This window comes from Monodelphis domestica, chromosome 3, assembly GCF_027887165.1.
Source record: "Monodelphis domestica isolate mMonDom1 chromosome 3, mMonDom1.pri, whole genome shotgun sequence".
NCBI lineage: Eukaryota > Metazoa > Chordata > Mammalia > Didelphimorphia > Didelphidae > Monodelphis > Monodelphis domestica.
The window spans coordinates 94,054,253-94,126,341 of NC_077229.1; the positions used below are offsets into that span (position 1 = coordinate 94,054,253).

At 37.6% G+C, this 72,089-nt stretch overlaps 1 protein-coding gene across 1 annotated transcript; it reads left to right on the forward strand.

The window, feature by feature from the left end:
• The first annotated feature begins 31,474 nt into the window (after nucleotides 1-31,474).
• On the forward strand, nucleotides 31,475-54,674 carry LOC100026369 (adhesion G protein-coupled receptor E3). The gene is made up of 8 exons (XM_056820997.1): nucleotides 31,475-31,525; nucleotides 38,611-38,859; nucleotides 39,177-39,412; nucleotides 43,832-43,898; nucleotides 44,174-44,265; nucleotides 52,537-52,705; nucleotides 52,787-52,888; nucleotides 54,118-54,674. The coding sequence occupies exons 1-8, from the start codon at nucleotides 31,475-31,477 to the stop codon at nucleotides 54,211-54,213; spliced, it is 1,062 nt and encodes a 353-aa protein (XP_056676975.1). The 3' UTR covers nucleotides 54,214-54,674.
• The last annotated feature ends 17,415 nt before the right edge of the window (nucleotides 54,675-72,089 follow it).

Below are 72,089 nucleotides of genomic sequence, written 5' to 3' on the forward strand. Positions count from 1 at the left end.
ATAACTGAGGCCCTCGTCTCATACTTTAGCTAAAACATTCAGACCATTTGCACTGAGTTACCTTTTCTCTCCACCTCATCTCATATTTCCCTAACATCATTCCCCCAATATTTCCCCCTTAACTCAATGATGATGAGATAGACTTTCTCCTTTGCCAAAGCAAACCTTTATACATGTACCATTGATATCATGCCAGCTTACGTTTTCCATAAACTGCCTTTGCCATTATCCTAATTCTCTCATTATCAGTGTCTTCTTGGGTACTGACTCCTTAACTTGTCACTTATAAATTGGTCCAAGTTTCTTCCCTCTTTAAATAACACTAACCAGAGAAGACTATACCTATTTGCTATTTTGTATCTCTCCTCCTTTTCTATTTTTTTGAGTATGCCTTTTTTATTTCGGTTTACTTTGTTTCCTGGGGTGTATGGGGTGCTCAGGGAGGAGTAATATCTTTTGTATGGAGGGCTTGTCGTGCCCTCGTAGGGCAGCTCTCCAGCCTCTGACCCCCACCTGACACCCAGCTCTCACTTGTGGCTCCCAGTAGCTGCTAGCATGGGGCAGCGGCCACACCCCAGGCAACGGCTTCGACAGGCCGGCTAAACCTTGTGAGGGTAGCCATCGGGTCGTAGACCCCTGGTAAACTAAGGCTTTGCTCACCCAGCATGTGAAGACTGCTTTGGCTGAACAGACGGAAGAAACCAATAAGAAAGTTCAACGGCTGAGAGGGCAACGCAGCAAAGCACTGTGGAGTGCTTAGGGCGTGTTGGAGCACAAAAGACAACACGGCCATCCAATGCAGCTGAGGAAGTCTCCAGGTGTAATGACTTTTCGTGCCACTGGACCCAGGCTTCCAACGCCGAGAGAGTGGGAATGTCTCTGTGCATCGACTTTTCCACTTAAATCTTCATGCACAAGTGTCTTTGTGCACAAAAACACACAAAGACAATAGTCATCCTCAGTTACCGAGAGACTACTACTACTACTTTGTTTCCTAACAATGTCATAATAATTATGTAATCATGTATCCATTTTGATCTTCTATTGGTAAATGGTATAAGAAGTTGGTCTATATCTAGTTTCTCACAGACTACTTTCCACTTTCCACAGCAATTTTTACCAATAGTGGATACTTATTCCCAAAATTTGGATCTTTACTTTTGTCAAACACAAGGCTACTATAATCTTTAATTATTCTTTGTTGTATGTCTGTTGTGTTCCACTGATCTATTTTTCTGTTTCTTAGTGTAAAGGGTGAAAATTATGGTTGAGACTGAAAAAAAATCTAAATTTTAAATGGTCGCCAAGGGAAATCCCAAATAATAAAATACTCAAGTCAGCTGCCAAATTTTTATGGTGATTTAATTATAACAGAAGGAAGAAAATATTAGAGGGAGAGGGAGAGAGAGAGAGAGAGAGAGAGAGAGAGAGAGAGAGAGAGAGAGAGAGAGAGAGAAAGTAAAAAGGGAGAGAAGGAAAGGAGTTTAACTCAGAAACACTCTGGCTCAGGATGAGCCAAAGTGGGCGTTAAGGCCTTGGAGAGCCAAGGCAGGGAAAGGGGTCAGTCCTTATCACTCATATGACCGGTCTGAAAGAGAGCTGTCTGCAGGGCTCCTCCAAGCTCAAGCTCCAGGATCAAACTGAACTCTAGCCCTACTCACAGGAAGTCACGAGAACTCCAGAGGCTGTTCTCTACCTCACTTCCTGTGTCTCACATGTGCCAATGGTGGCTCAAGCTTGACTTAGGACAGCTCAGAGGTCTGTCCTTTTTTTTTGCACATGTTTGTTGAAGGCCATTTTCTCAGATAATTAAATCTTGAGTTTAATGCAGACCTTTCAAAATCTTGTTACACTAAGTAGGGTGGAGAATGTGGGTTTCCAAAACCTGATTCTGTTATTCCAAGTATCTCTATTGTTATTGATCAGGAAATAACTAAATCAGATCTTCTAAAGAATGGTCTGATTAGGGTGAAATAGTTTTGAAATTCACATTAGCCAGTACCAGATAGTAATTTGATAATTACTGCTTTATAACAGTTCAAAATCTGGTATTGCTAGACCTCTGTCCTTTACTTTTTTTCATTATTTTCTTTGATATTCGTGACTTTTTGTCTTTACAGATAAATTTTATTGTTTTCTCTGGTTCAATAAAATAATTTTTAGTAATTTAATTTCAACAGTATTGAATGAGTAAATTAGTTTAGGAAGAATTGTCATTTTAATTATATTGACTCTGGTTATGCACAAACAATTAACATGTCTCTATTCAAGTCTGTCTTTATTTGAATAAAAAGTGCTTTATAACTATATTCATATAATTTCTGAGTTTATTTTGGCAGATATACTCCTAGGTATTTTATTCTATCTGTGAAGATAGGATTAACTCTCCCTTGTCCATTTTTAGCTAAACAAATCAAGAACTTAAAGTACCCCTATTTGACACTAAGTAACAGAGTTTGCAAGTCACTTACTAGAGTAAACCCATACATCCAAAGGTCACTTTCCCCCCACTTTGGGCAGTGCTAAGCAAATTGAAAGACTGTTATTGGTTCCTGTAAAGTGGAGGAGTGACAGAAAGTGATGTCGAGAAATTTTTAAATTTTTTTAAATTTAAAAGGCCAGTTTTAAAAGGCCAGCTCAAGGATTCAGTCACTCTCTCTGTGTTGGTGAGCCAGACTGGAGGAAGAGACTTTTTCCTCTGGATTCTGCATTGGCTTGCTGGGAGAGTAGCTGGCTTTCCTTTCCTGGCTTCTGAAAAGATTGGTTCCAGAGATTGATTCCCTTCTTGGCTTTTAGAGAGATTGGTTCTGGAGATTCCTTTCCTGGCTTGGAAGAGACCTTTTCCCTGGATCCTGTATCTGCTTGTGGTGGTAAGTGGAGTGATTCCTTCTTTGGTTTTTTGGTGAGGAGACCCTCTCTGCTCATTGGTGTTTTGCTGGGATACTCCCTCCATTGTGAGTTCTAGTGAGATTCTTGGTAGTATTAGCCTCATATGCACTGAAGAACCAATGAAAGAATCATTCCCCCACTTTATAGTTAGTCTCCCACTTTACAGGAACCAATCACAGTCTTTCAATTTGATTAGCACTGCCCAAGGTGGGGGGACAGTGACCTTTGGAGGTGTGGGATTACTCTAGTAAGTGACTTGCAAACTCTGTTACTTAGTGTCAAGTAGGGGTACTTTAAGTTCTTGATTTGTTTAGCTAAAAATAGATGAGGGGAAAGTTAATCCTATGTTCACAATTCCCCTGTGATTCTTTGAGAGACTAGTCTCCCCAATGAATGATTTAATATAAGTAGCTTATACCTCTAAAGATCTTGTAGGAAAGGTGCATACAATATTGCATTTTCTAAGAGGAAACTACAATAGTTGGCCATATAAGGGAAATAGAAAAGAGAGAGCAAAACCAATGTTTGTAGAGTAGAGAGAAGAGGTCATGTATGAGAGATGTTGTAAAGGTTAAAATGGCAACACTTTAAAAAAGATTAGTATTTGGGGTAAACAAGGATGAGAAGTCCAGTATATTACTGATGTTGCAAGCCTGAGAGACTAGGAAAATAATGTTGCCCTTTATAGTAATAGGAAAGTCTGAAAAAGGGGAAGGCTTATAGGAGAACATAACGTTTTATTTTAACTCATTACATTTATAGTGTCTAATTTAAGTTGTCTAGAAGGCAGATAGTGATTCTAGACAGGGGCTCAGAAGAAAGATTCAGGACAGATATATAGGTTTAGCTAAATAGAACAGTGCATAAACTGTGGGCCCCAGATTCTAAAGGACTTGGGTTCAAATTTGGCCTCAAATACTTTCTAACTATGTGACTGTAGGCAAGTCACTTAACCTTGGTTATTTAGCTCTTACCACTGTAGGTCTGAGAATTAATTCTAAGGCAGAAGATAATGAATCTTTTTTTTTAAAGGATAGGTATATAAATTTGGGGGTCATCTTGCATTAAGATGAAAATTGACATATGGAAGAAGATAATATCACCAAGTATTATAGAATAAAGAGAGACGAAACAGATATTTGTCAGAAATTAAGAATTCTCTGGGCTGAATTCTTCTGAGCTGAAGATCTGAACTTTAATTGTGGAAATTAAAAGTGGAGCTTTTACAATGGCACAACCCATATGGCAAAGACCCTCTTTAGATATTCAACAGCATGTTGTATAGGGTTTTTTAACAGTTAATTAGCATAAGTCATTAACAAGGGAAAAGGTAAAAAATATGTTAAGAAGCATGCCATAGAGTTTGGTAACAACAAATTTGTAATATTTGATATGAAGTCACAAGTTCCAATTACATAATTACCTTTTTATTTCTTTACTTCTAGTGATTATTAATAAACTTAAAAAATTAAAACTTGGAGTTGCTGGATATTAATTTAAGTCCTACAAGGACAAGGTTAATATAAGAAAATTTAATCTTCCAGAACTTATCATACTACTTCTGGAAGGGTTAGGTCAAAGTAACCTTTCTTGGCCATAATACTCCAAGGAACCTGTAGTTGGCATAGATCATCACAGGATCACACAACACCTTAATATGCCAAGTTTGTTTTCCTATGATCTCATCAGTACAGCTCACCATTCCAAGTAATAATATGTGACCATATTGTTTATGATCAATAATATAAAAACAATATAAAACAATTTTCCTTTCACATTTAGGAGCTGTTCATGTTTAGTAAGAATGACAAAGATTAAGATCCAACTAAGAAGATAGGTAAAGAATGGTTTAAAAAAAAAGGTAAGAGAACTATGAGAAAGGAGTGTCAAAAAACCTAGAGAATAGAATAACCAAGATGAGATAGATTAAGATAATATCAAAGGCTGCAAAGAGAATGGGAAGAATAAGAACTGAGAAAAGACATTTGTTGTTGGTTTTCAGTCATTCAGTTTTATCTGACTATTCAAGACCCCTTGGATCACTAGCCCTTTCTATCCTCTACTATCTTTTGAAGTCTGTCTGAGTTCATGTTGCTTCCATGACCATCATCTATCCATCTCGTCCTCTGCCATTCCCTTCTTCTGATTTCAATCTTTTCGAGCATCAGTGTCTTTCCCAATGAGCTCTGTCTTCTCATTAGGTGGTCAAAGTATTTAAACTTCAGCTTTTGTATTGGACCTTCCAATGAACTGTCTGAAATATTTTCTTTAAGTATTAACTTATTTGATCTCTCAAAAGTCTTCTCTAGCACTACAATTTGAAAGTGGTGATTCTGTGGTACTCAGCTTTTCTTATAGTCCAATCCTCACAGTCATACATTGCTACTAGAAAAACTACAGGTTTGACAATACAGATATTTGCACCAAGACGATGTGCCTGCTTTTTAGTTTATTGTCCAGATTTGCCATGATTTTCCTTCCAAGGAGCAAGCATCTTTTAATTTTCATGGCTGCAGTCACCATCTGCAGTGATCTCTAAATCTAATCATATAAAATCTGGAACTGCTTTTCTTTTCTCTCTTTTCTAGGTAATGGAACCAGTTGCCATGATCTTAGTTTCTATAATGTTAAGCTAGTTTTAAGCCAATTTTTACACTTTCCTCTTTTCACCCTCATCAAAACACTTCTTTATTCTTCTTTACCTTCTGCCATTAGAATGTTGAGAGTTCTAAAGGAACTTTTAAGATTAACCATTTATTGATAATTATTACTTTTTGCTCTAGACATTCTCTTTCAATATTTCATTTTTCCTAATTTCATATCTAAATAATTTAACTGTAGTTTTCTAGCATTTCAAGTTCCAAATTCCCTCTCTCTGTCCTTTTCTCCCAAGATGGTAAGCAATTTGATATAGGTTTTACATGTGATATCATGAAAAACATATTTCAATATTTACTATGTTGTGGAAGAAGCTCCATATTAAAAAAACATGAATAATATAGAGTGAAATGCTTCAATCTGAATTCAGATTCCATCAATTCTTTCTCTGGAGTTGGATAGAATTTTTCATGATAAGTCCTTCATGATTGTCTTGGATCATTGTATTAGTAAGAATAATTAAGTCTTGATTATTATACAATATTGCTGCTACTGTGTACAGCATTCTCTTGGTTCTGCTTACTTCACTTTGCATCAGTTTATGAATGTCTTTCCAGGTTTTTCTGAAATAATCTTGCTTGTTATTTCTTAGAGCACAATAGTATTCCATTACAATCATATACCACAACCTTTTCAGTCATTCTTCAATTGATGGGCATTCCCTCAATTCCCAATCCTTTACAACCACAGTGAACTCCAACAAATATTTATGTATGAATGGGTCCTTTCCTCTCCACCTCTCAAAAAAATTCTCAGTAAGATACAGATAGTGGTATTGCTAGATAAAAAATGCATAGTTTTAGAACCCTTTGAACATAAAAGTGCTTTCCAGTGCACAACTCCACCGATGGTGTATTCGTATCCCAATTATCTCATTTCCCCTCCAACATTTATCATTTTCATTTTCTGTCATATTAGCTGCTGCAGTCAGGGTCCAGCCCCACTTGCAACTCCAGGGTTCCCGACTGGTGACGAACGATCAGTCAAAATAAATAAGATAAAATAAATAACAAACAGAAGATAGCTTAATCATTACAGCCATGGGACTACTTTGCATCTGACAGCTGCTCCAACATTCCCAGGCTTGGGACTTATTTTATATCCATATTCTTGGCATGCAGATACACAAAATCAAGGGGAGATAATTAGAAAAGTGATACATTAACTTTTAACAAATCACTTGATTAACATTCTATATTTTTGTATTGTGATTACAGATAGAATAAAGGTTTCACACAAGATAAATGATTTCGTCACAGGTGGCTTACTAGGGAGTTTGAGTTACTGATTTGTGTAATTGAGTCACTGAGGCATATGGAAGCTTAGTGTACCTGTACTGTACCTGTACCTATTGTATGGGCCTCTATGGTTGATTTGAGTGCTGGCTTCATGAGACAGTTTTGGGCTTGGCCTGTAGTTGCGGTTTCATTGGGAATTATGCACCTAAGTAAAAGTTAACCCACGATAGTCTTTTTGGGATTGGGTTTAAGGGTCTGGTCTTTTGGTGATGTTTTGGAGAATTAGGGTACAGGTGCTTTGCTCTTACATTATTTCTTTTGAGACTAGGGGGAATAATAATCATGTCAATTCATAGGGAAGGGGCATTGATGAAAGAGGTCATGCAAGGAGGATAAAGTGGGAAGTCACATCTCGCCAAGGACCACTCTGTGGTCTACCCAGCTACCATGCATGACTCTGTCAAGGCATCATGGACTGATGGTCCCCAGCAATTAGCCAATCTTATATATGTCAGGTGTTTCACCAGTTGTTTTAATCTGATTTTCTCTCATCAATAGTGATTTAGAACTTTTTTCATGTGACAATACATAACTGATTTCTTCATCTGGAAACAACCTGTTCATATCATTTGACCATTTATCAACTGGGGAATGTATTGTATTCTTATAAATTTGACTCTGTTTTCTATATTTTTGAGAAATTAGGTCTTTATCAGAGATACATACTATAAGATTTTCCCCAGCTTTTTGCTTTTCTTCTAATCATGGTTGCATTTGTTTTGTTACTACAAAAAATGTTTTAATTTAATATAATAAAAAGGATCCATTTTACTTATAATGCTCTCTATCTCTTTTTGGTCATAAATACTTCCATTTTCCATAGATTTGACAGGTAAACTATTCCATGCTCCCCTAATTTACTTATGCTTTATTTACTTGTTAATTTATAAACGATGTGTCCGTTTTAACCTTATATTCATATACAATATGAGATGGTGGTTTACCCTCTGTTTCTGCCATACATTTTTCCAGTTTTCCCAGAAGATTTGTAAAATAGAGAGTTTTTGTCCCAAGGAGTTGGAACTTTGGGCTTATAAAGTACTGAATTACTATAGTTATTTGCTACTATGTATCTGATCTATTCCATTGATTTACCACTGGATTTCTTAGATACTACCAGATTGTTTTGATGATTACTCCTTTATGATACAATTTGACTTTTAATGTGACTAGGTCATCTTCCTTCATATTTTTCATTATTTCCCTTCATATTTTTCATCTTTTGCTTATTATTTTTCTTTTAGCTCTATAAAATGTTAGTAGATTGACTGGTATAGAACTAAAAAAATTAAATAATTTATGTAGACTTTTCATTTTTATTATATCAATTTAGCTTAACCAAAAGCAATTTATATTTTCCACTTATTTATATTTATTTCTATGAGAAATATTTTGTAATTGTGTTCATATACTTTCCAGTTTTGTCTTGGCAGCTAGACTCTCAGATATTTAAAAAAGTTTTTTATTTAATTAGTCAATTTAGAATTTTTTCTTTAGTTAAAAGAATCATATTCTTTCCCTCCCCTTCCTACATCCTTTCTCATAGCCAACTTGCAATTCCACTGAGTTTTACATATATCCTTGATCAAAACCCATTTCCATGTTGTTGATGTTTACACTAGGGTGATCATTTAGAATCTACATCACAATCATATCTTCATTGACTCATGTAGTCAAGCAGTTGTTTTTCTTCTGTGTTTCTACTCCCACAGTTTTTCCTCTGAATGTGGATAGTGTTCTTTCTTGTAAATACCTTCAATTTGTTCTGGATCACTGCATTGCCACTAATGGAGAAGTTCATTACATTCAATTGTATCACAGTGTGTCAGTCTCTGTGCATAATGTTCTCTCACTCTGCATCATTTCTTGGAGGTCATTACAGTTCATATGGAATTCCTCCAGTTTATTACTCCTTTGAGCACAATAGTATTCCATCACAAACAGATACCACAATTTTTTCAGCCATTCCCCAATTGTTAGGTGTAAAAATGAGACTGGATATATTATGTTAGTGGTCACCAGGGATTTAAATTCAATCCCAATGAAATACTCGAGTCAGCATGGGATTTTATGGTGGTTTATTTATAATAGAAGGAAGAAATTAAGAAGAAGGAGAAGAGGGAGAGGGTAGAAGGTCTGCTCAGGCCTGGCCTAAGCCAAGGGGAGTTCAGAGGCCTCAGCCAAGGGGATTTCTCAGAAGATTAAATCTAGCTTGGCTTCCAGCCATGAGGTCTCTTCCAAGATAAGGGGCCTCCTCAAAGAATAGTGCCTTCTGTAATATTTATAGGGAAAATGTGTTGGGAATTGAAGAACAGGGGATACTGAAGGTTTTATAACAGGGAATGGAGGAGTTGAAGGGAGAGAGGGAATATGGCTGCCAGTGAGGTAAAAGGAGAGAGATGCCCCCTGCCAAGAGGCTATTTTTTGAAAAATGGAGTTCCTGAGAAATGGGCCACTTATGATAGCCTGAGGGGAAGTCTTCTCTTTGGATTGATGTTGAAGAAACCCCAGAGCAGGTAAGCATGGAGCCCCCTGAGGGACAAGCCTCCTCCCAGACCAAGGTCACCCAGCAGGAGTCCAATAAGGACTGTTTATAGTTGAATGGCTGTCCTTAGCTCCCTTTATATTCCCCTAAAATGATAGTCCTCTTATCTGACTGTGGTTATTTAAATAAAGATAAATTTTAATAACAAGTTTGGATTGAGGAGGTATCAGGGAAGATGGAAGAGGGATTTCCCTAGATTGGGTTTGAATCTGTCTCAACTTTTGAGCTGAGGCCAGGCCTCACAGGCTGGTGGAGGGTTTTCTTTTATTCCTGTCTATGCTAATCTGTGCTAGTTTTCTTAAGTTCAAAGTCTTTAGCAATAGACAGCAAGAGGAATAAAAGGTTCTGACCTTCAGAGGTGGATTGGCCTGTCTCTTCAGGCTGATGCCCCTAAACACTGGCCTTACAGTTCAAACTTCTCCCCTTAAGTCCTTTTGTTTGATGACATGATCACAGGAATCCAGGTAGAGCACACAGTTGGGAAAATCAGGAATTAGAGGCACTTCTATCTAGAGACAGGGAGAGAGGCTCCTTCTAGTCCCAGAGCCAGGAAGAGAGTCAGTCACAAGACCAACTGCCACTCCCAGTTGCCCCTCCCCCCACCAACTGTCATTCTTGCCAATATCTTCTCTCTAACATTCCAATTGTAATAGATAGATATTTCCTGAGGGAATATATTGATTGATACTAGATAGCTAATGGATCAAGGTTTGCCTATTCTCCTCCCTTGATATCCTCCCGGTTTCCTCCCTCTTCTTCCCTTTCAGCTTCCCCTCCCCCTTCTTCTTTCCCTTCAAGTCACTCAAGGGTGAACTATGATGCTTAAGAGAAAATACTCTTTTTCTCTTCTTTTCTCAAGTAAGGGTTAATTGAGGAAGAAAGGACAGGATGGAGGATAAGGTAAGAGGGATAGGATTTCCCTATTATCTATAATGAGGGTTAGGAGGATTTGGGGGAAATAGTAATGCAGTCACTCTTGCGAACAGTCAATCAGAGAAATATGAGGATAACTGTTTATTCTTCTTCAAAGATCTGATGAATATACTATTCTATGTTCACCTAATTTACTTATAGTTTCCTTCTTTATATTCAAGTCATTCACCCATTCTGAGTTTATCTCGGTGTAGGTTGTGAGATATCAATCCAAACTTAACCTCTCCCATACTGTCTAACAATTTTCCCAGCAGTTTTTATCAAATAGTGGATTTTTGTCCCAAAAGCTGGGATCTTTGAGTTTATCATAGACTGTCTTGCTGAGGTCACTTACCCCAAGTCCATTCCACTGATCCTCCTTTCTGTCTCTTAGCCAGTACCAAATTGTTTTGATGACCACTGCTTTATAGTATAGTTTGAGATCTGGTACTGCAAGGCTACCTTCCTTCACATTTCTTTTCATCATTTCCCTGGATATCCTTGATCTTTTTTTCTTCCAAAGTTTGTTATGTTTTTTTCTAATTCATTAAAAAGGTTTTTTGGTAGTTCAATGGGTATGGCACTAAATAAGTAAATTCATTTAGGTAGGGTTGTCATTTTTGTTATGTTAGCTCATCCTATCCATGAGCAATTAATGTGTTTCCAATTATTTAGATCTAGTTTTAATTGTGAGGAAAGTGTTTTGTAGTTGTGCTCATATAGTTCCTGTGTTTGTCTTGGCAAATAGATTCCTAAGTATTTTATGTTGTCTAGAATGATTTTAAATGGAATTTCTCTTTCTAATGCTTGCTTCTGAGATGTGTAGGAAATATATAGAAATGCTGATGACTTATGTGGGTTTATTTTGTATCCTGGAACTTTGTTAACATTGTTGATTATTTCTGCTATCATTTTAGTTGATTCTCTAGGATTCTTTAAGTATACCATCATATCATCTGCAAAGAGAAAAAGCTTGGTCTCCTCATTGCCTATTTTAATACATTTGATTTCTTTTTCTTCTCTAATTGCTACTGCTAGTGTTTCTGGTATAATGTTAAATAATAAAATTGATAATGGGCATCCTTGTTTTACTCCTGATCTTATTGGGAAGGCTTCTAGTTTATCCCCATTGCAGATGATGTTTGCTGATGGTTTTAGACATATATTGTTTATTATTTTTAGGAAAGGCCCTTCTATTCCTATACTTTCTAGTGTTTTCAATAGAAATGAGTGTTGTATTTAGTCAAAGGCTTTTTCTGCATCTATTAAGAAAATCATATGATTTTTGTTGGTTTGCTTGTTGATATGGTCAATTATGTGGATGGTTTTCCTAATATTAAACCATCCTTGCATTCCTGGTATAAATCCCACCCTGATCATAGTGAATAACCCTTCTGATCAGTTACTGTAGTCTTTTTTCTAGTATTCTGTTTAAGATTTTTGCATCTAGTTTTTGCATATAGTTTTCTTTTTCTGTTTTTGACCTGCCTGGCTTTGGAATCAGTACCATATTTGTGTCATAAAAGGAATTTAGTAGAACTCCTTCTTGGCTTATTCTGTCAGATAGTTTGCATAGTATTGGTATTAGTTGTTCTTTTAATGTTTGATAGAATTCATCTGCTCCTGGAGATTTTTTCTTAGGGAGTTCTTTGATTAGCTTGTTCAATTTCCTTTTCTGATATGGAATTATTTAGGCATTCTATTTCTTCTTCTGTTAATCTAGGGAATTTATATTTTTGTAAATATCCATCCATATCACATAGATTGCAATATTTATTGCAATTTTGTAAGGGCCTTTATGATTGATTTGTATGCTGGCTTCATGAGAATAAGTTTCTGTAAGTGGGAAAGTTCTGGGCTTGAATTGTAGCTATGGTTTTACTGGGAATTATGTACCTAAGTAAAAGTTAACCCATGGTAGTCTTTTGGGATTTGATTTGAAGGTCTGATCTTTTAGTGATGTTTTGGAGAAATGAAGTACAGGTATTTGGCTCTTGTATTGTTCCTTCTTAGGTCAGGAGGGAATATTAGTCCTGCTAATTCCATAGGTAAGGAATGCTAATGAGAAAGGCCATGCAAAGGGGGACTGAGTGGGCAATCGCATCTTGCCAAGGGGCCACTCTGTGACCTCTTTAGCTGCCATGAGTGACCTTGTCAAGACATTGTAGCCTGATGTCTCCCAGCACTGACAGAGGAAGATTCGGGTCTCCCACTAGTATAGTTTTTCTGTCTATTTCATCCTTGAGCTCTACTTGTTTCTCTGTTAGAAATTTGGATGCTATGCCATGCCATTGGGTGCAAACATGTTGAGTAATTATATTACCTCATTGTCTATACTGCCTTTTATCAGGATGTAATTACCTTCCCTATCTCTTTTAACTAGACCTATTTTTACTTTGGCTTTGTCACATATCATAATTGCAATTCCTGCCTTCTTTTTCTCAGTTGATGCCCAATAGATTTTACTCCATCCACATACCTTTACCCTATGTGTATCTACCTTCCTCAGGTGTGTTTCTTGTAGACAGCACATGGTAGGATTTTGATTTCTAATCCACTCTGCTATTTGCTTGAATTTTATGGGTGAGTTCATTCCACTCACATTCAGAGTTATGATTACTAGCTGTGTATTTCCCAACATTTTGATTTCCACTCCTAGTCTTGCTCTTTCTTCTTTCACTATTTCCTTCTACACCATTGTTTTGTTTTTAATCAGTCCCCTTAATCCCCCCCCTTATTTTACTTCCCTTTCTACCACACCTCCCTTCTTATTCCCATTATTTTCTTTACGGTCTTTTTAAACTACCCCCCCATGGAAAGGAGAGAAATTATAAGGCATACAAAAGGACAAGAAGCAATGGCTGGAGGTTGATCAGCTGTCAATCAAAGGAAGATTCCATTTGGAATGTTACTGGGAAACAGTTGAAGGCAAGAGCCAACTGGTGACTGATTTCTGGTCTTCTTGGCTGATGGTGGTGACTTTGAAGGAAGAAGCTGGTTTTATCTCTGGGACTTGGGATAATCAAGTTGGAGGTGGCCCTGGCTGATTTGAAAGCAGAAGAAGGACAATAGTACATACATCTCTCTCTGACTTGCTCTGTTTCATGGTAGTGACTGAATTGCCATTTCTCTCAATATCCTCCAACCTAAGACTCACTATAGATAATAGGAAAACCTCCAACCCTCTTACCTGCATCCTCTATCTTTCCTGTTTTCCCCCAATAAACCCTTACTTGAGATAAAAGAAGATAAGGAGTAATTCTCTGAAACATCATAAATGCACCCTGAGTAATTTAGTAAGCAGAAGAAGACAAAGGGGAGAGAAGCTAAACAGACTGAAGAGGGAGGTTGGGAGAGAGAGGAAATGGGAGGAAGGGAGATATAGAGGGAGGAGGGTAGGCAAAGGAAGATAATTACCTGATCCATTAGTTATCTAGTATCCATCAAATATACCCCCTCCAATATTATCTATTGCAATTTGGCACCTCAAACTGACAGAACTTTGCAATCCATGAAGACAACAGCAAAATGTTTAAGCAAGTGCTCTGTGGAGTAGTTGTGCTGGCAGTCATTATGGTTTACTGGATCTACAACATCCTATACAATAAAATGACCAGTATGATTGTTTATTTGGTGGAATACCTTGGCAAATTCACAATGTTCATACTACAGTGGCCATTCAAAAAAGAAACTGTCCTCTGGCACATTATGACTCAAGTTTATATCATCTCCATAGCTGCTATACAGACACTGACCTATATGAAGAACATTTATAGATTTCTGATCCCTAAACAAACAACTAAGATAATGGTAGTGGACACTAACTTGCAAAATGTTAAGAACAAGTTTGATGAATTTATCAAGGCAAAAGGGCTAGACCAGATTAAGGATAGGAACAATGACCAGGTAGATAGTTCACCCAAGGAGAAAGACAGAAAGGCAAAGAAATCAAAAGCTAATGCACAGGGAAATGACAGTGACAAGGACATTAAGTCTGAAAGTAAACCTGAGAAAATCAAGTACAGCTGGTGTGTTACATTCAAAGGTGCATAGACAGTTTACAACCCAGGAGCTTGATTCTCTGAAGAAATGGGTTCCAAAATTTATCGATCAGCCCTATAAGACTCAAACGTGCTTTCCGGATCTTTGACCCAGATGTCCAGGATATGGAATTTCTCTTGTCTGAATTGTTCAGTCCCCATGAGCATCGCCAATTCATTGAAAAGACCAGGTCAGAAAACAACCTGACTAGTTGGCCCACAGAGGAGCAAAGTGAAGACTTTGATTTTGCAAATCCCACCAGCCTGACCTACTTAAGGAAATGTAGGGAAGACTTGCTCCAAGCTATTAAACTCTGTTGTTCAAAGCCTAATGCATGGGCAAGATTTGACAAACTTATGCAAAATAAAGGGAAACATCCAGCTTCATTTATAGATCATCTCTCTGAAATGGCTGAATCAATTATGGGTTTAGAAGCAAATACTAATGAGTCTATAAACCAGGTGAGGAGACAGTTTTTTAAAGGGTGCACTTCTCATTTAAAGAATTTTTTTCAAACATTAGTCTGATCAAATTACGTGAAACTTCCACTTACCTTCATGAAAATTATTCAGAGCAAAGTAAAGAAATGCAAGATTTAAAGGAAAAATTAGAAGTAACAGAGAAAAATTTAAGAGACAAGGAGATTGAGGAAATCAAAAAGCACATACACAAAACCTGCTTACAAACCAAAAAAAGTACAGAGAAAAACTAAACAATGTTTTTTCTGCCATAAGAAAGGACACCTGATCAAAGACTGTTTTTTTGAAAAAGAAATATGAAATAAATACCAATAAAGGCACACTAGCAAGACACAGAAAGTAAAATTCCTCTTGCTGTTCTCATTGTAAGCTAAAATCCACAAAACAGGCAATTGATTTACAGGAAATGCAACAGGCTATTAAATCAGGAGCTAAACCAAAATATTCTGACATGGTTAGGAAAGGATTATGAAGCCAGGCCTAAAATGTATATAGTTTGGTACATGGAGACAGAAGAAATGGTGTAAAAGAGACTGATGTTAAACTTCTGAGAAAAAAAGATGAGAAATGATGAAAATTTAGTACACGAAAGTGAATCTGTGAGTGATAGCAAATGCAATAAATCAAGAGACAGGCAGAGACAAGTAAAACAGTTGCCTTTCCACACTCCACACCCTCTCCCTCCCTTGTATTGCTTCCCTTCTACTTCTCTATAGGGCGCAAATCAATTCTCTGCTCCAATGGATTTTATTGTTCTTCCCTCTTTGAGTCAATTTCAATGCACGTAAGAATTAAGTATTTCCTGTCTCTAACCTCTTTACCTTTGTGATAAAGATGAATGGTTTGCAAAAACTGAGAGGGGCAAACATCAGAGTAAGTGACGGGAGCATGTGACTAAGGGTCACATGGGAGCCTGATGCTAGGGATCTGGGAAAGATTCTCTGCCCAAGGGGTTTCATCAGAACTCTCCTGGAAGGACCTGAGCTTGAGGCTTGGAAAAGGCTTTCTCCTGAGACCAAGAGAAGAAAAGAAATCCTTTGGATCTGGCTGCTGGTTGCTGGCAGCTTTGAATCAAGAAGATTAAAGATAGACTAACCAACTGAAGATCCTGGCCCAGTTGTTTGGACTTCTGGTGTGAGACTTGACTATTGGGGGATTTACTGTTTTGCTTAATAAAATAGTTTTAGATCGTTTATAGATATTAGATTGTTAAGATAATTAGTATAATTTCCTCCTAACCCCCGGTTCCTTCCTCCCCTTCCCAACCAATAAATCTGAATTATTTATATGTTACTTCTTGTTCTTTCCTCACCCCAAATCCCAACATAACACTTTCTGGTGTATTGGTGTTCTCCCCCACTCCTGCCATGTACTTTATGACATATAAATTTACCCCATTTTGTTTCTTTTCCCATTTCTCTTAGTATTAATTTCTTTTTTACCTCTAGTTATATATATATATATATATATGTACATATATATATATATATATATATATATATATATATATATATATACGTGTGTGTTGTAAACCTTAAAATTTCTTAGACTTATGAATGTTGGAAATTTCCCCATTTCCAACATTAGGTAGGGAGGGTCCTTCTCCTCCCTACCTAAGATTACTTTAGGACAGAAACCTTTTGCTGAACAATGGAAAGGGCTTTGACCTATGCTTAAGCATAGAACAGGAAGTTCTTTGAGTCATGATTGATTTTAGAATTGATACAATAGAGATACTTGGAATGACAGAACCAGGTCTTGGAACTTCCAATCTCTACCCTACTCAGGGTAACAGGATTTAGGAAGGGCTGCAGCAAAGGATCAAGATTTAATTATTTGAAAATATGACCTTCAACAGACATGTGCAAAGCCACAGACCTCTGGGCGATCCTGGGTTAAGCTAAAGCCACCATTGGCACAGGGAAGACATGGACAGTGATTGGTAGATGTGAGAACTGAGGGGAGGGAACTTGGATGGTTTCCTTAAAGATAGCGGGGTCTGAGGGCTGAAGGGGGGTTGGAGAGGTTTTGCTCTGAGAGGTTGTGCTCTGAGGAGCTTGCTCTGAAGGAAGCTGGAGGTGGAGGCCCCTGAGACTGTTTCTCCATTTTGGTCACGTGAGTGATAGGGACTGATCTCTTTTCTTGCCTCAGCTATCTAAGGGCTTGGGCCTTTTGGCCCAGCCTAAACAGAGGGGGTATTTAAGCCCTATTCCCTTCTCTCCCTTTTCTCTCTATCTCTCTAATACCTTTCTTCCTCCTGTTTGTAATTAAATTCCATAAAAGGTTGACTGCTGACTTGAGTTTTCATTAAGGAATTACTTAGCTGAATTCCTTGGCGACCTTAAATTAATATATATCAGTCTTTTAAGTGATTTCCTTGTCACAGTGTGTATATATGTATATGTATTTATGTCTTGGCATTTCATCTTATACAGTTTGTCACTGTTCCCTCTAAGTATAATTCTTCTAGCTACGCAGGTGATAACAACTTTTAAGAGTTTCCAATATCGTCTTTTCTTGTAGGGATACATATCATTTTAACTTATTGGGTCCCTTAAAAAAAGCTTTTTTGTTGTTTTTGTTTTTTGTTTTTTCCCCTTTCATAATTACCTTTTGATGATTCTTGAGTTCTGTGTTTGGACATCAAATTTTCTGTTCAAGTCTGGTCTTTTCTTTATGAATGCTTAGAAGTCTTCTATTTTATTAAATGACCATACATTGCCCTGCAAAAATATAGTCAGTCTTGCTGGGTAGTTGATTCTTGGTTGTAGACCTAGTTCCCTTGCTTTCCAGAATATCATATTCCATGCCTTTCAGTCCAGTGTAGATGCAGCCAGATCCTGTGTTATCCTAACTGTAGTTCCATGGTATCTGAATGATTTCTTCTTAGCAGCTTGTAATATTTTTTCCTTGGTCTGGTAGTTCTTGAATGTGGCTATAACATTCCTGAGTGTTGCCATTTGGTGATTAAGTATAGGAGGTGATCTGTGGTTTCATTCTATCTCCACTTTTTCCTCTTGCTCTAGAATGTTGGGGCAGTTTTCTTGGATAATTTCCTGTGGAATGATGTCCAGGATTTTTCTTTTGTCATGATCTTCCAGTAAATCAATGATTCTTAAGTTGTCTTTCCTGGACCTGTTTTCTAAATCTTCCATTTTGTGGATGGGGTGTTTCATATTTTCCTCAATTTTTTCACTCTTTTTATTGTTTTATAGTTTCCTGCTGCCTTGTGAAGTAATTTGCTTCTAGTTGTTGGATTCAAGTTTTTAAAGAATTTCATCCCTGGATTTTTGGTCATTCTTCTCCTTTTGATCTTTTATCTCCTTTGTCTCATTTTCAAACTGATTAATTTTGTCTTTCAAGACATTATTTTCTGTTTCCAGATTATTTTTGTTTTTTAAGTTCTTTTCCCAGTTGTCTTCAGCCTCTCTTAATTGTTTTTGAATTGTAGTTTAAGTTCTTCCAAAGCCTGTGTCCAATTTATTAGATTTTCTGAGTTTTTGCTTGGTATTCCTTGATTCTCCTTTGTTTCATTTTCTCTTTGTTCATTGCCTGGATAGAAACTGTCAATTGTAATTTTTTTTCTCTTCTATTGTTTACTTCTATTTCCCCCTTCTTCCCTTGCTGCATTTGCCTGTAGTCTTGCTCCTCTCATTATGTGCTGGATCTATGAATTTGGGCTGTTCTGTCCTGAAGGGGCTTTTTCTCTGTTCTGCTATTTGATCAGGTTAGTCAGATCTTCCTCAGCTGACAGCAGAAGCTAAAAAGGAGCTGGGCTTCCCCCCTTGCTGTCAAGATTGTTGCCTGTAGTTTGTTGCAGCTTTTGCCCTTGGGGTTTAGTCAGCAAAAAAGTCACTCTCAGATCAGTCTGTGGGGTAGGGGTGTTGGAACTTGAGTTTCCCTGCCCTCTGAAAGCTTCTAATAGGGCACTATTGATGAGATTGAGTCAGGGCAGAGGAGTTGATATGCAAAGCTGGATGTGCCCTGAGGCCAAAACCTCCAGAAAAGGGGGGGAGGGAAGATGGAGCATCTTGGCTGAGACTGGACTGTCTCCTCTGTGCTTCTCCTCCAGCTGCCTCTACTCCACCTGTGTTCTACACCCTGATCCTGGTACATCTTTGCCAGAAAAGTATTCCCTCTGGACTAGCGCCCTTGCCTGCCCAGAGATTCCAGCCAACACTGGAGGTTCAGTGCTGTTGGTGGAGGAGGGGTCCTGAGACCTTCCTTCTTCCTTCTTCCTTCCCCTTAATGTTCTAGAGTTCAGGCTTTTTGGGGAGGGGGGGTGTACCTTTTAAGTTAGATCCAGGAGGAGGGTTCCCTAGCTCTGTCCTATTGTTATAGTTGGTTTTCAGTCCCCTGGAAGCATTGTGTTTTTGACTGGTGAGGAAGGGTTGACAGAGGTCTGAGCTGCTACAGTCTCTAAGCCGCCATCTTGACTCCACCTCAGGTATTTTATGTTATTTGTAGTAATTCTAATTTTTTTAACATTTACATAGGATTTTTGATATTACATTTTCCCCAATTACCTATAAAAATAATTTTAACTTTTAAAAAAATGTTAAGTTCCAAATTCTCTTTATCCTTCCTCTCCTCACTCACTCCCATCCTTCTCCCCTCCCTGAGAGTGTAAGCAATATGATATAGATTTTACACATGCAGTCATACAAAACATTTTTCAAAAGGAAGAGGAGAAAAAGGAGGAGAAGAACAAAAACATAAAGAACAAGAAGAGGAATGGGAAGAGGAAGAAGGAAAAGAAGAGGAAGGAAAGAAAGGAATGAAGGAACAAAAGAAGGAAAGGAATGAAGAAGCAAAAGGAAAGGAAAGGAAGGGAGGAAGGAAAGAAGTAAGGAAGGAAAGAGAAAGAAAGTGAAATATAGTATGCTTTAGTCTACATTCAGACTCCATTAGCCTCCATCAGAGGGCAGATTTTTTTTCATCATGCATCTATAGGGTTGTCTTGGATCATTGCATTGCTGTGTATAAAACTTTCAATAGCCGTTGAGATAATCATATGATTTCTGTTGGTTTTGTTATTGATATGGGCAATTATACTGATAGTTTTCCTCAAATCAAACTAACCTCTGGGGCAGCCAGGTAGCTCAGTCAAGAGATGGAAGGTCCTGGGCAAGTCACTTAACCCACATTACCTAGCCCTTACTATTCCTCTGCCTTGGAATCAACACACAGTATTAATTCTAAAATGGAAGGCTTAAAGGGTAAAATTATGGTTGGACTGAATTTTATCAGAGCATGATTGCCAGGAATTTAATTAATTCCAAATTATTTTTAGCAATTTATTTATGAAACATAAAAAGGGTAAAAGTAAGAAAATCAGAGAGAGGATAGGGTAAGATATCTAACCTAAGACACTAAGTATTTTTCCCTGACCCATGGCTCAACCCACACAGTGACTAATTAGTCCTCAGCCGGAGGGGCCTCAGCCTTGAGCCAAAGGTCCAGGGATGAATAAAGCAAGAGCTTCAGTCACGAAGTCTCTCTCAAGAGGCAAGGCCTCTCCTGATGCTAGTCCCTTCAGAAAATCCAGAAAAGGAGTCAGCCTTTTTCACTCACCCATATGGTAGTTCAAAGGAAGAGATTTAAGAACAGTCTCACCAAGTCCAAGGTCTCAGGACCAGTAATCAGAATCTTCATCAGCCTCCAACTTGAATTTGGAACTCCAAAGAATAAAGAACTACCCACAGGAAATTGTAACTCCTTTTTAAAGACACTTCCTTTGCATCACTTGCTGTGCTTTCCTCCACTTTTACATGTACCAATTACAGCTAAAGCTTTGCTTAGGACTGCCCAGGGGCAGTCAGTGGGTTCTGATTTGTCACCCACTATTGCACACATGGGTCACAGACCTCCCCCACTTAAGGATTAAGTGGGGTGTGTACACTCTTGGTGATTAAATCCAAAAATTGGTAGGGAAGAGTTAATCCCATCTTCACAAAGGGAAGGGTTTAAAAAATAAAACATTAAACCAGCTCTGAATTCCTGGTATAAATCCCATCTGGTCATACTGTACAAGCCTTGTATAACCATCTTCCTAATATTTATTTAAATTTTTTGTTTTCTCTCTTCAAGCAACAGGGGAAATTTTTTTTAATTGAAGCACTCAAGCCAAGCTTGTTTCTACATAATCAACAAATACATATTTACTAAGCAATATATTGTGTACCAGATGCTGCCACACTTCATTTTTGACAGAGAGATGGAATTCTGACTCTTGAGGAAGTCACTTAACTCCTTTCCCCCTCAGTTGCCTCATTTGTATAATTCTTGTATTGGATTGGGTCATCTCTGACAACCCTCCCAATGTTAAATCCTATCTTTAGGAGATCCCTAATATCAAGGGCTAATATCCAAGTCACAGAATCATAGAATGTCAGAACTGAATGGCCCATAAAGAGCACCCTTGCCAACTTCCTCCCTCTATAGAAAAAAAATTGGGGCTTCTGATAGGAAAATCAAGAACACAGAGATTGTCAGGTACAAGACAATACTATATATTTTGGAGTCCTGTAGAGTGGCAGACCTTCAGAGAATTCAAGGACAAAGATTTTATTTCCCTCTGCGAATTTTAGATTTACTCCATCCTGTTTAGTCTTTAGAATTTTAGCAACCAGGAATGTATACACCCCCACTTAATGATTAAGTGAGGGGGAAGATGGTCCCCATGTGTGCTGGCAAATGACAAATCAGAAACAAATGACTGACTCCCTGGACTGTCCAAAGCCAAGTTTAAGCCACCATTGGTACATGTGAGACACAGGAAGTAATGTAAAGAACTGCCTTTATATTTCACATCACTTCCTTTGAGAGGGACCTTTGGTGGCAGAACTTGGCTAGGAGGGCTGGAGTGTGGGACCTCAGACTGCTTCCCTGAGATGACCACATGGTGAGTGTTAAGGCTGACTCCCCTTTTCCTTGGCTCTTTCTGGAGGCACTAGCCTCAAAGGAGGTCCCTCATCTTGTAGGAGGTCTTGTGGCTGGAAGCCAAGCTAGATTTAATCTTCTGAGAAGGCCCCTTGGCTGAGGTCTCTGAACTCCCCCTGGCTCAGACCAGGACGGAGCAGATCTTCTTCCCTTCCCACCTCCTCTCATTCCTAATTTCTTCCTTCTATTGCAAATAAACCACCATAAAGTTCCATCCTGATTTGAATATTTCATTGGCATTTACAATTTAAATCCCTGGTGACCACTAAAATATACATTCAGTCTCAACCCTAAAATTTACCCTTAACACCTCTTCCTTACTATCCATTCCCACCTCCCCTCACACATGTACAACTTCTCTCTGTTCCAGGTCTCTGTGTCCTACTAACCCTAACGAGAGCTGTTACAGATCAGAAAAGTAAAGGTGAGTATCCTTGGTTCCCACTGCATTCAGAGGCAGGTAATAGCAAGGCTACCTTAAAAGATGGAACATGGATGAAAATTGTTATGTACATGATCTTCTGGGATATAGCCACTAGTCCTAGTGAGGTTGAAAGAAACAGGAAACATGTTTTCTAACAGTTTATAATTTGAATTAATTGTTCTTGCTAATTTGGTGTTAAGCTGAGTATGCAACGGCTCCTCTAAAAGTTCACAAGTACTATATGGGTAATCCAAATTTCAAAAATCTGGCCCAAAACTCCTGTCATCTCAAATTAGTTACACCTTTTTTTGTACCGAATAGGTATACCCACATGGGATTAACTAAATAAATATTATTCTGACTAAATCTTTATCAGTTAGTTTCCTAACTTGTGAAATGGAGATAATTAAGCTCCCTATGTAATAAGATTTTTAGTAAACATGCTTGATAAATTATGAACACCAGAGATATGAATTGTCACTATCAGTTTTATTCCTCTGACCAGATTCTCAATGTCCTCCTCAATGTCCCAAGTATGCCACTTGCATCAATGGGACCCACTGCACCTATAATGATAGATTTGCTTCTCTAAGTCGGAAGAAAAACTTCAATGGCCCTTTGAAGAAATGTGAAGGTAATTGTCTGTTCTGCATCATGTAGAGGGTGAGGGAAGGTTCAAAGTGCAGAAAGAAGGGAGGGAGTTTATTGCCAAACACTTCCTATTCCCCCAATCATGCTATTACCCAGAACAATCTATGGCTCCAGGGTGCTCTCAGGAATGAAAACTGTGTTCCAGTTAATAAGCCATTGGTCACACTGGAAAAGAGAGATAGGTGGTAATCTACACAGGCTGTGGTGTTGCAGATATTAATGATTTGTATATTGCCCATTTCTGTTTTTTGAGGATTGAATGCTAATTGTATGAATAAAAAGGGACGTTGTACTTGCAGCTGCAGACAGGGGTTTGAAAAGAAGACTGTCCCAAACAACCATAGAATCACCTGTGATGGTAAGAATCTCATTGTTCTCCTATGTCCAGCTTTAGGGATCATTGGGAGTCATTTCTGGTGGCCTCCTAAACACAAAGGGGACCTCCATCACCCAGAGCATTCTGCCCCATGACTTGGCCTCTCCATCACATCTCCATCCTATCCTAAGCCAAGATCTGTCAAGACAGTCTAATTCAGTTCAAGTCAATTAGCATTCATTATGAACCTCCTGTTTGTGGAGCATTGGGCTTGGTACTAGGAAGATCCAAAATTAGGTAAGACAGCCTCAGCATCTTTGATCATGCCCTTGCTGTCAAGAGAGGAGAACTGGTGCTTGCAGAGGTACTAGCAAATGCATCAATAATGTTAAGCCTATGTGCTAAGGGTGGTCAAAAGAGAAAGGTCATTATAGCCAGGGGTGGTCAGGGAAGGTCTCATGGAAGGGATAACATTTGAATTAACTTTTAAAATAAAGAGGAATTCAATAAGGAAAAATTATTGAGGTGGGAAGACATTGTAGGTTGGGGAGCTGGTTGAACAATTGCAAAAGAATGGGAAAATATGGGATTCACTTCAATGTGTTACAGATAAAAGAGTGGTTGCCTTAAACTGTGACTGCAAAAATATGGTTTCAAGACAGTGTCTTGAGTTAAATCAAAAATAAGGTGGTCACCATGGAAAAAATTCCCAAATATGAAATACCCTAGTCAGCTGGGTTTTATGGAGATTTTAATTAATACAATAAGGAATCAAGGAAAGGGAGAGAGAGAGTAAGAGGAAATAATGTATGAGGGGCCTAGGCCAAAATGGCAGTCAGTCTTTAATCCACTCACCACAAGATTTGTCCCAAGCAAGATTCTAGTGTTCAGAGAGACCCTCCAGTTTAGCTCCTCAGCTCCACTAAGTTCAGCCACCAAGCCCTCCAATTCAGCTTTGGCAAGCTGAACTTTCTTTTAGAGGCCTTCTGGCCTTCTTTTAAAGAGAATTTTCTACTATGTCACTTCCCCTAAGTTTTCAAATCTACCAATCACAGTAGACGTTTTCACAGGACTGGCCATTCTTAATTCACACCTGAGTAGACTAAACTTTTGAGTAATTCACACCTGAGTAGACTAAAACTTCACACCTTGTGCCTTGCAAATTTGCAAGTTGCCTGACCTTTTAGTGATTAATTTGACCTTTATAGATACTTAGCACCCTTTTTGTATTAGATCTAAAAATAGACTTAGCTTAAGGGTTTTTGTTTTACTTTAAGTATGGGTTAAGTACTTTTCATTGTTCAGTAAGGAGTTTACAACTTTATCTTCCCATAAAGTATGCTTAAGTATGGGTGGAGTAATGTTAGAGTTCTCACATTCCTGATCAAGTACCTTCATTGTTTAAAATGGGGAATGGTCATAATCAAATGTTCTAAGGTAGAGTCTAAGAATTTTTAACATTCACAAGTCTGAGAAATTTTAAGATTCAAAAAAGAAATAGAAAACAGTCCAGTTTTTTTAAAAGCATAGAATATATGGTTCAAGGAGGAAGGTAGGGGGCTTATTACCAATCACTGTGCACTCCCCCATTCATGCTATTACCAAGAACCATATATGCCACCAGGGTGCTGTCAGGAAATAAAACTCTAATCTGGTTAAGATGCCTGCAGTCATATTTGGAGGGGAAGAAAGGTGCTACTCTTCAAGTTTCTGACACACACACACACACACACACACACATACACACTCACTTGTGTTACAGATATTAACAAGTGTGTAGGACCCAAAGCAATTAACTGGCACAAATACTGATTGCATGAATACTGAGGAAAGTCTGTTGCAGATGTTGACATGGGTTTGCAGAGAAAACTTTCCCAAATAGCCATAGAATCACCTGTTATAGTGATTTAGAGTCCTGAGGAGCAAAATCTAATTATACAGTCCCCACTGTGATTCCACTGGGAAATGAGCATATAGAAATATCCCAGATTTACATTAATTTCCCCAATGAATCAGTACATATAGTCAACTTATATCTCTAAAGATCTTTAACTAGAGGTACATGCAATACTGCACTTTCTAAAAGGAAATTACAATAATCTGAAGATAAGAGGGAAAGAAAACAAAATCAATGTTAGGTGGGCACATTGACAAAAAACCAATTAGGGGGCAGTCCCCTTTGGCATAAGAGTATACATTCAAAATAAATGCATTCACCCCCCACAAGTTAAATTTACTACATCCCAAAGTTCATTCTGAAACTTTTGATGCAGTGTGTGGTTTCTGCAGGCTTCTTTATGGTGCCTTCTCCAAACAGTTCACTTTCTTGATACAGGGAGGTAGCAAGTTTCTTATCCTAAAATTACTCTCAAACAAGAAAAAAATTTGATAAATCTAGAATTTTATGACAATCATACAATCCCCTCTGAGGAGGATGTCAAACAACACATGGATCATCCCAGGATACAGGGCTAAGTTATTAGGTATATGAATCAATTGTCAAAAGAAAATAAAAAAACATTAAAAAAAAACAAATAAAAGAGAAAAAAGTAACTTCTGGATAAAAACATAAAATAGCAAAAACCCATGTGTAAAAATTCTCTAAAGTAAGGAAGAAAAAACCTATAATAGATCCTAAAATCAGGGCCCAGTTAAAGTGATTTACTTCCACAAGCCTGTTGTAGCAATTATAAACTTACCCAATCAGCAGCCAGTACTACAGAAAATTGCCACACTATGAAGGAGAGAGAAAATGAACTAGATTTTGAAGCAGAAGGAAAATAGCATTCCCTGGTCTGATTTTACCTTTGCTCTCAGGGATAGGGGAGTCAAAATAGCAGCCAAACTGAGGTACTTGGTAGAGGTCTGGATCTGGCAGGAGGAAATCCTGCCTCTGACTTTGTAAACAACTGCTTTCTCAAATCCCAAAATAAGTTCAAGTCCCCGTCTTGGTACAGAATCTTATCAATCCCAGCAGGATTGGTTGGTCTCCTGACCTTGTGCTCCTAGGCACTGTGCAGGTCAAATTTGTGCTCCTTGGCAATATGCAGTGGCTCTTTTGTGATCCTTTCTCCTAGAATTAGACACAATCATTAATAAGTGTCCCATAATATTTAACAATCAATGGCAAGTTTCCATAGTCTAAAAAGTTCAGGTATGCATTAACATTAGGGCTAATGACATTTTAAACTTATCCTAGTGTAAAATGAAAAAAAAAAATACATTAATATTGGTAACATGTACTTCAAGTACAAAAAAAATGAGAGAAAAAAGAAAACTCAAATACTCTATTGCACATTGTAATAATTAAAAATAAATAATATTTCTTTCTATCCAGATATATATATTTTTATAAAGTTTATTAGGAAGAGTAGACAAACATTCCTAAGTAACCTGACCACGTGGAGACTAGCCTACATGTCCCTTCCTCATTCCCTCTCACCTCCTGCACTCTTTCTTCTTCTCATGGTTCCCTCATGGTCTTCTCATTGGTCTCCCTGCTCTCTCCTGTCAGTCTTCCCCGATTCTGCCCCCAACTTTAATTTTTATTGAAGTACAGAATGTACACTGATGCAACCCTGGCACAACTGTGGTATCTCGGGAATGTTTGCTAGAGAGGTAAAGTTACTCAGGAAGGGGGAGGGGATGAGCTTCCTTGACACAACATACAAGGAAAAACAACGATAAATTTTTGAAAAAATAAAAAACATAGAGTTCACATTCCATGAAACTCTATGTTAGCAAAGCAGAGGCAAAATAAAAAAAGTTTCTCACCCAAAAATGAGATCCATTTCCTTTTTAATTTGGCCATGATCCATAGTGTGAATGCACATAATTTTAACCAAGTAACAGCTTTTTAAAACAGTAGTATAGCCTAATGCATATTCATTACTAATGTATATTCAATTCAAATACTAATGTATATTCAAAGATGTACCAAAATCCCCCAAATCATAATAGCCCAATTAGTGATAATTGCACAAAAACCTGCTGTCATTAGAATTCACATGGGTCTATAGCCATTGAAACTTATGAGATACTTGCCATAAGTTCTCCAGATCTAGCCAATTTTTCAACTTTGGCTGAGATATTTCTAACAAAGTCTATTACTGCTAACATTCCAAAATGTGGCAGGAGAGCCCAGAAAAACAAAAAACAAACCAAAAAAACTCAATACTGCTGATGAAAACCATTTGGGTCTAAAATGTCACCAAGAATCTAGATCATCATAGTGGAAGGGTAGAGTAATCTGAAGAGTTACAAATATAAAAACTATCCAGGAGCCACTAGGTTCCACAGGAAATGCTCCCTCCAGAAGGGAAACCTCTAGGTTTCCTAGACCCTCTAGGAAAACCTTCCCACCTCCCAGATGAGATTATAACCCATCATGGGGTAACCAAGCCCCTTGAGAAACCTCCCTTCTCTGGTATGAGACTGTAACCTCTCTAAAAAGGCATGCCTTTATATGTCCCATCCATTGCAATGTGGAGGCAAGGACTACAATAGTGAAAATCACTTCTGATGTCTCATCCATTACATTTTTATAAATGTGGAGGTAGGGAATAAAATAGTGCTATTGCACTTCACTTCAACTATTAAATGAACCCTTACCTCTTGTTACAAACAAGTCAAAGGTAGGCAAATGATCAATAAGCAGTAGTGGTGCTACTAGATATCTAAAAATCACTTCTGAAGACCCCTTAAAATCAATTAAAATTTTTAGCTCATTAAATTCTCCAAAGGTTGCATACAGGTTGTAAACACACATCTATGTGACAATTAACAAAGTGTAAAAATGGAGGGTAACTTGACTGTCACTAAAGGGTTTTCCCAACTGATTATGATGGTGAATCAGTGGCTATTAATGAGTAAGTGAAGCAGGTTCAATCTATGAAAGGGAGAAATAAGGCTGAATAGAGTTAGCCACTGTACTCCGTGAGGAAGATAAATGTAAAATACAACACTAGACTACCTGAGGTAATGGCTGACAACAGGCTTCCTCTATCACCTAACCCTAGGGAAACTTTCAAGTTTCTTCCTCAGAAGATGATCCTGAGTCACTCCCCAGCAGGGGTTTTGCCTCAGAATGTGATGGCATAAATAACTTTCTCTCTTTCTCAACACTGTGTGCTCTTCCAAACAATATTTGAGAAGATTGACAAGAATCTGACTGCTTTATAAAAGGATTTAATAACAGGTCATGGGTAAGCTGGGTGAAGGAAGGAGGGATATAAGTTGCCCTAGTGTTCCTACATGGTTCATGATCTGTATGGGGAGAAATTCCCTTTCATCCAAATTTCAGTGTCCCTTCCCACTAAAATAATCCCTCTATTAACTTAAATATCTATTAGGCCTAAGAGATTGTAAAAGAATGAGTGCAGGAAGGCAGAAAATACCAAAAGAGCTAGACTCTCCTTTCTGTGAGTCCAACAGCCCCCTATGAGGTCTGAGATATCTTCTCCTCAGTGTATAGGTGGTGGGGGAATGACTGCTTGAAGAAATATCTCTAGAAGGTTTGAGTGTAGAATCAGGATCCTCTCAGGTGGCTTTCAGAGAAACCCTTAGCTTCAGAAAACAGGTCTCCTAAGTTTAAGAATTCAGACCAAAAAGTACCCAGCAGCTCCTTAGAACACTCCCAGCTCAGATTCCTCCCATAATCCTTTGCTCTCTTCAACTGTCACAGACCTTCCCTAGTTTTCATGTCAGGAATCCAAAAAATCCATCCATGCACTAATCCTTACAAAAGGCAAAAAGGAACAAAACTCTGTTAAGGCAACATGTGACCCTGATGGATATGGTGACAAACCCAGCATCCATAAGTACCTATGGTTTTGCCATGGAAAAGGGTTTATCCAAGTTGTTTATGGACTTTTATAATGGTATTTTCTCCAGTTCAGTCATAGGGGGAGGATACAAATAAAGACAATGTAACAGAACATATAGCTAATAGTCAAAACACAGTAGTTGAAAATGATGTGGTGTAACTGAATATTTTAGATAAGATTAATATGTGAACTTAAAAAAATTGAATTTTAAAGCAAACAATCAGCAAATATACTATACATGACAGGATGTGAGCAATGAATTCAAGAGTCCTTTTTTCCAATTCTGATAGCTGCATTACAGACTTCTTCACTATTTGGAGGGGAACAAACTGAAACAGTTAACATCAATAAGGCAAATGGAGTCTGAAAAGGCTTTAAATTCACTTCCAGACTCTTTAAAGTTCCTTCCCCTCCCAAGTATCAACATCCATCTAGATTCCTTTGGTCACACTTCTGGGGTTCTCCATACCCACACTGAGCATAGTGTGGATGAACCCCATATCAAATGTGTTGCAGAGATTGGGCAGGCCAAAATGGCAAGGGGGTATAGAAAGATGAATCTCCCCTCTGAATCTCAAGATTACTCAAGCTATCAACTGCAAGGTATCGTATCAATAAAAGAATCCCCAGAAATGCAACAGGAAAAGACATCCTAAAACTTTGAGCTGTGTAAGCTCAGTAATGCTCTCTGGGAGCTGGAGTTGTTGAGATAGGCAAGAAACTGGGTCATGCTTGCAATCCTACTTATTAAATTGGATGAAACTCTACTTCCTCTCTTTAGGTGGTGCTAGCCTAGTATGCACTGGCTAGAAGTAAAAGCCTCCCAAGGAATGTCTGGGAGAAGAGTTCAGTCCTTTCCTCCCCCAGGGGTAAAGTCAGTAGCTCCATGATACCTCAGTCCCCACCCCCACAGCCAGGAGTATGGAAGCTCTCCTAGGTTATCCAGGCTAGGTTGGGGTAGATAGTGTGATTTGGCTACTCCACACTGTGTTCCCCTGCTGAAAAATGGCTAGTGCAGGCTGGAGACCCCAAGGGGATTTATATCTCACCCTTCCAGCAAGAAAAAGAAGATCCTTCCAAATAGCTCTCAGATAGCAGTGGTAGGGAGGTCGCAGCAGGAGCAAGGGGAGTGATGGTATGAACAGATGTAGCTTGCAGACAGCAGAAACGATGGTAGGCTTATCCATTTTGGCCAGAAGTCCCAGGGGGTAGATGGGGCTCAGTCAGCAAAAAATGGGGGGAAAAGAGCATGGTGAAAAGCAGCTTATCAGTGGGAGCAAAATTGATCTGCTCCCTGTCCTTTATCCAAAGGCTTTCTTTAAAAAATTCAAGGATTCTGTCCCTCTGTAGTTGCCAAAAAGTAAGATTAAAATTAATATCCAATAACCCCAAGCATTATGTTTCATAAGATGCATTAACAATCACTTGAAGTAGAAGAAATAAAAGAACAAAAGTAAAAGCCTGAGTAAAAAAAAAAAAAAACATGTGAGTGAACTTTCCTGCCAAACTCTCACCCCAGCCTCAATAGCTATGTTTCCAGGAGAAGAAAGAGAGGGTAGAGTTACACTCAAAATATATCCTCCCTAGATTAACATTGAGAACAAGGGGATGAAGAGGAGCAAAGAGAAAGTTGAAGTTTGAAGAGATACTGAGAAGAGGAGCAAATGGAACCATCATAAGACTTCAGGGAATGGGATGGAGTTCCATCCAGGTTCAAAAGCAGTTGGAGGAAGAGACCCAAAGTTCTTATCTTGGACTCTGTGGAACTGGGTAGAAGAAATACAAATCTCAAAAATTCTTTGCTTGAACTAAAGAAGATCTCAATTCTCAACTGAAGTCAATCTTTGGGATAAAGACTCTCTTTTCCCCTTAGAACACAGAGCTTATTCATAAAAAGATTTCCTTGGTCAAACCCTCAAGAGCTATAGAGGAGAGAAAAATCTCAGGGACTTCCTCTTCCCTCTGCCCTTTCCTTTCCTCATTCTTTCAACAACCTTCTACCCAAATAAATTAGATACCTTAAATTATACTAGAACTTGAATCAAAGTCTATGTATTAGGAGGGGAGCTTCAAATTCCATCATTAAAAGAAGGAGGCTGAAGAAAAATTTGACTTACCCTTTAGTCTAAGACTGACTGACTCCACTGGTAACAGCTCAGCTTAGGGATGGGGGGGAGGAAGTGCTACATAGAATTCAATCCCCAAACAGCTGTTCAGTAGTTCCTTCCTCTTCAAAGTCCCCCTCACTATTACAGCACATAACAAAAGAAGGAACATGGGAAGCTGGGATTTACAGTGCTGGGGAGAAAAACCAAATTATACAGGGGGAGAAAAGTGCTACTCTTCAGGGCTGTACTTCAAGTCCCTGCCTGACATACACACACAAACACTTGTGTTGCAGATATTAATGAGTGTGCACCACCCAATTCTGTTAACTGTGGACCAAATGCTGACTGCGTGAATACTCAGGGAAGTTTCCATTGCAGATGCAGACATGGGTTTGCACAGAAGACTTTCCAAAGTAACCAAAGGATCACCTGTTATGGTAAGAACCTCATTGTCCTCCTGTGTCCTGCTTTAGGGATCACTGGAAGTCATTTCTGAAAACCTCCTAAGCACAAAGGGGACCTCCATCACCCAGAGCATTCTGCCCCATGACTTGGCCTCTCCATTGCTTCTCCATTCTATCCTAAACCAAGATCTAACAAGACAGTATAACTCAGTTTAAGTCAATTACCATTCATTATGAACCTCCTGTTTGTGGAGCATTGGGCTTGGTACTGGGAAGATCCAAAGTTAGGTAAGAGAGCCTCAGCATCTTTGATCATGCCCTTGCTATCAAGAGAGGAGAACTGGTGCTTGAAGAAGTACTAGACCCATGCATTAATGATGTGAAGCCTATATGCTAGGGGTGGTCTAAAGAGAAAGGCCATTACAGCCAGGGGTGATCAGGGAAGTTCTCATGGAAGGTATGACATTTAAATTGACTTTTAAAATAAGGAGGAATTTAAAATAAGGAAGAAAAAATTATTGGGGTGAGAAGAAATTGTAGCTCAGGGAACTGGTAATTGCATAGTATCTCAATAGTGCAGAATCCACTTCAAAGAGACAAAAAATATTGCAGTTCTATTCAATCATGGAGTGTGTGGAGGAATTCCACCTAAAATAAGTATAGAACCAGAACAAGGTCACTCTCCAGACCACAATCAAAGTAGTAGGATCAGTCCCCAAAGCTGGGCTACTTCGATTCCCCATGAGATTCTACATTTCCCAGAATGCTTGTGGAGGGATATCTCAACACGAAACCTCACAAAGCTCTAATTAAATGGCATCAGTTAATATAAACTAGTCATTGAGACTTTTAGAAACAGATATTTGCTAAAATTGTATAATATGAACAGTTGCTACAAAATATCTCTGCCCCATTACAATTTTTTTTACCCCTTACTTTCTGCCTTGGAATCAATACTCTCTGTGTATTGGTTCCAAGGCTTCTGCTTGCAAGGGTTAGGCAATGGGGGCTAAGTGATTTGCCGAGGGTCACACAGCTGGGAAGAGTCTGAGGTCAGATTTGAACCCAGGACCTCTCATCTCTAGGCCTGGCCCTCAATCCACTGAGCTACCCAGTTCTCCCTCCCCCCATTACAATTTCTCAAACAAGTGCATACACAGTACAAGGGAAAGACCACTCAGGCTCAAGCTAATATAAGGGAAAGGGCTATTTCTCTGCTTCTGGTTTTTACAAGTCTTTTCCACATCATGGGGCCATTATGAAATGCACATTTGGAAAAGTGCAGCTTTTTGCTGGGCTCCTTAGAGATTCCAGACATTGTCTTTCCTCAAGATGACAACTTTGTCCCCCATTCTCAATGCAAACGCTTCTAAAACCCAGGATGTGCGCCCAGAGCACCTATCCCCCCCATTGAGAGAGGAGGGAAAAGTTAGACATGAGCACCAATGGGAGCCATTTTGCTTCTTGGGCAAGCACAAGTTAGAGAGTGAGAGGAGGCTTTCCAGAAGTCAACAGTTACTCAGGAAAAGATTGAAGCTGGTTTGGGAGACAGAAATATCATCTCACTCCCTGAATGACCCTGAGCTTTCTGGTTTTGTGATCCCAGATGTGAATGAGCACATCTCTTGGCTATACAACCATACTCCAGGCAACAACAAAACCCTGAGATCCAGAAGCTCTTTATCAAAGGAGGCAAAACAGCATGATCTTAAGTCAGTCCAGGATAACCCTTGAGGTGTGGCAGAAGGCTTACACTTAATGCATTTCTTCCTAATGGCCCCAAACTCTCTCTTTCTTACAGGAGTCTCCTTTCCTAGCTCTATCCCAATATCTGGAGATAATCCCAAGGTGAGTTGCGGTTGAATCTGAGTGAAATGGAGTCAAGCAAAGTTAAGATGGGAAACAGATTAAGATAGTTTAAGGTCAGAGAGAGGAAAAATGGGTCAGATAAAGGGGATATGAGGTCAAGAAATAGCAAATGGTTGAGTAATACTGAGAAGGGTCATTGATTCAGAACTAGGAGGAGGATCAGAAGCCATCTAGTTCAACCTGCTTATTTGACAGAAGAGGAAACTGAAGCCTGGGGAGGTTAAATGACACATCCCACATCACACCTAATGAATAACAAAGGATTTGAATCAAGGTCCTCTGATCCAAGGCATACTGCTCTTTCCACCATACCATGCCTGAGACAGAAACAGAGAGAAGAGAGATGCTGGTCAGGTAAAGATGAGATAAGGGTTGGGAATAGAAACACAGGATAAAGGAAAAGATAAATGGAAAGTCAGCTAGTTGGCTCAATGAAAAGAGCACCAGACCTAAAGACCAGAGATCCTGTGTTCCTATCTGACCTCAGACTAGCTGTGAGACCCTGAGTAAGTCACTTAACCTCAGTTGCTTAGGCCTTATTGCTCTTCCACCTTGGAAGCAATACTTGATAATAATTCTAAGACAAAAGGTAAGGGTTTTGAAAAAAGATAAATGGGATCACAAAGAAGAAAGTTGGAATCCTGGAAAGATGAATCTCAGAGAGAGTATAAATTGGGGAAAGATGACAGGGGGTCAGAAACAGGAGAATTGAGGTCCCACAGTGGAGCAGCTCATGAAAAAAGTCAAGTAAAATGTCACAGATAATAATGGTTGACAATTCTTGAGTATTTTAAGGTTCCTAGGGTATTACGTATACATTATCTCATTTCAGCCATACAATAATCCTGTAAAGTATGTACCCATTTTACAGAGAAGGGGAAAGGCAAGATTACTTGACATCTTCCAATTGCAAAGTCATTATAATTTTCCTGATTCCAAGACCAGCAATCCTACTCTAGCCTCCCTCATTCCCCTAGCCTAGTCTAGGTCCCAGAGCAGTGACTTGGGCAGGTGTTCCAATTTTATGGCATTATTCATTTCTTTTCTCATCAGAGGAAGAATTTCTTTAGAAATAAAACTAATGTAACAAGATTAGAAAGAAAACATAATTGAAGAGAACTTTGTATAACCAATTACTTGGATAAAGAGATCTCATATGCACAATATATAGAGAACTTCTTCAAATATACAAGAACAAGAATAATTCTCCCATTGATAAATGGGCAAAAAATATAGACAGTTTTGGGATGAACAAATCAAACAATAAATAAATATATGAATAAATTCTTTAAGTCTCTACTAATTAGAGAAATGCAAATCAAAACAATTCTGAGACATCTCACATCTATTATATTGGCTAAAATAATAAAAAGGAAAAATGAGAAATGTTGGAGGGGATGCAGAAAAATGAGGACACAAATACACTGTTGGAATTGCAGACTGATCCAACCATTTTGGACAGCAATCTGAAATTAAGCCCAAAATATTATAAAATCATGTCTAACCCAGCAGTTGCTGGGTCCATTTCACAAAGAGATAAAGGAAAAGGGGAAAGGTTCTATAAGTTCCAAAATATCTATAGCAGCTCTCTTTGTGATGGCAAAGAACTGGAAATTGAGATCTCCATCAATTAAGGAATAGCTGGACAAACTGTAGTATAATCTTTTGATGGAATACTACTATACCATAAGAAATGATAAGCAGATTAATTTTTTAAACATGTAAAAACCTACTAGAGTAAAATTATTAGAACCAAGAGAACATTATATAGAGAGAGAAATAACATTTGAAGAACAACTTGTGAATATCAACCTCCAAAGAATTAATTGAAAAACAGAAATATGAAATAGATAATCTACAAAAATATACATATCTTTATGTTGGATGCCACTTTCTGTGGTTCAGAGAAGGAAGGAAATGACTGAGATCTGTGGGAATAAATTCTATTAAATAGATTTTTTAATATAAAAAAGAATCTCTAAATTATTTGAGAGCCAGTTCACTTTATTTACATATAACTGAGTACATCAAGGATCTGACCTCAATCAGTGTGTAATTTTTACCCTGGGGAGGTCAAAGGATGATAGAATTTTAGGACTAGAATGGACCCCAGGGATAAAATAGTCCAACATCTCTATTTTACAAGTGAGGAAAATAAGAGCTGAGTTCAGTTCAGTGATGTGACCAAATTCACATATGTAGTGTCAGAGATAAAATGTGAATCCAGTTCTTCTGATGCCACATGGAGTGCTCTTTCCATCATACTACCCCCAATCATAATTCCTCTCTAATGTAACAGATAGCCTTTGCTAGTTTCTGTGTCTGAAGATTCATTGCCTAGTCACTATAATAAAGTCGAACTATTTTCATTTGATAAGATTTGTCCTTAAACAAACAAAAAAAATGACTTTTTGCTGTGTCATCCTCAAAGCCTTTCCAACTTAGCACAGATTTTCAGATGTTTTGTGTTGCAATAGTTGTATCTAGCCAAAACTTGGGGCAAATTCAGTTGAACTGGAAGAAGAGTTCCGTAATTTAGAGTGGGGTAGTATGGTCAGTCAGTAAGAACTATGAAACTCTTACTATGTACTAGCTACTATTCTAAGTGTGGGGAGAAAAAACAGTCCCTACACTCAAGGATCTCATTGTGAAGGATACTAAAATGGGATTGTCCATCCCTCATCAAGTCTTACAAAGACCCTTCTGACCTGAGCCACCAAAAGACCACAAAGCAAATGGTGTGAGAATTGACCACCAATTGTCACCTCTTTTTTTGGTACCTTAAGATCAGTGCTAAGGTATTAAAAGGTATGTTTCATATTGAATTTGAAGACCCATTCTCTAGTGAATTTGGTTTACATTCAGCCCTAACCCCTTGCTTAGATTAAGAACAAAACCTGAGACTTCTCTGGATAAGGGGGCACCCTCTGGGCGGATTTCAGAAACTTCATGGCTCCCTGGCACCCTGGATGATACTTATCTCTTGTCTCGCATGACTCTTGGCATCTGAGAGATGTAAGATTTCAATCAATATCAATAACTCCAAGTATTCATTTCATAAAGTTTATTAATAATCACTTGAAGTAGAAGAAATTTTAAAAAAAGAAAGAAATAGAAGTTCAAAGCCTAATTTTCTAACTAAAGTAAGACTATATGTGTAAATTAACCTGCCTGGCTAAAAGCCAGCTTCAGCAGCTGTGTTTAGGGAAAGAGAGAGGCAGGGTCACACCAAAACTTTATTCTACATAGGAAGTAATGCACACAGTGTTGGCACTCAGTGTGAGCACGCAAATGGGATGCTGGGTCCTGAGAAGCAAATTCTATCCACACAGAGACCAGCTTCTGACCCTTATTGAGATAGAGTTTGTCCAATCAGGGCAGAAAAAGTGATATCATGGGGGAGGGATGATATGTATATATATAACATATATAATATAATATAATAATATATATAGTAAGTTATATATCAAGGAAGCTTGCAAGTCTTGTTTTTTCTGGCCAAGCAATGGGAGTGCACAGAGACATAAGGTGGGCAGTGAACACAGGTTAGCTAGGTGACCAGCCATAATGTTATGTGCCTTTTCTTTCTTCAATCCACTTTTCACTATTTAATAAATAAATTTATGTTAATATACAGTCTAGAGAACATTTTAATTGTAACAGTAGCCTTGTGGCAGACATACCCCAGGAAGGAGACACACAGTGATGTTGGCACCCTAAGTCAAAGTCCTATTTGTCCCATTATAGTTCTAGTTCTGCTAACAGGAACTTCAAAGATCCAAGGATTATCTCACAGAATCACAGAGGATCAGAATCAAATTGCAGTTCTTGTGGTTGCAAGTGTCATTGTCAAATACATACTTTGGGAAAATCACTTAAGCAGCCATATGGGAGATAGATTGGAATGAGGAAAAATTTGAATCAGAGATAGAAGCCTTTTGCAATCATCCAGGCAAAAGATGATGAAAGTCTGAATGACTGCAATGTTTGGGAAATGGAAAAAGTGATGGAGATATTATTAAAGCAAAATGGATAGATTTGACAACTGTATTGGGTATATGGGTTTATGATTGGGTATATGGGCTGAAAGAGAACAAGGAATCAAGAATGACTCCAAGGTTGCAAAGCTGGAAGGTGGTTCTCTCAAAAAATAATAGCAAGAATCATAAGAAAGGGGTGTGTTTGAAAGAAAATATGAGTTCTGTCTTGAACATGTTGAATTTGAGATGCCTATAAGATGTAGGATTGTAGTTCGGGGGAGACAAGGACTAGACACACACATTTAGGAGTCATTAATATTGACATGACAATCAAATCTCTAAGGTATGTTGATAAGATCACCATGTGATGGTGTAAGGACAGAAGAGAATAGGACCCCAGACAGAGCCTTCAGGGACCCCAGGGTGAGAGACATGACATGGGTAATGAATGAGGAGACTGAGAAGCAGTGAGTAAACAGATAGGAAGGGAACTAAGAATGGACGATGTTACAAAAACCCAGAGAGTAGATTCTAAAGGAAAGGATGATCAACAGTGTCAGATGCTGCAGAAAGATTAAGAAAGATCAGCATAATGAAAGAGTCAATAGATTTAGCAATTAAGAGATCACTTTGGAGGAGACAATCTCATTTAATTCATGAGGTCAAAAGCCAAATTGCAGAGGGTTTAGAAGAGAGTGAGAAGAGACAAAGTAGATAATAAATAAAGACAGCTTTTTCAAGGAGTTTGGCTCAGAAAAGGAAGAGAAATATAGGAAGGTAGCTAGTGGGGATGATGAGATCTATTAAAGATATTTTTTAAAAGATGTAGAAAGCCTGGACTGTTGTTTCCAACCAGGCAGTGAAGTGGGAACAGAAACAGTTATAAATGACAATCAGGAAGATGAGGTCAGAGATTGATGACACTGAATTGACAAGACTGAGTAAGAGTTGGTTGTTGGGAGAAAAGTAGAGATATAAGAAGCCTTCAGATAGTGGCTAGATGACTACTTCTCAGGCATGTTCTGTTGGAAATAACTATTTTCAAGATGAAAAAACTAAAGCTTAAAGAGTTTAGTGACTTGCCCATAGTCACACAACTCATAAGTGTCTTAGCCACCATCCAAACTCAGGCATTCCAATTACAGGTTGATGGCCTATTCCAGAATAATCCATCTATTCCAAAAAACTTTTACACCAAAATCAAGTCAACAAGGTTTTAGTAAGTTAAGTACTTGCTATGTGATGGGCACAATGCCTCTCTAAACCCAGAAGCAAAGAACCAGAAATTATGATCATCATTTTTCCTTTGTGAGGAAACAGGAAGAAGACTGTGTGCTAACCATGATCACTTATGTGGGACTGAGCCTATCTCTGCTGTGTCTCTTTCTGGCTGCCCTCACCTTCCTTCTCTGCAGCACCATTCAGAATACCAGCACCTCCCTCCACCTGCAGCTCTCCCTGTGCCTCTTCTTGGCTGATCTCCTCTTCCTCACAGGAATTAAACAAACCAAGAATAAGGTATTAATGGCATCCCAAAGTACTAGCCCCTGTCTGCCCCATCACAGCCACACAAACCGGAAAATGGCAACACCTAGTAGATGTTGGTCTTCCTGCTACATGTCACAAGGCAATGTGCTTTTATCTCTCTTTTTTATAATGGCCCTGAGCCATGAAGGAGGATATTGTCCATCAAAGTCAGTATTTGCTTCTGACCAACCAGCATCTTTAGTTTCATGTCAAGCATTTTATCTAATCCCAACATAAGGAAAATTATCCAGGGACTTCATAATAGGCTCAAAAACTCTTCTGAATGAATTGTATCCCTACCCCTCCAGGTCCTTTGTTCCTCCATTGCAAGTTTATTACATTATTTCTACCTGGCCTCTTTCACCTGGATGCTGCTGGAAGGTCTGCATCTCTTTCTCACTGCCCGGAACCTGATGGTTGTCAATTACACCAGGATGACCCAGTCCCTGAGGAAGGTCATGTATCCTCTGGGCTATGGAATTCCAGCAGTGATTGTGACTACTTCTGCAGCATCAGGAGCACCTCTTTATGGAACTTCTTCCAGGCAAGTAGAGTTTATTCATCCCTGGGTGGGGCATCCATTGAAGATGTCAAAACATTAGGTGGGAAGAAAGAGAGGGATAAGTTGTCTTTGCATTCCCAGTGTCTACCATGGTTCCTCAACATGTAGACTATTAAAAACATTTATTAAATACAAAGAAATAAAACTGAATTGATTCAATTGAGATTTCAAGGTAGAACCTTCCTGGCTAAACTTTAGGATAATTGATGTGATTGTCTTTGGCCCACAGGTCTTTGAGCTTTAACAAAGAAATCTGACAAAGCCTTCAGTGATAAATGGGTCATACCACCACCTTTTTTCTCCTTATCACATTGGCTGAAAACTCCCTACCAACTTCCCATTCAGAAAAATGAGGGTGGGAATGCTTTTAATGGATGTTATCATATACATGTATAACCCAGATCAAATTGCTTACCATTTCCAAGACTGGGAAGGGAAGGAAGGGAGACAGATAATATGGATCTTATAATTTCAGAAAAAACCTATGTTGAAAATAATTATTACATTGTGGGTTTTGAAAAAGGCTGCATGCTGGAACTACATCCCCAACATGCACGAGGGATCCCTCCCCCTACTTCCTGGTGTGGGATTGGTCTTGAATGGACCAGTCCTGTGCAGGAGAGGCCACACCTCCCCACTTCCTGGCATGGGATTGATCTATATAAGGACCAATCCCATGCCAAGTAGGGACCTTTGAATCTGAAAAAACTGAGTTTAGCAGAGTTAGTTAATTTCAAAGAAGAAACTTGTTTTCTTGTTATATTAACGTTAGTCAGATAAAAGAAAGAGTTTGGGGTTTGGTTAATTTTTTTAATTCATTTCAACATGTAATTAGGAAAATAAAATATCCTCAAATGACGGTACCAATCTAGAAAACACAGCAGGACCAGGAGGGCAAGACTCACTGCTGGCGAGTAAGGTGGCTTTATTGAGAATGACATCTGCTTTTATAGAGGGAGAAAAAACAGGCTAGCGATCCTTAGACAGTTTTTTCACATTCACAGTAAGAGGCAATAATTAAAAGAGTAGCCTCAGGATGAGATAAACAGCTCTTCTATGGCCCAAAGGTGTGCTTGGGCTGTGCCTCCTATACTCGAATAAATAAAAATGGAAAAAATGGACTTTTAGGTGAAAAAAATGGACTATGTAGATAGAAGCCTTAGGATTTCCATGCAGGGTCTTTTGGGTTCCGGTAAAAGAAAGGTTTTTTGCAGCATAAAGTTTTACCTAGTTTATCAACAGGAATAAAAATTACCATGAAAATGATACAGAAATTCTGATTCAGGGAAACAGTCTCTCTGTCCATAGACCTATCCTCAACAATTTAAGTGGCCGAAAAGTCTCCTCGGAGTCCTCATGGCATAGACAATGTGGGATTAAGTCCAGGTTATTACAAGAAGATTTTGGGTAATGATATTGTGAAGGAACACAAGTGCTCAAAGGATCATAAACCAGGTGGTCTCTTACTCATGGAAAGCAAGCCTGCTGCTCCTCAGCCCTACAAGTCTACAGACAACATAAACAGTACTACAGTTACATGATGGAATATGTACCCCAGAGGAGAGATGGGAGGTCTCAGACTTTCTATCTAATTATCACTGCTGGGCAAATTTACAAGGGCTGAGTGGAAGGGGAATCTCAAAACAGCATTGTGATTAGGAAAATTTGCTAACTTTGCATACATGAATTAGATGAAATTCATCACACCTTTTATGATCAGAAAAGCTTTGTATCACTTGCCTAAATGTAGCAGATCAAACCAATATTGGGTGGAGAATTCCCATTACACAGACGTGTGGTCAAACATGGAGTTGATTTTGTTAGGGCAGAGCAATAAGCCAATCTCAGAGTTATCATAAATTTGGGATCTTCATATGCATAAATACAGATGTCTTAGGCATATGAATATATAAATAAGTATGTATATAATGCATATCCCATATATAATAAAAACAGCTATCCTTTCCACATCATAGGAATTAAGGGCATGTCACCCCCATAATCCAGAAAATCTATATGATATTTTGGGCTTCCCTTGTACCAGAGGAGAAGTATGGATATTTTCTTTTTCTTTTGTGGGGTCTTTACAGGAACTTATTATAAAATTTGGGTTATATATTTGGTAATAGGCTATTTGTAGGTTAATGATGAGTAAAAATACTATATAAAAAGAAATGAAAGGAAATAAACATGAAAAAATTTTTAAGAAACAAATTTGAAGTATAATACAGAACATTAAATATGTGTATGTCTATATGTATTATAATTACATATGCAATATAAAAGTTAAAATTAAATCTCAAATATTAAAATGTTATCTTTTAAGGGATTTATTAACGATCATTAGAAATCAAGGAATAAAGAGGATACAAAATAAAGACCACATGCCCGTGGCTGATTAGCCATTTCAAAATCCCCACTCACCACAGCCATGCTTGTCGACAGGGTTAAAAAGAGGGTGGGACCCTCTACATCCCAACTGTGATTGGTAGATGAGCAGATTATATAATTACATACAAGACAAGAGAAGTTAAAATTCACTACCAAGAACAACAGATGGATCTGTCCTCTTTATTAGTAGATGGGAAAACCTACATAATAGACAACCCAGTTATGCTATAAGTTTAGAATTTTAAATATATTTTTATATACATATATAACTTGATCACAGGGACATATAATATCAGAATTGTAAGGGATATAAAACATTATATTTTAACTTTAAAAAGAAATTGTGCATATTAATGGTATTAAAAGATGAAATCTATTGATGTTATGTAATACATATATTTTATGCATTTCTGATTTTCTTAACTTTTATTTTGTCATCTGTTAACCTTCTCATGCTATCTGTGGCTTCTGCAAAATTCCTCAAAAATACTCATTTAATTTCTTATGCCAACTCAATCTATATAAACATACACCTATATATTGTTATGGTGAAAATCACCTTTAAAGATTGTTATAATATTAATTTATGGTCACCAAGGAATTTACTTATGAAATTCCTAAAATGAAACACTCAAGTCAGAATGGAGTTTATGGTAGTTTAATCACAATGGGAGTAAGAAAATGGAGAGGGAGAGAAGGAGAGAGGAGAAAAGGGGAAAAGGTTAACTCAACCTTCTGGCAGAGCCAGAGGGAGGTTTAGGTCTGAAGGCCAAGGTAGAGAAGAGAATCAGTCCTTGACTCATGTGACTAATCTGAAGGAAAGCTGTCTGTGGGCCTCCTCCCTGTTCAAGCTCCTAGCACAAACTGGCGCCTAGCCCTCTCCCCAGGAAGTGTGCAAATTCCAGAGGCTATTCCCTACCTCATTTCCTGTACCTCTCAAGTGCCAATGGTGGCTCAAGCTTGGCTTAGGACAGCCCAGGTGGGCAGTTAGTTATTTCTGATTTGTCATTGACTAGCACATGCCCGTGTAGTGTGGGTGTGCACAATCCTGGGTGTTAGACCAAGCAAGATGGAGATTTTAAAATTCACAATATAAAATATCTGAGGCACCTCTCACTCACAGATGAGGTACAAAAAATGGGAGCCACAGATTCAAGGTATTCCTATTGAAATAGATAGCCCACAAACTCTATCAATCATTACTTTTTTCTCTTATCAGCCAGAGGACACAATCAGTTCAAAGCAAATGTGGTTAATGAAATCACATTAGAAGAAGATTTGAAATAGAACTTTTGCCCTATAAATACTGGGGATATCATCATACAAATATACAGATCTTCAATAGAAGGAATGAGTGAGCCTAAGAACCAATCAACACATTCAATAAGCACTTACTTCATGTCAATACTTACTGTGGTACCACTAAGGTTAAAAAGAAAGAGGCAAAAGATAGTCCCTGCTATGGAGGAACTTAGAAGTGTATAGTGAAGACAACATGCAAACAAATATATACAAACAAGCTATTTACAAGATAAATAGGAAATAATTAACAGAAGAAAGGCACTGGAATTAAGAGAGATTGGGAAAGGCTTCCCTTAATAAATGAGATTCTCGACTAGTAGAGAACATATGTTGAGGAGTGGTTGGAACTCACACCGCCAATGCTACAGAATCCTTGATCTCTTCTAATGATGTTATACAGCATCTCTCTGTTGGCCTGCTCCTCTCTAGGTCTGGTGACTCTGCTGGCCACTATTGGGACTGCTTCTTAATGGGTTCATGTTGCCTCCCTGGGCTCATTGAGCACAATGTGTCTGTTCTTTTCGTCCTTGCTGATCACAGGCTATGTAGTCTTCACTGCCACATTGCTCTGTTTGTCTCCGTTTCTGTCAGATATTGTTTCTTGTAATTTATTATCTTCTTGATGCATCTCTTCAGGACCAGCCTAGCCATCTGTGCTTCAGTGTGTTAGAGTATAGAGACCTAATTGTTCTTCCTTCTTTGTCTTAGCTGCTGGCTCCATCTGGAGAAAAGATTTCTCTGGGCTTTCCTTGGACCAGTCTGTACCATATTCTGTGTAAGTGAATACATTACAAAGAATTTGGCCACCAGATAGAATGATTACCAAGAGGGCAGAGGGGCTGAGGAAGTTGTCAGGAGCAAAAACCAATAGTCTTGGTTGGTCAGTTGGGTGATGGTGGTGGTATAGGCATGCGTGTATATGAACAGCCATGCACAATGTAGTGACTAATGCTAAATCAAAAATAGCCAGGTTTAGAAGTAGATGACCAAGGTGGATCTCAGATTCCAGATGCTACACCTGTATTAATGAATTTTGTATTGTTCTCACAGGTAAACTTAGCTCTCATTCTCCAGGTCCTTTGGGTGTTACAAAACAAACTTTCCTCCCTCAACAATGAGATGCCCACTCTTCAGGACACAAGGTGAGATAAAGCAAAAGATTATCTCTGGGCAGACTCTGAGGGTTAAACCATGTTCCCTGATTGGATCCAATATCACATCCAAGAGCACCTCACAAGATCATAGAATCATAGATTTCGATATGGAAAGGACTTTAGAGGCTATGTAATCCAAACCCCATCTCTTCACAATGAGGAAAATTTTCCCAAAGAGAATAAGTTATTGATCCAATGTCACACAAGTAGTAAATAAGAAAAAGTGGATTCAAACTGAGTCAATGACTCCAGATCAGGACTATGTTGACTATGTAAAGCTGACTAAATAAAGCCAATGCTGCTCTTCACAAATGGAGCAATGGAGTTGCTCATAAAAAGAGGGATTTAATTCCACCACAAAAGAAATGGTATAAATATTTTTGTACAAGTAGGTCCTTTTCCCCTGTCTTTGATATCTTTGGGATACAAATCTAGTAGTGGTATTGCTGGGTATACACAATTTTATGTTCCTTTGGGTATGGTTCCAAATTATTCCCCAGAATAGTTGTATCAATTCATAGCTCTACCACAATGTATTATTGTCCCAATTTTCCCCCATCCCCTCCAGACATTTCTCATTTTCTGTTTTTGTCAGTCTAATAGCAATTAATTTGCCAGTCTGATAGATGTGAGGTAGTTCCTCAAAGTTCTTTTAATTTGTATTTCTTTATTTAAAAGTGATTTTGAGCATTTTTTCATATGACTAAGGATAGTTTTAATTTATTCATCTGAGGATTGGCTATTCATATCCTTTGATCATTTATCAATTGGGGAATGCTTTATATTCTTATAAATTTGACTCAATTCTCTATTTGAGAAATGACACCTTTGTCAGATACAATTGTTATGAAAACTTTCCCACTTCATTGTTTTCCTTCTAATCCTGGTTGTATTTGTTTTCTTAGTGCAAAAACTTTTTAATCTAATGTAGCTATAGTTACCTATTTTATATCTCATAATGTTCTCTATGCCTTGTTTGGACATACATTTTTCCCTTTTTCATAGATCTGACAGGCAAATACCTTCCATACTTTCCTAATTTGTTTATGGTATCTCCCTTTATTTCTAAATCATATATCCATTTTGACTTTACCTTGTTACATTTAAAATAGTGAAGCTATAAACTGTAATAGTTAAAATGGTTGAAGGCTGTAGTGAGTAAAAATAGTTGAAGACTTAAATTGTAATAGATAAAAGAGTGGGTGAGTAAAATTATGACCGCAGAAAATATGTTTTCACTACAGTGTCTTGTTTTTATTCAAATATAAGGTGGTCGCCAGGGAAATATTCCCAATTATGAATATACCCAAGTCAACTGGGTTTATAGAGAATTTAATTAATAATACAATGAGGAATCAAAGAAAGAGAAAGAGAGAGTAAGAAAGGAATAAGTATAAAGGGCCTTAAGCCAACATGGCCTAGATCTGAGTTTTAAGAGAGAGAGATCAGTCAGTCTTTTATCACTCACCACAAGATCTGTTCAAGCAAGTATTCTAGTGACAGAGTCTCCCCAGAGGGAGTTCCAGCCAGAGTCAGCCTCCCTTGAAAGACCTCCTTAGAGACTGTCTCTCAAGAGCCTGTATATATCAAGAGTTTTCTCAACAGTCTGTTCTTTTTCTTATATAGTGGGTTTTCTCCTATGTTACCTCCCCTAAGTCCTTACATCTACCAATCACAATAGATGTTTTCCAAAGGACTGACCATTCTTAATTCACATTTTGTTATCACCTTCTTAATTCACATCTTGCTCTCACCTTTTCTGGGTAGACTAAAACTTCTAAGTAATTCACATCAGGAAAGCTCTGAGTAAGTTTTCACCTCTTTGCTCCTTGTAAGTTCACAAGTTGCCTGACCTTTATAGGTACTTAGCAACCTTTTGTATTAGTTCTAAAAACAGGCATGGCTTAAGTATGGGTTTAAGTACTTTCATTGTTCAGAAAAGAGTTCACAACTTTATCTTCCCCTAGGGCAGACCCAAGTAGGTGAAGTAGAGTTCTCACATTCCTGCTTTAAGTAGAGTTCACTGCCCAAATGGAGAATGGTCTTAATCCAATCTTATAAAGTAGGGTCTGGGAAATTTTAAGGTTTACAACCTTGATATATGGCAAGAGTTTTTCCAGCACTTTTGGTCAAATAGTGAATTCTTCCAAAAGCTTGGATCTTTTGGATTTCTCAATGCAAAAAAAAAAGAAAGAAAGAAATCCAGGCCAGAATTCTGAGTTGAAAATCCAACTTTATATTTTGTGGGTAAAAATCAGTCAGAGGTTTTATCACACCTAGTCTGTGATGAAAGATCTCATTTAGATTTTTCAGTTTTTTAAAATGCTTTTTTAATATCAAATTTTATAAGTGTGACAAGGAAATCACTTTAAAAGACTGATATATATTAATTTAAGGTCGCCAAGGAATTCAGCTATGTAATTCCTAAATGAAAACTCAAGTCAGCAGTCAACCTTTTATGGAGTTTAATTACAAACAGGAGGAAGAAAGGTATTAGAGAGAGAGAGAGAGAGGGAGAGAGAAAGGGGAGAGAAAGGAATAGGGCTTAAATACCCCTTCTGTTTAGGCTGGGCCAAAAGGCCCAAGCCCTTAGATAGCTGAGGCAAAGAAAAGAGATCAGTCCCTATCACTCACGTGACCAAAATGGAGAAACAGTCTCAGGGGCCTCCACCTCCAGCTTCCTTCAGAGCAAGCTTCTCAGAGCACAACCTCTCAGACCAACACCTCTCCAACCAACCTCTTAGTCCTCAGACCCCACTATCTTTAAGGAAACCATCCAAGTTCCCTCCCCTCAGTTCTCACATCTACCAATCACTGTCCATGTCTTCCCTGTGCCAATGGTGGCTCTAGCTTAACCCAGGACTGCCTAGAGGTCTGTGGCTTTGCACATGTCTGTTGAAGGTCATATTCTAAAATAATTAAATCTTGATCCTTTGCTGCAGCCCTTCCTAAATCCTGTTACCCTGAGTAAGGTGGAGATTGGAATAATTAGATTTTGATCTATGCTGCAGCCCTTCCTAAATCCTGTTAGGACTGAGTAGGGTGGAGATTAGAATAATTAAATTTTGATCTATGCTGCAGCCCTTTCCATTGTTCAGCAAAAGGTTTCTGTCCTAAAGTAATCTTAAGAAGGTAAGAGGAGGAACCTCCCTTGCCAATGGGGTTCACATTCCAATGGTGAAATTTCCAACATTCACAAGTCTAAGAAATTTTAAGGTTTACAATCCTCCCTGATGATCATTGGGAGACTAGTCTCCCCATTGATCATTTAACATAATCATTTTGGAGTTCTAAATTCACTTCTAACTAAAGATATACACAATATTCAATTTTCTAAGAGAAAATAGAATAGTGAGAGAGGAAATAGAAAAGAAAAGAAAGCAAAACCAATGTTTTGCTAGGCTCATTGACAGAAAGCCAAATTAGGGGCAGTCCCTTTTGGCATAAATGTGTACAGTTACAGTAAATGTTCAATCAAAAGTTCAGTCCAATCAATCATATCCAAAGTTCATTCTTGATCTTCTTGATGAAGTGTAGGTTTTCAGCATCTTTCTGCAACAGTTCATTCTCTGGATATAAAAGTTTCAAGCTTTTTTCTTAAAGATCTTTTCTCGAACAAAATCAAAATCTTTGATTTTTTATAACAGTAAAATCTTAAACAAAATTCAAAATTCTTGGATTTTTATAAAAATACAATCTCAAACAAAAAAATTCAAAAATAAAAAAAATTCTTAGATTTTAAATTAAAATACAATCCCCCCTGAAGTAAGTATTAAAAAAAATATCAAGTTTAGCTCAGAATGCAATGTTCAGTTATGGGGGTGTATGTGTCAATTATCAAAAGAATAGAAAAATAATAATAAACATAAGAAAAATTCAAAATAGGCCTTGTATAGGTCCAGTTTAAAGTAATTTCTATTCCACAAGTATGTAGGACAGAATGCAGTAATATTTCACTTAGCCATTTGTAGCCAAGACTACAGGAAGTTGCCATAATATAAGAAGAAAAGAATTAGAATTCTATTTTGATGGGGAAATGTCATTCCCTCGTCTGATTTTTTTTCCATTCAGGGATATAGGGAGCCAGCATGATAGTCAAGCTTTGTACTTGTTTGAGTACTTTGTAAAGAGTGTAGATACAAGGAAGTCCTACGACTTAAACATAAGTTAAGCATCGCAACCTCGAGTCTCACTTTAATATTTCTTGTGTGCTCTATTGGCACTATCCAGGTTTAGTCTGTGCTCCTTGTTTTTATCCCTTTTCCTGGAATCAGACACAAACATTAATCACAGTCCTATAATATTTTATCAATAAATGGCAGGTTCCCATAGTTTAAAGCTTTTAGGCATATATTGATATTATAGCAAGAGTATATATATTAACTTGTATTACTGCAGGAAAAAAATAATATTAATATTAATTATGTGTACCTTCAGTACAAAAAATGAGAAAAAAATTCAAATATTCTGATCAAAAAATAAAATAAAAGAAATAAGAAAAATAAGAAAAAATCAGTAAGTCAATATATTCTTGAAACAACAGCATCCATTTGTCTATGGATTATTATCTCCAATTCATATGATAAGATATAGTCACAATTCATATGATAGGATAGAGTCAATCAGTCTCAGCAGAAGATGCTTTCTTCACATGTGAGCACTGAATCCAAGAGTCCCTTTCTCCAATCTTTATAGATGTTGGAGTAGTTAATAATATTTGGAATGGTCCTTCCCATGAAGGTTGAGTTGCTCCAGTTCGCTTGAAATTCTTGATATAAACTTTATCTCCTGGGTTCAGGTCATGCACAGAAAAGTCTAATGGTCCAGCTTGTACTGCAGTTCCAGATTCATGAAGTTCACGTAGTTTGTGCTGTAACTCTTGTATATAGGAAGCAATAGTAATATCTCCCCCTAATAGCGATGTATAAGCCGGGGAGAAAGGCTTAGCCTGTATAGGCGGATGTCCAAAAAGCATCTCAAATGGTGAAATATGTAAGTCTTCTCTACGCCTGCTTCTAAGATAAAATAGGGCCAGAGGGAGAATTTCAGGCCATTTTAAATGGGTCTCAGTGCATAATTTGCCAATCATAGCCTTAAGTTCTTTATTCATCCTTTCCTACTATTTGGAGAGGAGAAAAAAAACTGAAAAAGGTTAATTAATATCAACAAAATCAATACAATCTAAGAAGAATCATCTTCATTATATTAGGAAGTTCCTTGGGTACCCTCCTAAAGGGCACCTCTCTGAGGTTCATTAGCACCTCGAGCATGTTTTGGACGAGCGCCATTTCTCATATATTGTTGTTGAGTATTATCATTTTCTTCATTTGAAGAATTGTCATTATTTTCCCAATTCCTATTTCTATAATTTTGGTTTCTAAAGTTCTTATTTCTATATTCATTATAGTTATTTCCATAGTTATTATTATAATTTCTAGAATTCTGGTTTCTATAACCATTATCATCATTTCTATAGTTATTATTTCTAAAGCTATTATTAAACTGTGTATTCCTTCCAAACATCTTAAGAAAGGTTCTACATTCCATCATTTTGTGGCCCTTCTTCTCACAGAAGTGGCAAGTAATGGTTTGATAATTGGATTTCTGGAGAGGGGCAATTGTCGTTGGTTCATTATCATGCCCACTTTCTAATTTAGTCATCCTATCTATTAAATATCTTATTTTTTTCTTCATTTCCTCCATGTCATCATTATTTTCTTCCTCCTTTTCTTTGTTTCCCTTTAAAACATATATAGCTGTTTTTCGCAATTCTTCAAGGTCCATATCTGACCATCTTGGGCATTGCGTTCTAAAATAATTCTTAATTGCTTTGCAAGAGTTATTTACAAAGATCCTTCTAACTTGTCTTAAACTACTCTCTTTAGTTAGGTCCCAATCTAAGTATCTGTCCCCAAACTCAATTATTCTATCCATAAATCTGGAAGGTGATTCTTCTTCCTTTTGCTTAATTTTTTCCAGTTCCATCCACTTATCTGTACTGTCTGCACATTACTTCATTGCCATGAGGATGGCCTCTCTACAACGGTATAGTTGTAGATAATCCTCAGGATTGTTATAGTCCCATTCAGGATCCTGAGATGGCCAATGTGCTGCATTACGCCCCTGGGTTTTGTTGACATGAGCAATTATTTTATTTTTTTCACGTTCACTTAAAAAAGCCTGTAGTAAGTTCTCAACGTCCTTGTAAGATGGATTATACTGAAAAAATATGTCTCCCATCTTTTTTGTTACTAGAAAAGGATCTTGTTCATATGTGGGGATATTTCGTGTAAATTCATTTATTTCTTGGGGAATAAATGGTATCCTATGTCTTAAAGTCACCACATCCCCATTCCGTCCTATTTCAGGTACTTCTCTTAGAGGAAACAGGCCTCTAGTTGAATTTTGTACCTGTGGGTCAGTTTGACAAGGACAGGTTTCTCTAGGAGGACAAGATCTCCTTTGCGTTGGAATTTGGTTTTCTGTAGGAGAGGGAACATGAGAAACTGGGATTGCAGGGGAAGGGTTTTGGGGATTAAATTCAGTCAAGATTTGCACTGCAAAAGAGAAGCAGTCTGTTAACTAGGCTATAGGGAAGGTGTTTTCCATCTCTATTTCAGGGAAGGAAATTTCCTCATTCAAAATTTCAGAAACAGGTCTGTTTCTGGTAGAGTGGGTGTTTGCCAATTGATCCTATAAGAAACTGTTTAGATCTTCTAATTGGGCTTGCATTTTATCCTCAATTTTTCCTATTTTATCCTCAATATTTTCTATTTTATCCTCAATTTTTTCTATTTTATCCTCAATATTTTCTATTTTATCCTCAATATTTTCTATTTTATCCTCATTTTTTTATATTTTATCCTCAATTTTTTTTATTTTAGCATCTCTAAATATAGTATTGAGTACAAAAATGACGGTACCTATTAATATAAAATTTTGGAGGTTGTTTTTCTGGTGAGATATTTCAGATTATTGTCTGATTATTTTTCTCATTCTTTTGAATTTATCTTATTGTTTCCAGCTGTCTCATGGAGTCATTGGCTTCAGTTATACAGTTCAGATTTTTAGAGAATAATTTCTTTGCTTGAGGTTTTATAATTCTTTTTTCAAATCTCTCATTTCCTCTGAAATTTTTTCTTTTATCTGTTTTATTTCTTTTGTGATCCTCTTTTGGAGCTCTTCCAGGAGTTTACTTTAGGTGTAACATCCTCTCACATTTGCCTTTGATGCTTCACACATTTTCATTTTGGCATTGCTCTCCTGAAATTATGCTGAGATACTTTTCCAGTGTCAGGCTTATTTGAATTTTTTTTTTATGGCTTTGCCACTATGTTGAAGCTTTAATGAAAAGAGTACTGTCCCTGGGTTCCTCCAGGTGCCACATGCCCTGGATTAACCTGGAATCTATCCTTCAATGACTACATAACCAAGTGTCATGAGTACCAGCTGCTCCTTCCTCTTGGGGTTTCCTTCTGCTTCACATGCTACTGATTCCACTGCTCTCCTCTCCTTAGCCAAAGGAGATGGTTCATTCCTGATGTCCCTCTACTTTTTCTTTGACTAAAACTCTGCTTCACACTGTCTTTTGTTGGTTCTGCTGCTCCAAAATTTGTTTTGAGGTGTTTTTGTGTGTATATCTAGTTGCTGGGCTGTGGGTTTGGGCAAGTTCAGAGTGTTCCTTAACTCTGCCATCTTGGCTGCCTGAAATAGAAAAGGCCACTAAGTTCCATCCCACCTTAGGGAGAAAGACACTGACAGAGAAGACGAAAACTCAGTTTTCCATCTGAGGCCTTGGTCCTTGGAATTTATGGCTATGAAATTTAGTCTATGGAATTTATTATAAGATCTGGATAGTGGGGCATGAGTCTTCCTGACTCCTGTGCCCTTTTTACTACCTACTCATGATTAAGCCGTGGCTCCTTGATCCCCTGTATTCTCTCTGTCTTCTCATAGGGCAATCCATGGTTGAGGTAGAAGGTTGCTCAATGGATTGACAACAGACCTGACAAAAGGAGGTCCTGGATTCAAATGTGACTTCATCCACTTCCTCACTGTATGATGCTGGGCAAGTCACTTAGCCACCATTGCCTAGCTCTTACCACTCTTCTGCCTTGAAATCAATACACAGTATTGATTCTAAGATGGAAGGGAAGGGTTTAAAAAAATCTACCCAGAAGCTGGGATTGCTGCCAAGGATGCTAAGAGGCATATTTTCCCTGAGAACATCACAGACTCTTGCCCTGCACTACTTTTTAGGTTGCTGGCATTTAAAGCCATGGCTCAGTTGTGCATCCTGGGCTGCACCTGGTGTCTGGGCGTTCTGCAGATGGGCCCAACTGCACAGATCATGGCTTATCTCTTCACTATCATCAACAGCCTCCAGGGAGTCTTTATCTTTCTGGTGTACTGTCTCCTCAACCATCAGGTGAGTTCTCTGTCTACTTCTCCTTTTCTTCCTCCTCGTAGCACTCATTGAACTGATCTAGAGTCTCCTTTGGCTGTCCAGGTTCGGGAACAGTACAAAAAATGGTTCATGACCCTCAGGGGGAAAACCTCCAGATCTCAATCTCTCGAGCTCTCGATCAATAACATCCCTGACTCCAACAGCGTAAGAAAATCCCCTGCTATGAGTGTTGTTGTTGTTGTTAAGTCATTTCATTTGGGTCGGCTTCCTCATGACCGCACTTGGGGTTTGCTTACCTTTTCCCTCTCGGGCTCATTTTACAGATAAGGAGACTGAGGCAAACGGTGTTAAGTGACTTGCCCAGAGTAACATAACTAACAAGTGTCTAAGGCTGGATTTGAGCTCAGAAAATGAGTCTTCCTGACTCCAGGTCCAGCCCTCTAGGTGCTATAGCATCACCTAGTGGCCTTTTTACTAACCTGCTCACAATTACACCTCTGTTCCATAATCCCCTGCATTCTCTCTGTCTTCTCATAGGTCAGGGTCACTGAGCAATAAGCTGTCTTGACTCTGTTTGGGCCATTGGCTATTCCTTTAATAGTGCCTTACTTTCTCTCTTTTTGGAGTCACCATTTATATGTTTCACATATAATATAATAGCATAATATAAAATTATAATATAACAACATAACATAGCATAGCATAACAACATAATATAACAGAATACAATACAATATAATATAACATAATACAATACTATATATTATGATATGATACTATTTGATATAATATAATGTAGTGTAATATAATATATGATATGATATGATATAATGTAATACAATACAATATAATACAATATATCATATTATAATATAATATAGCCGTATGCTCTATCAGGGCAGCATTTTCTCTCTTCCTCACTTGTTCCATCCTGAGAGCAGATAAAAAGGCAGCTTTAGAACAGGCACCACAATCCTAAAATGCTGGGTTACATCTTTATGCCTAATAATAACAATAATTAGTATTTTTTTATCACACTTTAACTTTTCCATAGTATTTTGCCTTAGTAGTATTATTATCTCCAGTATACAGATGAGAAAACAACTGCAGACAGAGTTTAAATGCCTTGCTCGGGGTCACAAAGTTAGTAAGTGCCTAGCCTGGATTTGAATTCAGATATCCCTGACTCTACATCTAGTACTCTATGAATGACACCACATAACAACTTCTATTATTTTAGACATTGTCCTCCTATAACATCAGGGCTAGATAAGAGGATGCCTGAGTTTTCTTCCTGCTATGTGTCATTTTACCCATGCTTATAGTCCATCTGGCTAAGACCATAGGACTAGCCATTCTCACAGGTCCTATATTCTTTTCCCTAAATCCATATGTATGTCCCTCCATCTCTATTTTTTGTCTGTCTCTTCCAGGAGAACTATGAAGAAAATGTCAATAACAAAAATTTTCCAGTCCCTAGGGAAAGTCCTGCCCATTCATATAGAACCCCTGGACTGCCACCAGCCTGATCTCATGAGAAGTGGGATGGAGAAGATTAAAGAATATTCCGGTCAACTTTAGTGTCCATGTATGCTTGAGGGGTGCTATGGGGGAGAGGGAGAGGAACTTAGAGAATGTTTAACCTTCCTCTTGAAGAAGAGAAGAGATAGTGTCCTTCTGTGCCCTTCCTCAAATTGGAAGTTCTGGGAAAAACTCATGAAAGAGAGAAGGAGCAGAGGGAGGCAGAAGCCAAGGCATGGCAGTGAAGTCAAGAATCCTACTCATACCCTGCCAAACCCCAGACTTGGCTCAACACTGTGGTTCTGTATGGTCTCTCACCTATGGGTTTCTATGACACTGCTCTTTCTCTCTTTTTGGAGTTACCATTTATTTATATGTTTCACATATAACATAATATAATGTATAACAACATAACATAAAATTATAATGTGTAGGATTTATTATAAATATGTAATAAGTTATAATAAATATTCATATCTAAGAAAAGCAAATTCTCACATTAGCTATGTCTAAAATCTGTCTCATTCTCTTTTTCCTGCTCTCCCCTCCCCAAGAAGACAGGTAATATGATATAGATTGTGCATATGTTATCATATAATATATACTTCCCTGTTCATCATGTCGTAAAACAAGATGTCTATTATGCTAGAGAAAGATTCATTAAGGAAATAAAATGAATAATGGTATATTTCAATCTGCATTCAGACTCCATCTGTTCCTTCTATGGTAGTGGATATCCTTTTCCCATTATGACTCCCTTGGAGTTGTCCTGGATCCTTACTTGTTGATAATAGTTAAGTCATTTACAGTTGATCATCATATATTATTGTTGTTACTGTGTACAACATTCTCCTGGTTCTGCTTACTCCATTTTGTATAACTTCATATATGTTTTTCCAGTTTTTTCTATGTGATCATCTTGTTTGTCATTTCTTATGGCACAATAATATTCCATTTTATTTATGGACCACAACTTTTCAGTCATTCCCCAATTGATGGACATCTCTTCAGTTTCCAGTTCTTTACCAAAAAGAACTACTATAAATATTTTAGAACATATAGTTTCTTTTCCTTTTTCCTTCATCATCTTAGGAAATAAAGGAGAATGTGTTTTTACTGAGTCAAAAGGTATAATAACTCTCTGAGTTTAATTCCATATTGCTCTCCAAAATGTTAGATAAGTTCACAGTTCCACCAACTAGGTGTTCCTATTTTTCTATATCCCCCTCCACTATTCATCATTTTGCCCTTTCTTCATTTTAGCCAATCTGATAGATATGAGATATCTCAGAGTTGTTTTCATTTGAATTTCTCTAGTTAATAATTATTTAAAGTATCTTTTCATATATTTTCATATAGCTCTAATTACTTCATCGAAGAACTGTCTGTTTATATCTTTTGAACATTTATTAATTGAGGAATACCTCATATTCTAATATATTTGGCAAAATTATCCATAGATTTTAGATATGAGACCTCTATCTGAGAAACTGTCTATGCATTTTCCCCAAATTATTGCTTTCCTTCTCATTTTAACTACATTAGTTCTATCTTTTAAATTTTTTTCAATTTAATATATTCAAAATTATCCATTTTATACTTCACATTGCTTTCTAAGTCTTGCTTATTCAAAAATTCTTCTCCTATCCATAGTTATCATAGTTAGTATGTTCACCATTCTAGTCTATTTATAATACCTCCCTTTAGAGTAGGGAGAGTAGAGGGTAGGGAGAGAATGTGAATCATGTAACCATGGAAAAATATTTTTAAAATAAATACGTAAATGGGTGAAATATAATACCTCCCTTTATTAGCGAGATCATGTATCCATCTTGATTTTATCTTGGTACATTGTATAAGATATTGGTCTACGTCTAGTTTCTGCCAAACTGCTTTCCAGTTTTCCCAATAATTTTTTTTTGCCAAATAGTGAATTCTTATTCTATTCTTTCTTGATTTTCCTACTTGTCTAGGTATATCTTCTCAGTCTCATAGGTTAGAACAACCAGATTTCAAGTCAGGGTCAGAAATTTTTGCTGGTCCATTTTTGAGTTAAACTGGCATTGTCAACATTATTCTATCACTTTCTGAAGTCTAGACATTCAGCAAAACAATAAATCAAGCCCTAAGTAATAATATTTGGAAACTTCTGAAGGATAAGTGCTCACTTAGTAGAGGATATTTTGTCTTGGTATGCCCAACCCTTGTCTAGTATATAGTATGCCAGGCTTAAATGTTTGCTGATTGATGTCTATTTTCTAATTTTTTTCTTACTTAAATGTTGTGGAGCACTGCTAGAAGAAGCTACCCAAGCACGCCAACTTATTGTGATTCTTCTACAAATTTCAATCATCTAAACACAATTAGGCCCTGCTTGCTTCTTTCATTCTTTTCTGATTGATACAGTGTTATTTTCCCCTCTGGTCGCTGTTCCAAACCATTTCTCTTCAACTCAATCCTTCTCCTATACCTTCTTTTTCATACTCCATCCCAGTAGAGAGCTTTGTCTCATATTCTTTTTTTTCTAAGAAAATAAAGTATATTCATGAGAAGATCCTTCATCTCTCCTATTCATTCAATCAATAATCATTTATTCAGTGCCTTTTGTGTGTGGATTGCTGTGCTAAATATCAGACAAAAACAATTTAGGCAATCTCTTCCTTCAAGGAAATTATAAAGAAAAAAATATATTTAATTCAATAAATATTTATTAAGCACTTACTATGTGTAAGAAATTATATTATACTATATATATGTATATGAACACATGTATGCATTACATTCATGTTATTATTCAGTCATTTTATTTCTTTCTGACTCTTCACAACCCTTTTGGGGATTTTCTTAGCGAGATACTAAAATGGTTTGCTATTTTTTCTCAAGTTCATTTGAAAGATGAGTCAACTGAGGCAAACAGGGTTACATGACTTGGCTAGGGACACATAGCTAGTTACTGGAAGTTCAGATGTGAAGTCAGAAAGATGAGTTTCCTGATTCCAGGCCTAGCACTCTATCCACCATACCGCCTCTCTCTCTCTCTCTCTCTCTCTCTCTCTCTCTCTCTCTCTCTCTCTCTCTCTCTCTCTCTCTCTCTCTCTCTCTCTCTCTCTCTCTCTCTCTCTCTTTTTCTCCCTTCTTCCTTCTCTCTCTCTCCCTCCCTCCTTTTCTCTCTCTCCTCTCTCTCTCTCTTTCTCTCTCTCTGTCCCTCTGTGTGTATGTATATATGTATATATAGCTATTCATATGTATGAAATGTGTTTTTCAAAACTAAAATAAGTATTTGTGTGACATATGTATATGTATATATATATACATATACATATATATAAGTATATGGTGGACATACGGCCTCGCCTCCAAGTGCCACAAGAAAAGAGAGAGAAAGGATAATAGATTGGATTCCACGGGGGGCGTGACCGAGCCAGGTAGGATGGCTCCATCATGGCAGAATTGAGTCAGAAACTGGGCCGTATTGATTTCAATGGAGCCCACAGCCAACTCTGATCTCTGGACAACTCAAAGGCAAGATCCATCCAGTGATCCAAAATTAAGCACTACACAGGTCGGAGACATGATAGAACTTAGCTGAGAAGTTAGCCTAGGTTCTTTAAGCCAGTTGCCAAACACATTGTGGCTGAGAGAATAGGGTGCAGATAATAGGATGAATTAGAAAGAGCTATGTATTAGCATTGGAAAAGGAAGGTGCCTGGCAGAAGGCCAGGTCCCAGGTGAGAGAGGAGAGAAGGGGAGAAAGAGAGACAGAGTTAGGCAAGGTGTGAGATCCAAGAGAGAGAGAGGTGACTGCTGTGGCTCCTTTTAATGTCTTTGGCATGCAAATGTACCCAATACATATTGATGAATTGCATAGTGTATTGCCATTGGGTAATTGTAGATTATGACAAGGTATAGGTGTGGTTTGTCTCAGGCCAGGTGATCACAAAGAAACCTGATCTCCCGCCTAACCTGGGGGAAGCTGGGATCAAAGGTTAGAGGCTTTACTAGTCATGCGCAAGTCTGAGCATGCTCTCTTCTAATACAATCTTTACATTCTAACTATTTCCCTTGTCCATAGATAGGTGTGGACTGCTACAGAACATGTATTCTTAAAGAACTGACAAAGTATATGTAAACCCTCATACACACAAACACAGAAATATATAAAGTTGTTTGTTCTTTCTTTTTGAAGATGACCAGTGGCATCATAGAGCAATGTCTATACTTGCTCTAGATTTGGATTTAAATGAGGCAGTTGTATAAAATTATCAGCATCAGTCAACAGTGTGAGATGACAGCCCCAAAAAGTTCATTTGATCTAGGGCTGCATTAAGTGAGGGTAAAGCTTCCAGGAATATGATGGTGATAGTTCAACTCTATTCTGACCTTATCAGACCTCATTTAAAGAATAAGGTCCAGTTCTGGGCATCATGGTTTAAGAAGGACATTGATAAGATGGATAGCGTCCAGAAGAGATCAGCCCCAATGATTAAGAGCCTTCAGTTTGTGTCATATAAGGATATAATGAAGAAAGGCACCAAGAATATTTAGTCTGGAGAAAAGAATATTTAGGTTACGAATGATAGCTATCATTAAGTAAAGTGACAATAAAGTGGAAGAAGGATTATATTTGTCCTTTTTGGTCCTATAAGACAGATCCAGGAACAATGTGTGAAAGATGCAAAGAGGCAAATTTAAGCTTCAAGTCAGGAAAAACTTCCCCAAAATTAGAGATGTCAAAAAGTATAATGGGCTACTTCAAGAAGTATATGAGCAAGGTGGAAAAATCTCACCTGTGTAATTAGAAATCTGTTACTCTAAAAACTGCATTTACCAGGAGCCCACTGACTTCCTGTCATTACCTACTTCCTGTAGACAGAGGGATAAATTCAGTGGGTGTTCCTGGTCTGGCTCTTGGCTTCCTGGGTTGCAAACATGGTGGTAAGAGGGGATTAACCACGGGCACATGTTTTTTTTTTTTAATTTTGTTACCTTTTTATTCCTTTATTTCTAATGATCATTAGTAAATCTCTTAAAATATAATATTTTTTATTATTGAGGTTAATTTTAAATTTTACAATGATGGCAACCACTGAAGTTGGAGAAGAAATTCTCAATTTTTTAAGACAGCCTAGATAAATTTTTTAAGCCATGTTTCTCCTGCCATGGCTTTTAGTTCACCCCAACCTCCACCACTCCCCACCCCCACTCTCTCAAACTCTGAGAGAACTCTGAACTCTCTTGGGAGCTGCTGCCGTTTTTCCCCCTACTTTTTGCCAGTCACCTGCCCTACTGGCTCAGCTGTTTTAGTTTGAGGGACTTAGCTGGGGATTCTTGGCAGAGAAGAGCTAAGTCACTTCTCTCACCCATCAGCTTGAGCCAGTATTCTTCGTTGCTGCCTCTGGCATTGCTGCTTCCAATCCTGCTTGCTCTTGCTCCTGCTCCTGCTCTGGCTCTGGCCCCAGCCCCAGTCCCAGCCCCAGCTCTGGCTGATGTTGCTGTTCCTTTTGGTGCCGCTGGTTACTGCCACCATGTCTTTGGAACTCATAAACTGGGAGTCCTTGGAGCCACTCTCCAGGCAGCTGATAAAAACTGAAGTGTGTTTTCCTTAGGCAATAATTAGCCTCCTAACACCCTATCCATGTGGCAGTGGAAGCAAGCTGCTCCCTAGTATTTTACCCCAAGGGGGAAGAGGAAGGAAGGTTAGTCTTCCAAACAGAAAGTAAAATTGCAAGCATGGCACACTCTATGAAAGAGTAAGTGTATTACCTATCTCAAACAGCTCCCACTTTTAGGATGATTTTTTGTCCTACCATTCCTGTGTGCACTGGTCCTTTCAATGATCTTGCCTGAGATTCAGGGGAGAAATTAATCTCCCTACAGTCCCTTGCCATTTGGGCCTGCCCAGTTTCTAAGATACATCCAATTTGGGATTCCTACATACCATGTTCATTGAGGAATTTGAGGAATTCTTCCTCACTGTGACAAAAGAAATCTGAATGGATAGGGAAGGAACTTTAAAGAGTCTGGAGGTGAAAATGTTAAGCCTTTTCAGACTCCATTATTTTATGAAAGTCTCTGTATTTTATTGTATTTTGCTGATTGTCTGCTTTAAGATTTAATTTTTTTGTTTCAGGTTCATAAATTAATCTGATCAATAGTATTCCATTAATCTGAATCATTTTAATCTACTGTGTTTTGACTATCAGATATATTTTAATCTTTCCCCTACATTATTATAAAGGCCCATAAATAGCCTTTTCCTCCATTTTGCCTTTGTTCATTGTCACATGGATGATGATGGATGGATTGTCAACCTGGTTAACAACCTTTGGAGAATTTAATGAGCTAAATATCTCAAATTCATTTTAAGGGGTCTTGAGACATGATTTTTAGATTTTTTTTCTAATATCTCTGACTGATCATCTTGCCTGCCTCTGAGTTATTTGTAACAAGAGGTAAAGGGTCCATTTTAGTAGCTGAAGTGAAGTGCAATTATATCCCCACCTCTGCATTTGTAAAAATCTAAATGGATGGGACATATCCCAGTCTCATACCAGAGGAGCTGGTTCCTAGTGTGTGGTAACCCTAGATGGCTCCCAAGAGGGAGCATCTTTCATTTGTAACTCTTCAGCTTACTCTACCCTTTCATCAGAATGATCTAGATTCTTGGTGATGCATTTAGACCCAACATCAACAGTACAGAGGTTTGTGTCCTTTCTAGACTCCTCTGTCACATTTTCTAATGATGGCAATAATAGACTTTTTTAAAAAATCTCAGCCAACAAAAATTGGAAAATGAGGGGATGCCCTTCAATTGGAGAATGGCTGAACAAATTGTGGTATATGTTGGTGATAGACTGCTATTGTGCTAAAAGGAATAATAAAGTGGAGGAATTCCATGGAGACTGGAACAACTTCCAGGAAGTGATGCAGAACGAGAGGAACAGAACCAGGAAAACATTATACACAGAGGCTGATACACTGTGATTCAATCGAACATAATGGACTTCTCCATTAGTGGCAATGCAATGTCCCTGAACAATCTGCAGGGATCTAGGAGAAAAACACTATCCACAAGCAGAGGACAAACTGTGGGAGTAAAAACACCGAGGAAAAGCAACTGTTTGAGTACAGGGGTTGAGGGGACATGTCTGAGGAGAGACTCTAAATGAACAGTCTAATGCAAATACCAACAACATGGAAATGGGTTCAAATCAAGAACACATGTGATACCCAGTGGAATCGCATGTCAGCTATAGGAGAGGTGGGGGGGGGGGGAGAGGAAAAGAAAATAATCTTTGCCTCTAATGAATAATGTTTGGAAATGATCAAATAAAATATTGTTAATAAAAAAAAAAGAATGGAATGGTACATTAATATAAATGTAAAAAAAAAAATCTCGGCCAAGGTTGAAAGATTGCTACACCTGAAAAACCTGTGACAAGTATCCATTAGCTTCTAAGGTTTTTTAATGTCACACAACAACTCATGTAAAATATGATAGTGGGTTTGTTTGCTACTGTCATTAAATGGTCTATTATAACTTTGTGGATTTTGATACTTCTTGAATGTGCATTACCTGTTGTATTACTATTCTTTGTATAAAACTGTTACTTTGTAAAAATCATCTGCACTAACACAGTGATTCATGACCAAGTTAAAAAGGAAATGGATCTCATTTTTTGGAAAGAAACTTTTGTATTCTACTTCTCCTTGGCTGATACAGTGTGTCACTGATCGTAAGCTATATACTTTTTATTTTTAAAACGTTATTATTATTTTTCCTAACATGTTCAATATAGTATTTGAGTTTTATTTTTTCTCTCCTTTTTGTATTTGAAGCATATATCACCAGTACTGAGATTTTTCTTTAACTTTTTTTGATTTTGCAGAAATAGACATTTAAAATACATTTGCCCTAATGTCAATGCATACCCCAAAAGGCTTTAGACTATAGAAATAATGCCATCGATTGTTTAAAAATTATGGGACTTTGCTTAATAATTGTGTCTGATTCCAGGAGAAGGAAATTCAAAAAGAGCCATTGAACAGTGCCAAAGAAGCACAAAGCTACTTGCATAGTGCCAATTGAGCACAAGGTCAAAGAGACCAAACCAATTCTATGTGGATTGATGACATTCTGTGCAAAGAGCACAAGGACTTAATCATGTTTGAGACTTGAGGTTGTGACTATTTAACGTGTTAAATGCAGGACTTTCTTGTACCACACACTCTATATCAAGTACATAACATCAATTATTCTGGCTCCCATTTACTGCTAAAATCTAGTCCCTTTTCTGTTTTTCATAGTGTGACAAACTTTCTGTAGTCCTGGCTACTAATTGGGTAAGTGTGTAATTACATAAATCACTTTAATTGGGCCCTGAATCAAGAACCTGCTATAGGTTTATTTTCCTTTACTTAGAATTTTTACACAAGACTTTGATATTCTATATTTCATTCACATTGTTTTTTCTCTTAATTTAGATTTTTGATGTTTTTTATTTCTCTTGCTAATTGATTCATATACCTCATAACTCAGCTATGCATCCCTAAGTGATCCCTGTGTTTTTCAACATCCTCCTGGGGGGTGGGGGGATGTATTATTATTCTAAATGAAAAGTTTACATTCTTTGGGGAGAAATGTCATAGTAAGAAACATGCTACCTTGCCAAATCCAGAAAGTGAACAATTTGGAGAAGACATCATGAAGATGCCTGCACAGACCACAAGCTGCACCAGAAGATCCAGAGTGAACTTTGAGATGTGGTGATTTGAACTGTGTGGGTTGAATGCATTTGTTTTTGTATGTATACTTGTGTGCCTAAGGGGACTGCCCCCAATTGGCTTTTTGTCAATGCACCTAGCAATCATTGGTTTGTTCTTTTTCTCCCCAAATTATTGTAATTTAAAAGTTGATTATGTTAAATGATCAATTGGGGAGACTAGTCTCCCAATGATCATTGAAGGGAATGTGTAATTGGAAATCTGTTACCCTAAAAACTGCATTTCCCAGGAGTCCATTGACTTCCTGTCATTATGTACTTCCTGTGGACAGAGGGATAAATTCAATGGGCCTTCCTGGTCTGGCCTCTTTGCTTCCTGTTGGCAACTGTGGTAGTAAGTGGGGATTTTGAACAGGCTGATCAGCCATGGGCACATGTTTGTTTGTTTTTTATATTGTTACCTTTTTATTCCTTTATTTCTAATGATCATTAATAAATCTTTTTAATATAATATTTTTATTATTTGAGATTAATTTTAATTTTTACACTCCTCAGTTTGGAAGTCTTCAAACAGAGGAGGATAATCACTTGTCAAATATGCTATTGTGAGGATTACTTTTGGGTATTGAACTATATGTCTGCTGATATCACTATTAGTTCTCAAATTCTATGGGTCTATGAGATATTGACACTCCCAAGCCCCTTTTCTTCCTACTTTTTTTCATTTTTTCCCCCTTTGAGATCCTTGACCTTATGTTCCTTTAGATGAATTTTGTTGTTATTTTATCTCATTTTATAAAGCATTCAGGTAGAAATCCAATTCTTATGGAATAGAATTTTAAACTAACTAATTTTAAATTAAGTTTAAAATTTTAATTTTAAATTAATTTTTAAATTAAATTAAAATTATTTAATTTTAAATTAAATTTAAATTAGGTAGTATTTCACTTTTGTTAGAATAGCCCAACCATGAATAAATCTTTCTTGGATCATTTGTCTTTCTTTCTGTCAAGAAAGTTTTATAGCTATATTTGTACAATTCCTCTCTGTGTATGTGTGTGTGTGTGTGTGTGTGTGTGTGTGTGTATTGATGTGCCCTCAGATATTGTATAAAATCTACATTTATTTTTAATGGAATTTCTTTATATAACAGTACCTGCTGGGTTGTCTAATAAGATACACAAAGCTTGGTGATTTTTTTGTAGATTTGATTTATATTCTGCTCTTTACTGAAATTGTCAATGTTCATTAATAATTATTAATAATATTTAATTATTAGTTGAGTGAATCTGATATTCTTTCAGTAAACAATCATGTCATCTGTTACAACTGAAAATCTTGTTTCTTCTTTTGCCAATGCTTATTTAACTTGCCTAATTTTAATAATGATCCTTTCTGGAATGGTATGAAATAAGAGTGGGAACATTGGATATTGTGGCTTTCTCTTGATATCAAAAAGTCCCCTAACATTATATATAATGCTATCTCCTAATTTGAAAAACATGATCTTACTTAACTATAATAATGAAAAAAATCTGTTTTTTCCTGTTTTTAATTATGTAATATATATTTGCATTGTATTTTCTCAGAAGCCCACACTCCTTTGGCTGCTAGGAAGAGGGGAAGATGATGTGAAAAAATGTCATTAGGCATGGTAAACAGGGGGAAGAGCTGTGATGCTGCCCAATTCCCTCTTCTTTTCTAGTAATGAACTCTGGGGGTTATGGGGAAGGGCAGTGCATGTACGCATAGAGAGCACTCTGTGTGCCATCTTTGGTACCCATGCCATAGGTTTGCCATCACTGTGCTAGAGTATATTACCTCAGGTTTTAGAAAATTTTGTATGTGTTTGGTTTTATCTGGTTCCTATTTAGTTTTTCTACTTTTTATACTCCAGGGTCTTATATAATCTTAGAGCCTCTGTTCAAGCTCTTGTACATGATTGAACTCAAGTGTTCCAACCAGAGCCAGTGGGCAATTGTACCATTGCTTCTGCAAATAATCAGTCCATCTCCCACTGTGGTTGCAGCAAGGGACTCCACTCTCCTGGAAGTGACCACAGTTTACCCACCCCAGTCCCTCAGAAACCATACTTACCAGTGCCTGATCCCTCCTCATTCCTCCTCTCCCACCACCAAAGCCTAAGACAGAGCAGGGGTCTAGTCCCCATTTTCCTGGCCTCCAAAATCCCTCACTCACTAGCAGTGATGCTAAAGCTCCTGCCCTCATGACCCTGTGCCTGCGCTGAGGTGGCAGAAGACACAACTGTTCCCAGGACTATCTGCATGATACAGGCTTCCAGGCTTAGCAAACAAGATGATGTTGCTAATCCTGCCTTTCAGAACTATTTGGTGGATTCCACAAAGTCTCTCTAGGTTCTTGTTTGCATTTGGCAACTTTAGGGTAGATTTTGTGGAGTTTATTTGTGGAAAGCATTGGGAAGGCTGGAAACTTCAAGCCTTACTCACTATCTTCCCACAATGTATGAAATTTGAGATTTTAAACTGATAACAGTAGTAATTACATTGCCATATTTGATTCTGTTAAATCCAAAATTTGTATAATAAGGATTGCTATTCTTTTTAAATCTTCAGAAAAGTAACTCATCTTCTAATGAGAGATAAACATAAATTCTTAATTGCTTAATTAACTAGATACAATAATTAAATAACCTTAGGGATTAGGAAATATTAAATGCCAAGTAAATTCCATTGATGTTAGTATATGAATTCTTCTCCAGGATAAAAGAGATGAACTTGGAGAAAATAGCTTCTCCAAAGTCGTTCCATTTACTAAAATCTCTACTTTGAGAAAGTAGGAGGGATTTTTAAATTTTGCAGTTTTACTAAATGAGTTATATTTTAGAAAAATGAGACAATATTTATAACTAATTAGTCCTGTGTTTAAAAAACTGTACTAATATATTTGAGAAAAATTCAATGGAGTGAAGATTAAGTCTAGACAGTTTTAAAGACTAGAGGAATTAAGCAAGTAGAAGAAAGCAAGAAAAGTATTGGATAAGAAAGCAAGAAAGGTCTGTAGGACTTTAAATTAATATCCAGCAACTCCAAGTATTAATTTTATAAATTTTATTAATAATCACTTGAAGTAGAAGGAATAAAAAGGAAATAGAAGTTTAAAAAAAAACTTAATTATTTAACAAAATTAAGACCGTGACTAAGTTCTCCTTGCCTGTTTAAAAAGCCTTCTCAATCAGGAAGAGAAGAGAGGGGGATTTTATATCCTCCCTATGTCAGCACATAACATGAGGAGACTGGGGTGATGGAAATTGTAGTTTTTAGGGTAATAGATTCTAATTACACAGGTCCAAACCTACTGGAGGAATATAAAAAGACAAGAAGAAAGAGAGTTTAAGCAAGTAGGCATGAGAGATGAATGGATAGACTGTCAAATAAAAGTTGAGGTCTATTTATGCTAACTGTGAATAAAGAGTTTGAAAGTATACAGTTTGGGAGTTTAAAAAAATATATTTGAGAAAAGGTCTGATCCCACGGAAATAAACAAAGATAGAGAAATACCTCTCTGACAACTATTGCATGTTTCCCTCTCCAAATTAATATAAGATGATAAAATGCTCTTTATAAAATTTCAAGATATTCTTTTATCTATCAAGTAGTTAATTCATTTGTATTTGTTTCACCAACTGATTGCTGGAGAGGACAGTGTTTCTTTAAATAGCTGTTCTAAAGGTCTTTGTGAAAAATTGGAGACTTTTCCCTGCCTGGTCTAAGTAGGGAGTGATGTGCCCTTTATCTGCCCTCTTGAAACAAACTGGTAAGGTTAAAGTTAAGATTAAGATGGGGAAATTAGGGACACTAATTTGACTTTTGCCTGCCAAAGAAAAAAGTCTAACTGGTGGAAGTCAAAATGTGTGCTCGCTACCCAATGCTTACTTAGACTTGTCTCATTTTTGAGCATATGTTCTGTTTTAAGGAGACTAGCCAAGAGTTTGTTAGAATAAGGAGTGAAATATTTCCAGGCCATGAATGCAAAACCTATTCATTGCTGTCAAGTCTGCTGAGAATTCCTTTTAATAAAGGTTACTAGGAAACTGGGAAACTCAAGAAAGGTTAAAAAGTCATAGGCAATCTACACTGAGTCTTTTCCAGTTTGTGAAAATGAATATGCTTCTCAGATGGCTTAGAGATGTTAACATCCCTGTGTTCTTGGTGAAGTCTCTTGCTAGGTGCATCATAAGAACCCGAGATGGCAGCCCAAATCCTTATCACTGCAGATAATCTGAGTTAGGTAAATACGCTTTATATGAGAAGCTTTCTCTGTTCGTTCAAAATTTCTAGTAACAAAAGTTTTGTCACACTGTAACCTAAAAAGAGGAAGTTACAAATCAGGAAACAAATGAGCCAATTCAAAACCTCACTGTTTCTGTTTAGACTGGAAAGGAAAGTGACTGGGTTAACATCATTTTAGGAAATGCTTCTGATATTCTCCCAGGATCTCTTAATCCCCAGATGTTAGCAATGCTCTAAACCCAGCTGCTAATGAACCAATCCCTGCCTCAGCCTCATTTCTTCTCCTTCCATCCCTTAGTTCTGTCCCAACATTTTCTCTTCTATATCTTCACACCTCTTCCCCTGGGCCCTCTGAAATGTCTTCTCCATAAATAACAAACTTCCTTTTATATTAAGCCATTTCCTCTCTTTCCCATTCCAACTTCTGGCACTCAATTAGACCTGGCTTTCTCCAAATGGCATTACTTTCCTAGCCACCCCTTCTAGTAGTCATGCTTTCTCTCATACTCCCAATTCACTTGTCCTAGTGGGGAGTCAGAAATACTCCTTCCTCCTCATTGCCACTTCCAAATTCTGCCACAATCACTCAGCTACTTCTTCTCCTTTGAGATTCATATAGTCCAATTTTATCATGCAATCTAGATCCTGTAGGATTACCAACTCCTAGGACATTCTCCTTCCTTTCTCAATGAATTTAGTAACTTGGTCACTGAATCCCTCCAACCCAACTTTTGCCCACATTTTGAAAGACATACCCCTATTGATCTTCCCTTAAAAAACCTAATTTCCTAAATTCTTAATCTACTCGGCTCCTATGAGAAGTGCCTCCAAGTCCCCTGTTAGGCACAAGGCTCTATACTTTCATCTTGCCACTGTCCACAAGTGTTCCATTTTCATGTTTAAGGACTCTAATATTCCACTATCCTATTGCAATATTTAACCATTACTTTTCTTCTTGTTCTTTACTACTCCTAAATTTGATCCTTATCTTCACCATAACTTCTACTCTCTCTTTTTTCCTCAGCACTTTCCCAGACAATCACCCCCAACTATTTATACTCTTTCTCAATGCCAGATTTTGACCTTTTGGTTCAACTCCACACTAACTTACATTCTCAAATTCATTGTCCCCTTTCCTTTCACCAATCAGACCTTGCTAAAGCCCAATACTGGATTACTCCCACTGTGAACTTTAGATTATTCCACCCTTCTTAGTCTAACAAAAATCAGGAAATTATGAACTTTAGAGTACTATACCCTACTTAGTCTAACAAAATCAGCAATGTCTACACCCATACTTAAGGATTAAGTATTTAGGAGAATGACCTATGACAGACATGTGCTAGCAAATGACAAATCAGAAGCAACTGACAGACCCCTGGGCTGTCCTAAGTCAAGCCTAAGATACCATTGGTACATGTGAGATATAGGAAAATGATGTGAAACCGTCTATATATTTAGCATCACTTCTTTATCTGGGCTCTTTGACGGTGGAGAGGTGGCTCGTGGAAGCTTGCTGAGCGTATTAGCATCTTGGAGTGGCAGCTGCTATTGTCTGGGTTTTAGCAGTAAATTTTCCTTGATACCATACTGGAGGAAGCCTAGTAACCTAGTTCGGTGAGGCATCTTCTCTGAGATCTCTCAGAGTTTAGGTAGATTCTTTCTCTTTTACCTTCCAAACACTATCCACTTAGAAGCTTCTAATCTTCTTCAGAAACTTTGTGGCAGAAACTTTTAACTCCCCCTGGCACAGGCCAGATGGCAGAAATCCTATACCCTCTTCCTCTCTCTTCTCCTTGATCTCTTCCGTATATATTGATTAAACCACCATATATTTCCAAACTGACTTGGGTATTTTATTTGGAATATCCCCTGGTGACCAAAAATTAAATTTAGATTAGGTCATGACCCTAAATTATCTTTACACCACCATCCACTGCTTTCTTTCATTCCTACTCAAGGGCTGCAGAATGGAGCTGTAAGAAGTCACAAAGCCATAATAACCGGGTGCACAATGAATTTGTATTATCTAATCTCAGCTGAATTCTCACTGAATTGAGGCAATCCTGTTCATCAATAATCCTGGTCACCACAGTGGCTATTCCAAATATTCCCTTCTCTCAAGTCTCCCAAAGTACTGCCTCTCCCACCCTCTCATCTGATAAATTCACTTTATATATAAACAAAAATAAATAAATAAATGAAATTTAATTCATTCATCAAGAGGTCCTCATCTCCTTCCCCTCATCATACATCCCCAAGTCATCATCCTTCTCTATCTCTTCCTTTAGTCTAGTCTCTGATAAAGAGGTTGTCCTTTTCCTTAGCAAGTCCAATCTCATTCTACCTAATCCTTTAAAAAAAATCATTTGATCCTGTTATTTCCATCAGCTATTGTGCCATATTTCTCCTCTACACCCCACCAAAACTCCTTGAAAGTGCCATATGTAACTGTTTGTACTTCCTTTCATTTATTTTAAACCCTCTATAATCAATATAGAGTCTAACTTCATTCAGTTGAAAATTGAAGCTGTATTTACTTCTTTTCCCCCCATTATCCACCATCTTAGAATCAATTCTCTGCTTTTATTCCAAGACAGAAGAAGGGTAATGGGCTAGACAATGGGTGTTAAGTGACTTGCCCAGGGTCACATAACTAGAAAATGTTTGAGGCCAGATTTGAACCTAAGACTTCCCATCTTCAGTTCTGACTCTCAATCTACTGAATTACCTACCTGCCTCCATAATTACTTCTTAATTGTCAAATCTAATAGCTTCCTCTCAGTCATCCTCCACCTTTCCACAGGATTTGACACTATTAACCATCTTATATTACTTATCCAAAGTACAGTACCTTCATGGATGTATGTGCATCCATCCATATATATATATGTGTGTGTGTACATATATGCATACATACATAGAATTGTCTCCTTCATTTAAGTATTATCTTTTTCTTATTTTTTATCTTATAATCTTTTTATCTTATTATCTCTTTCTTAAATGCACCCTAATAGCATTTTCAATAGATTTCAACCTATTCTCGTTCAATCAAGTCCTCTCCCTTACACATCATCTCTTAGAAAATGACTTTGGACAAAATTTCCGCCCTTTCTAATCTAATCTAACATTTCAACTCAGAAACCCAGCAATGAAAATTTAAATTTCACATTTTTATTTGTTTGATATTTGTGTTTTTATTGATGTTTCCCAATGTGGAAACTCCATCTCCCAAAAGAGATCTGGACCTCAGTAGTAGTTATATTCTTAAAGAATCATCTGGGGTCCTAAATTGCCAAAGTACCAAAGTACAGGTCTGACCCTATAAAGCAAAAATTACCATTGGCTTCTAACCATTCTTTTTTTTTTAAATATATTTTATTTGATCATTTCCAAGCATTATTCGTTAAAGACATAGATCATTTTCTTTTCCTCCCCCCCCCACCCCCCATAGCCGACGCGTAAGTCCACTGGGCATTAGATGTTTTCCTGATTTGAACCCATTGCTTTGTTGATAGTATTTGCATTAGAGTGTTCATTTAGAGTCTATCCTCTGTTATGTCCCCTCAACCTCTGTATTCAGGCAGTTGCTTTTTCTCGGTGTTTCCACTCCCATAGTTTATCCTTTGCTTATGAATGGTGTTTTTTTCTCCTGGATCACTGCAAGTTGTTCAGGGACATTGCACCACCACTAATGGAGAAGTCCATTACGTTCGATTATACCACAGTGTATTAGTCTCTGTGTACAATGTTCTCCTAGTTCTGCTCCTCTCGCTCTGCATCACTTCCTGGAGGTTGTTCCAGTCTCCATGGAACTTCTCCACTTTATTATTCCTTTTAGCACAATAGTATTCCATCACCAACATATACCACAGTTTGTTCAGCCGAAATTCCCCAATTGATGGGCATCCCCTCGTTTTCCAGTTTTGGGCCACCACAAAGAGCGCAGCTATGAATATTTTTGTACAAGTCTTTGTGTCCATTATCTCTTTGGGGTACAGACCCAGCAGTGCTATGGCTGGGTCAAAGGGTAGATATTCTTTTGTCGCCCTTTGGGCATAGTTCCAAATTGCCCTCCAGAATGGTTGGATCAGTTCACAGCTCCACCAGCAATGAATTAATGTCCCTACTTTGCCACATCCCCTCCAGCATTCATTACTTTCCTTTGCTGTTATGTTAGCCAATCTGCTAGGTGTGAGGTGATACCTCAGAGTTGTTTTGATTTGCATCTCTCTGATTATAAGAGATTTAGAACACTTCTTCATGTGCTTGTTAATAGTTTTGATTTCTTTATCTGAAAACTGCCTATCCATTTCCCTTGCCCATTTATCAATTGGAGAATGGCTTGATTTTTTGTACAATTGATTTAGCTCATTATAAATATGAGTAATTAAACCTTTGTCAGAGGTTTCTATGAAGATTTTTTCCCAATTTGTTGTTTCCCTTCTGATTTTAGTTACATTGGTTTTGTTTGTACAAATGCTTTTTAGTTTGATGTAGTCAAAATTATTTATTTTACATTTTGTGATTCTTTCTATATCTTGCTTGGTTTTAAAACCTTTCCCCTCCCAAAGGTCTGACATGTATACTATTCTGTGTTTACCCAATTTACTTATGGTTTCCTTCTTTATGTTTAAGTCACTCATTCTAACCATTCTTATTAATTAATCTGGTTAAATTGGCAAGTTGCAACTGTCAATGTAATAGTTATATTCCCAGTTAGTTGGTTAACTGTGAAAGTTACCATAAGTACTAGAATCAGAGGATAAGAATAGGTAATTAAATATATATATAATATATATGTTAACCTATATTTATGATCTCTGACCCAGAGAGAGATTGCAGGATTTACAGATACCTACAGATACCTATATTGCTTATATATGTCTT

What these genes read in the sequence shown, in the direction of transcription:
- LOC100026369 (XM_056820997.1), top strand. Translation starts at nt 31,475, where the DNA reads ATGGGTTTGCACAGAAGACTTTCCAAAGTAACCAAAGGATCACCTGTT. An exon ending in TTAAACAAACCAAGAATAAG is followed by an intron (nt 38,860 to 39,176) that starts GTATTAATGGCA and finishes CTACCCCTCCAG; the next exon opens with GTCCTTTGTTCCTCCATTGC. An exon ending in CCCACTCTTCAGGACACAAG is followed by an intron (nt 44,266 to 52,536) that starts GTGAGATAAAGC and finishes ACTACTTTTTAG; the next exon opens with GTTGCTGGCATTTAAAGCCA.